The sequence below is a fragment of the Rana temporaria genome, chromosome 3 (assembly GCF_905171775.1).
Source record: "Rana temporaria chromosome 3, aRanTem1.1, whole genome shotgun sequence".
Lineage (NCBI taxonomy): Eukaryota > Metazoa > Chordata > Amphibia > Anura > Ranidae > Rana > Rana temporaria.
In genome coordinates, this window is record NC_053491.1 from 477,726,426 (window position 1) to 477,798,514 (window position 72,089).

Below are 72,089 nucleotides of genomic sequence, written 5' to 3' on the forward strand. Positions count from 1 at the left end.
TGGACAATATAGGCTTTTCTGGGGGACCTATGGCCCGGGAAGCACCGATTTTTCCAAGCCGGGCACCCCTTCTATATACTCCTATGTTAAACGTAAGTCTAGTCATGGACACAGTGAGGCATGGGCACAGTGAGGCATGGGAACAGTGAGGCACGGGCACAGTGAGGCATGGACACAGTGAGGCATGGGCACAGTGAGGCATGGGCACAGTGAGGCATGGACACAGAGAGGCATGGACATGGACACAGTGAGGCAAAGTGAGGCACAGTGAGGCATGCAGATGGACACCCTAGGCTTATACTTGAGTCAATACGTTTTCCCATTTTTTTGTGGTAAAATTAGATGCCTTGGCTTAAATTCGGGTCGGCTTATACTCGAGTATATACGGGAGAAATATATATATACCGTATTTATCGGCGTATACCGCGCACTATTTTGCCCTGAAAATCAGGGCAAAATCGTGGGTGCGCAGTATACGCCGATACCCGCTTTCCCGCCATGAGTTTGAATACTGCGCCCGCATATAGCGAGCGCAGTACACTCGTGAATCTTCGGCCAGTCTCGGCACCTCTCGTACTGACGTCCTGACGTCCTGAGCGTACAGGACGTCAGTGCGAGAGGCACCCGAGCCTGCCCGAAGATTCACGAGTGTACTGCGCTCGCTATATGCGGGTGCAGTATTCAAAGTCGTGGCGGGAAACGAGCGGGAGGACGCCGCCGAAGGACGCCGGACCCGCCGAAGATGGACACCGGACCCGCCGAAGATGGACACCGGACCCGCCGAAGATGGACACCGGACCCGCCGAAGATGGACGCCCGACCCGCCGAAGATGGACGCCCGACCCGCCGAAGATGGACGCCCGACCCGCCGAAGATGGACGCCCGACCCGCCGAAGAGGACACCCGACGAGGCTGCAGAAGGACGCCGGACCCGACGAGGCCGCAGATGGACGCCGCGCAAGACATCAAAACTGTAAGTACAAAACAACAAAAAATCTTTTTTTCCCACAGGATTGGGGGCCACTTTGGGGGTGCGCGGTATACGCCAGAGCGCGTTATACCGCGATAAATACGGTATATATATATATATATATATATATATATATATATATATATATATATATATGAATATTTTAGTATACTATATTTTATATATTTTATTATACTATATTATATATTATATTCATTATATGAATATTTTACAGATATACTGTGTATTGGCAATCTGAATACGTATTCACTTATTAGTTTGATTTTGTTTAGCTACAATAGTTTACCAATGTATGAAGCCAATATAAGCATTAGACTCATGAGAGGATATAACAGAAGTGTGTTAATGTTACACTTTACAATAATACCATTGCAGAGTTTATTAAATATTGATGTATTGAAGTTTTAGCAAGTCTATTGTGTTGTATTGATATTCAGAATGATATTTCATCAGGACTTTATCAATAAAAAGTTTTAAAGCCTCAATACAAACAATTTACTTAATTAGAAATCTGTATTTGCTGGTAAAACTAGAGAATAGGCGTTGTGGGAAATGAGATTGGATGAGATAATGAATAGAATGAGTCTCATTAACCGTACAAAGCCCCCCGACTCCTCATCAGTATAGACAAAGGACAATTTGCCGCACCTGACTCCACAATAAACAACGGAGCCCGCCGCTCCCATCGCTGGGAATATCTGACTGCAATCAGTTTAATGAAATGAAATGAAAATAACAAACATAATGGCGGAGATTCCCCCGATGTTTCATTAGACTTCTCTTAATGAAGTAGACTGAAATAATGACGAGTGTTCCTGAGATAATACAGAGGCAGACGTTACATCATCATATACACTATTTTTATTTCTAATGTCTGTGTTTATTATACAGAAGAGACCTCATTGTATTCATTAAAATTAATGAATTGTTGTCACACGTTGACTCAATACAATTTACTTTACATGTCCTAATTAATTCCATCAGGGCGTCTCTGTACAGTAACAAGCAAAAACAATCTCTAATTAGGTGAAGGCTTATATCATTATTAATGTTACTAACGAGCTGATGAAGTCATCCTTTGTTTTAGCTTTGTAATGTTTCCATGGGGAGTCTTATAGATCAGAGCTAAAACAAGATACAGAATTCTATTTCCTTAACTGTTTATCTACAAAGACAAATTAAAATGTGTCAAATATTGTATATGATAGTTATGATAGATAGATAGATAGATAGATAGATAGATAGATAGATAGATAGATAGATAGATAGATAGATAGATAGATAGATAGATAGATTAGATAAAAAAATTGAATAGCTAAATAAGGTAAAAAATAAATAAATGTTAAAATAAATTAAATAGAATAGCTAAATAAGGTAAATTAAAAAGGTAACAAATTAAATTACAATAGAATAAGTAAATAAAAAGACAAAGATAGATAGATAGATAGATAGATAGATAGATAGATAGATAGATAGATAGATAGATAGATAGATAGATAGATAGATAGATAGATAGATAGATAGATAGAATAGCTAAATAAAGTAAATTAAATAGCTAAAAAATTAATTAATAGAATAGCTAAATAAATAGACAAAGATAGATAGATCAATAGATTAATAGATTGATAGATAGATAGATAGATAGATAGATAGATAGATAGATAGATAGATAGATAGATAGATAGATAGATAGATAGATAGATTAGATACAAAAAATAGAATAGCTAAATAAGGTAAAAAATAAATAAATGTTAAAATAAATTAAATAGAATAGCTAAATAAGGTAAATAAAAAAGCTAACAAAATAAATTACAATAGAATAAGTAAATAAAAAGACAAAAATAGATAGATAGATAGATAGATAGATAGATAGATAGATAGATAGATAGATAGATAGATAGATAGATAGATAGATAGATAGATTAGATAAAAAAAATTGAATAGCTAAATAAGGTAAAAAATAAATAAATGTTAAAATAAATTAAATAGAATAGCTAAATAAGGTAAATAAAAAAGCTAACAAAATAAATTACAATAGAATAAGTAAATAAAAAGACAAAGATAGATAGATAGATAGATAGATAGATAGATAGATAGATAGATAGATAGATAGATAGATAGATAGATAGATAGATAGATAAAATAAAAAAGCTAAAAATAAATAAATAAATAAATAAATGGAATATCTAAACTGTCTCTGCACAAAGTGTCATTTCTGAAAGAAAAAAAAGTCATTTAAAACCAGACTCGCGGCAATAATGAATTGTCGGCTCCTGGCAATTCAGAGAGAATTCATTCATAAAAAAAAAAAGTGTGGAGGTCCCCCCAAATTCAATTACCAGGCCCTTCAGGTCTGGTATGGATATTAAGGGGAACCCCGCTGTCAATTTAAAAAAAATGACGTGGGGTTCCCCCCAAATATCCATTCCAGACCCTTCAGGTCTGGAACTCCACCCCAATTTTTTTTTTTAAATGGCGTGGAGTTCCCTCAAAAATCCCCCCCAGACCCCTTATCCAAGCACGTTAACATGACCGGCCACAGAAAAGAGGGGGGACAGAGTGCGGCCCCCCCTCTCCTGAACCGTACCAGGCCACATGCCCTAAACATGGGGAGGATGTCCCCATGTTGATGGGGACAAGGGCCTCATCCCCACAACCCTGGCCGGTGGTTGTGGGGGTCTGCGGGCGGGGGGCTTATCAGAATCTGGAAGACCCCTTTAACAAAGGGGACCCCCAGATCCTGGCCCCCCGTGTGACGTAGCAGAGGGTGCGTCAGAGGGGGATGGGGTCACGTGACGGGTGGCCCTGCCTCACCAATAAAAGAAATGTCACAGCTTCAGCTGTGTCATTCGCTGGGCGGTGTCTGGACCCCCAGATCATGCCCCCCCCTATGTGAATTGGTAATCGGGTACATTGTACCCCTACCATTTCACGAAGGAAGTGTAAATAGTTGTAAAAAACACACACATACCGTAGAAAAAAAGTCCTTTATTAATAAAAAAAAATAAAAAAATCCAGCGGTGGTTATCCACTCTGTCCCAGCTCCCCGCTCCAACATTGTCGGTATCCAGCGACGGGTGATCTCCTCTCCGGTGCAGTGATGAAAATATCGTCCGGGATCCAGAGCACAGCATCGCCGGCTGCCTCTCTCCGCCGGACACCGCCCAGCGAATGACACGGCTGTAGCTGTGACATTTATTTTATTGGTGAGGCGGGGCCACCCGTCACGTGACCCCATCCCCCTCTGACGCACCCTCTGCTACGGAGTTCCCCTTAAAATCCACACCAGACCTGAAGGGTCTGGAATGGATATTTGGGGGGAACCCCACGTAATTTTTTTTTTAATTGACGGCGGGGTTCCCCTTAATATCCATACCAGACCTGAAGGGCCTGGTAATTGAATTTGGGGGACCCCCACGCTTTTTTGTTTTTTATGAATGAATTCTCTCTGAATTGCCGGGAGCCGACAATTCATTATAGCCGCGAGTCCGGTTTTAAATGACTTTTTCTTTCAGAAATTACACTTTGTGCAGTGACAGTTCTAAGTACGGGAAACATGCGCTATTTCACATGTTTACTTTACACCCCCCCCCCCTAGGTATGAAATTTAAAGAAATATTTCACTTTTATTGTTTCACTCTAAGCATTATTAAATTCACTGCTGCCGAAAAAACTGCAAATTTAAAAACTTTTTTTGCATTGATACATGTCCCCTGGGGCAGGACCCAGGTCCCCAAACACTTTTTAGGACAATAACTTGCATATTAGCCTTTAAAATTAGCACTTTAGATTTCTCCCATAGACTTTAACAGGGTGTTCCGTGGCTTTTCGAATTTGCCGCAAACACCCCAAATTGTTCGTTGTTCGCCTAACAGGCGAACAGGCAATGTTCGAGTCGAACATGAATTTGACTCGAACTCGAAGCTCATCCCTACTTAGGACACCATGTAGGAAGGGACATCATGAGACCTAAGACAGGGAACATTGAGACTGCCATAGCTTTGCCCACCCCCAAACCAAGAAGCAGGCTATAATATTCTTGGGATAGCAGTACTGGAGATGTTGAAGAGTCTTTCCAACTCCAACTCAAGGAGTATTGTTATGTGATATGTTTAAAGGCATGTTTTAATGTTGTGAGTTGATGAGTGAGCTATGAAATACTACACAAGAGAGGGGTTATTAAAACAAATTGAACAATAAGATTTGTATTGAGATATGTAATTCACATAAAAATAACATACACATTTCAGCATCGGTATACATAAAACGTGAAGAATAATGTGAAAAGAAAGCAAAAAAAAAAGGAAACAGTATGATAAACATTGATGTTAACATGAAAATCATCGATAACAAAAATGTGACCATCTATTGAAGCTTCAACTGTATGTATAACAAAAATTGCAGGTTAATATATATCGGTAAAGATTTAGTAAACAAAAAACAAAACGCACGTGTCATGGGCAAACTAGTTAGGAGTACAGTTAGAAAAATGTTGTACAGGGCCTGGGCCTTTTGCGGCCAAACAATGTTTTGGTAAAGACATTTTCTTCTACCTTCTAGGAAGACAGGAAATTAGAGTTCAATTCAAGTAGATAGGAAGAAGCAATTATGAGGGAATTATCACTGGAAGGGAGGTAATAACTAACATATTTCATCGGTCAAAGTCTAGTCGGTATACAGTAACATACCTTGGAAAAACAGATATAGAAAAATCCCCAAAGACGATCTATCAACCTGTGGTTAATCTGTCGTAATCCCATGATTATTTAAATATATACCATGTTGCCATGTTTTGTGGAACTTTTTGGTTAGATCTTTGGCGATAGCCAAGGTTTCCTCTAGATCTCTTCAACTGAGCACAACCATTCTCGGATTGTCGGAATGCAATCGGATTTCCAGTGCTTCGGGATCAGGGATTTGGCTGCATTTAAGAGGTGTTTAGTCAATGTATATTTGTATCTGCCCAAGGGATAGTCAGATATAGTATATAGATATATATGGAATGTATGATGTTGTCACTTAGCCACACACTCGACGTCATCATATGATGAAACTCGGAGAGCTGCAATTGATGTGATGTCATCATGCACAGTAGCCACATTCTGAATGTTTCTGGATTGTTTTATGCTGCAGTTTTCTTTCTATGTGTAGCACCCTGGTGTTTTTAGGCAGGGTTGCTAACACATTTAGTTTTACCAGGTAGTAATTATCCTGGCTAATTGTTAGGAGATCCACTGATTTCCCCCTAATTCTTGAATTGCTGCACTTCTCTCTTTTGTCACTAGGTGGCATTGTAGCTGGTGACATTAGATAAGACAAGGGCATAGCAAGGACAGATCATGAATGGATGAGGTGCCTCAGCCAATAGACAAGGGTTTAAGTCTCTTGGCCTGCTGGGAGAGTCTATCTATTTGAGTGGAGTCAGGTGACTGGGTTCTGTGCCACCTGGACGGCTGTCTGGGTAGGCGTGTGTTATACAGGAGCAGGAGAAGCCGCGTAGCGTTGGGACTGCAGGATTGGAGTCCAACTGAGTTGTGAAGGTTCAGGGAACCAGTTGTGGTCAGAGGTAGAGGGGAAGCTGTCGCCACTAAGGGACCATCCACCTTGTTACCAGAGAATACTGTGAGTATGCTGAAGCAAGTACCTGAGCAGTCTTCTCGCCAGCCAGGGAAAGTGAAGAAGTGGGAAAGCATCAGCAAGTGCCAAACCAGGGGCCGAGCAGGATAGTGGGGGTGACGCTTAAGGCGTATACAGTAGGATAGCTGTGGAAGAGCTCAGGAGATCCAGTGACGACTGTGATCTGTAAGTCTACTGAGAGACTCGGAGCGCAGCGAGTGAAGATCTACAGTGGGATAAGTAAAGGACTGTTTAGTGTTACCAATAGTTATGTACAACTACAGTTAGCGACTAGTACAAGATTAGTTGCCATAGGAGACAGAGGTCCTACCTATACAGAAGTGTTATAGTGGGTGGCATTTCACTGTATAGCTGTCTACCTATAGAAGTCTCGGAGTCTGCCAATTACCATTGCATACATTCAAGGGTGTTTTGGCCTTAAACCTGTAATGTGGGTTTTTAATAATGCACATTGGTGGACTTTTACTAATATTGATCACCAATTGGTATTGGCATGATTTGTTGGATGTTCACTTTATTATGTTCAGAGTTACACAGTGATTGTTTATTTATTGCATGAAGCACTATAGCATGTTTTGTGAGTTTACATTCACTTTTTTTATGTGTATGTACAATTTATTTTGTTTTCCATGTTTATTTGTGACTATGTGTTTATGAATTTATTCTCGTTTATTTTCATTTAGAGCTGCACTTTTGAAGATTTTAAAATGTCACTTTACTTCTTACTACTTTTTTGTGTGTGGCCTCTCTTCAGTCAGTTTAATAGCAGACTTCTGGGAACAGAGCAATTTTCAGCCGCATGAGCAGTAATAACGGGTGGTATATAACCCCTTCTTTTGTAGGATATGTGTTTCTGCAGACAGGGATGGACTGGCCATTGGGACTACAGGGAGTTTCCCGGTGGGCCGATGGCTCAGTGGGCCGGTTTCAGTGACAGCGGACCGCCGCCCCCTCCGCTCCTCTGTCTCTCCCTCCCCGCAGCGCTCACCTGGGGGGAACAAAGAAGCAGGGGGAGGACCAGAGGAGCAGGGGGACGATAGAGGAGCATGGGGGGAGGGGACAGACAGCTGACTCAACAGCTATGGCCTGGGAGTTTCTCACTTCTGCCTAATCTTGTCCCATAAGGTGGGGGGGGCACCTAAATGATTCTTTGCCCCGGGTGAAAAAATGTCTAGCTTCCCCACTGGTACTGCCTATAAGAATACCAGTACCAGCTGTTCTACTTTAATAAAGTAGAATGGCTAGTGGCTAGTGAAGGGGGAGAGGGTGCTTGGGTGGCCAGGGGGAGGTGCAGGAGACGTCCAGCCGCTATGGGAGAGACCTGTCAAAGTGGGCCAGTCTGGATGAAGTCCAGGTCCAAATTTTTGTCCCAGTCCAGCACTGTCTGCAGATCAAAAATACATAAGCTCAATTATATATTTTAATTACCATATTAGTCAACACTTTTTCACCGTGAAAATAGGGTGAAAATCACGGGTGCGTGTTATATATGCCGATAGTGTACATCGGACTCGAAGGGGAAGGAGGGGGACGAGCACCGCCGAGCGCCGCCGGAATTTACTGAGCCGTCATCTTTTGTTTACTCAGCTCTCACTCGGCTCTGACTTCACGCACACAGTCGCGCCTCCATCACCGGCATTGGACCAGTGTTCTGTCAATCACAGGAGCTGGTCCAATGCCGATGGCGGAGGTGGGACTGTATATGTGACTGCCAACATGACTGAGAGCGGAATGAACAGGAGATGACAGCTCAGTGATTCCCTCACTGCACAAAAGATGGTGCGGCTGCAAATGGGCATCAGGCTGCATTGTTGAGAGACGGGCTGCAAATGGGCACATAGGCTGCATTTAGGCTGCAGATGGACACAGATCAGGCTGCAGTGAGGCAGCAGATGGACACTAACCATTATTTTTCTTCAAAGTGGTTCATTTATTTTCTTTTCTTATCTTTTTTTTTTTATCTGAAACTTCCCTCTTAAATTGAAGGTATATCTAAATAAAGTTTGCCATCTCAGTCGGTTCAACAGGAACTGGCTGAGATTCAAAACATGTATGAGCAGGCTAATGTACAAATGCTCAACTTGGGTACAACCAGCCTGCTAGACTTTACATGTGATTATTGCAAGCAGCTGCTATAGCCGCTAGGCATAATTACTGTGTTCTCCCGCCGGTGACAGTTTCCCCCAACCTCCTGCCAGGAGAACACAATAGGGGTTATTTACGAAAGGCAAATCCACTTTGCAAAGTGCACTTGAATTTGCACTGAAAGTGCACCTGGAAGTGCAGTCGCTGTAAATCTGAGGGGTAGATCTAAAATGAGGGGAAGCTCTGCTAATTTTATTATCCAAATAATAAAATGCTGTTTTTTATTTTCCTTGCATGTACCCCTCAGATCTCCAGTGACTGCACTTGCAAGTGCACTTTAAGTGAACTTTCAAGTGCAGTTTGCACTTGTAGTGCAAAGTGGATTCGCCTTTCGTAAATAACCCCCAATGACTCCACGGGAGGGGTTCCCCTGTCAACATTGTCCATGGTTGCAGAAAGAAATTTGATCTGTCTATGGCCAGCCTTAAGCCCCATGCACACTTTTTTGTCTTCAGATTTACCAAAACCATGTAGTACAAGGGCCTCAAATGTAAAAAGAAAATATGGACAGCAGCACTCCAAAAAACCTTAAAGGTTGTCTTTATTTAAAAAAGGAAAAATGAACTACAAGTCACAGCACACTACACGGGAGTAAAACAGCTGACGTGTTTCGCACTATAACATTAGATTGATGCTCATTTTGTCTAAGGGAATCGGGTAGTTTTTTTAAAATCTAAGCAGTACTTACTGTTTTAGAGAGCGATCTTCTCCGCCCCTTCCGGGTATAGGCTACAGGACTGGGCGTTCCTATTTGATTGACAGTCTTCCGACAGGCTTCCGACGGTCGTATACATCGCGTCACGATTTTACGAAAGTAGCCGAACGTCGGTGCGTAGGCGCCATATAAAGCCGCACCGACGTTCGGCTTCTTTCGGCTACTCGTGACGCGATGTATGCGACCGTCAGAAAGCCTGTCGGAAGACTGTCAAATAGGAACGCCCAGTCCCGAAGACCATACCCGGAAGCGGCGGAGAAGATCGCTCTCTAAAACGGTAAGTACTGCTTCGATTTTAAAAAAACTACCCGATTCCCCTTGACAAAATGAGCATCAATCTAATGTTAAAAAAACATTTCGGGTGAACTCCCGCTTTAATTATAGCTGACAATTATAAAACATCACATCTAATATATAGCAAACTTTCAAAGACATGTGATCGATGCTAACCACTGATAGGTCAAAACTAATTAACCAATGGGGTTTGCAGATCTAAATCCCTAACTACAATCATCTGTGTGTGTGTGAATAGGTCTCAGAGATCACTGAGATTTAACCCCAAATTGTCTGGATTATTGGAAAATGTATGATAAAAAAATAATATAATAAATGTTTCTCGTATAAAAGAATTCATATAGATACAAAAATGTAGTTCTTATTTAAAAGAAGATATAAATGAAGTGTCTGAAACTATATGAATTTATCTGTAAATATAATGGAACCGTATCAAGAAAATGCATTAAATTAAATTAGATAGATGTGTGTATCTAGTGATAAAAGACTTGTTATAATAGTGTATACACACCCATTATCTAATAAATAAATAAATGAAAATGCCCTTTGTGATGCGATTTTATAGTGAAAATGCATGATGTGTAGGGGATGAAAATGAAAGTGAAAATTGAGCAGTGAAACAACTACTAGTGAATCTTGTTCGCTTCTAGGAACTAATAAAAATTATTGGGTGATGTGTATATATATATAGATGACCAGTTACCACCAGATTTACCAAAACCATGTAGTACAAGGGCCTGCCTGATTGCATACAAATTCAAATTAACCACTTAAGGACCCCCTCCTTCACATATACGTCGGCAGAATGGCACGGCTGGGCACAAGCACGTACCTGTACGTCCTCTTTAAATGCCCAGCTGTGGGTCGTGGGCGCGCGCCCGCGACTCGGTCCGAAGCTCCGTGACCGCGGCCACGGGACCCGATCGCTGATGGAGTCCCGCGATCGGTCCCCGGAGCTGAAGAACGAGGAGAGCTGTGTGTAAACACAGCTCCCCCGTTCTTCACTGTGGCGCTGTCATTGATCGTGTGTTCCCTGATATAGAGAAGCACGATCAATGACGTCAAACGTCCAGCCCCGCCCCCCTACAGTTAGAAACACATATGAGGTCACACTTAACCCCTTCAGCGCCCCCTAGTGGTTAACTCCCAAACTGCAATTGGCATTTTCACAGTAAACAATGCATTTTTATAGCATTTTTTGCTGTGAAAATGACAATTGTCCCAAAAGTGTGTCAAAATTGTCTGATGTGTCCGCCATAATGTCGCAGTCACGAAAAAAATCGCTGATCGCCGCCATTAGTAGTAAAAAAAAAATATTAATAAAAATGAAATAAAACTATCCCCTATTTTGTAAACGCTATAAATTTTGTGCAAACCAATCGATAAATGCTTATTGCGATTTTTTTTTTACCAAAAATAGGTAGAAGAATACGTATCGGCCTAAACTGAGAAAAAAACGTTTTTTTTATATATTTTTGGGGGATATTTATTACAGCAAAAAGTAAAAAAATATTCCATTTTTTTCAAAATTGTAGCTCTATTTTTGTTCATAGCGCAAAAAATAAAAACCGCAGAGGTGATCAAATACCACCAAAAGAAAGTTCTATTTGTGGGGAAAAAGGACGCCAAATTTTGTTTGGGAGCCATGTCGCACGACCACGCAATTGTCAGTTGAATCAACGCAGTGCCGAATCGCAAAAACTGGCCAGGTCCTTTACCTGCATTTTGGTCCGGGTCTTAAGTGGTTAAGGTTTGAACTCATATTATATGGTTTTGGTACATCTGAAGACAAAATTCTGCAGAAAATCTAATAGTGTGTATGGGGCCTAAGTTTCTGTAAGCTTGAAACTCTCTTATTTGTTTCCCAAAGGCACTCCTTATCTCCTGGCTCCGTAGGCTATAGACAACAGGATTAAAAAGTGGGGTAATTAAAGTAAAAATTAAAGACAGGCTTTTATTAAGGTTGGCAGAGTAACTACTAGATGGTGACCCATATACAGAAAAGAGAGAACCATAAAAGACAGTGACAACAAGAAGGTGGGATGTGCACGTAGAGAAAGCTTTCTGTCTCCCTGTTGGGGTTGGACTATGAATGATGGTGACAAATATACAGACATAGGTTAAAAATATGAATGCAAACGGGAGAAGTGTGACTGTCACTGAAACTATTAAATCTTGGACTTTTACAGCAAAAATGTTTGAACAGGAGAGTTCCAGAAGGGCGACTGTATCACAGAAGAAGTGGTCAATGATGTTGGCTTTACAGTAACACAGCATGTAGATTTGGGCCGCTAAATTTATGGAGGACATGGTTCCTAAAAACCAAGACCAGAAGATAAGATGATGCTGAAGTATATTGCTCATAATGGAGCTATAACGCAAAGGGCAGCAGATTGCCAAGTAACGATCATAGGACATCACTGTGAGTATGAAACACTCAACTGTCTCAGAAACGCAAAAGAGAAAAAGTTGAAAGATGCAAGGGCCTAAGGAAATAATGGAACCATCCTTTTTTAAGACATTGAGCAGAGACGGTACAATACAGACTGAAACCAATAGGTCAGTTGTAGCAAGATGGCCAAGAAAGAAGTACATTGGAGAATGAAGTTGAGAACTTTTTGAGACCAACCCAATAATCAGAAAGTTTCCAGCCACAGTCATCAAAAAAATCCCAAGAATTAAACAGAATATGAGGTTCTTAGCGGCACCAAGGTTCTGGTATCCCAAGAGAAAAAATTCCACGCTCATTGTTCCGTTCCATAAATTACACTGAAGTAATGAAAAAAAAGGAATGAACAAGGAAAAAAAAATACATTAAAACATACTGAAAATGCATTTTATACATCCAAACTCTTGATTTCAAAAGGTGAAGAAACAGAGTAGACATATATGGAACAGAGGAAACTGGGAGGATTCTTTCCAAGGAATCAATACAATGATAGGATCATATTGGTGCATTTTGTACATACACTGCTCAAAAAATTGAAGGAACACTTTAAAAACACATCCGATCTAAATGGGGAAAAATATGATGGATATCAATAGGGATATGGATTTGGTAATGCAGGGCTGTCTCAATGAGAGGGCACACCTAGGCACTGACCTGCACTTTCCCCAAAGCAGCTGGTCCTTGAGGCCACACTGCCCCGACATTGGGGGCCACATGATGGCACTGAGAGTGATGGATACACAGGGGAGGCAGGATGTCAGCGGTGTGCCGTGCTGTGCAGAATGATACCTATTATTTCACAGTCAGCAGGAAGGGGCAGGACCAGAGCGCCAGTGATGCTCTGACCCATCCCCATGCAGCTTGAATGCTCGGTACTCAAAGGAAGGCTTGTAGAGGGGCCACAGTGTAGAGATATCAGGGATGTAATGGGGTCACAATACAAGGGGTATCTTATGGTATATGATAACAGTGCTGGGGGGAATATCTAGGGTGTAGAGGATTCAAAGTGCTGGGGGATATCTGGGGTGTAGAGGGGTCAGAGTGCCGGAGGGATATCTGAGGTGTAGAGGGGTCAGAGTGCCAGGGGGATATCTGAGGTGTAGAGGGGTCAGAGTGCTGGGGGGATATCTAAGGTGTAGAGGGGTCAGAGTTCTGGGGGATATCTGGGGTGTAAAGGGGTCAGAATGCTGGGGTATGTCTGAGGTGTAGAGGGGTCAGAGTGCTGGGAGGATATCTAGGGCATAGAGGGGCCATAATGCTGGGGAGGCATCAATCTAGCAGATGTATTATATGCACAGGACAGCTTTGTTAATTTATGTATGTAGTATTCTTACAGTTTCTTTGTTGTACAGAATGATTGTTCATGTAGTTAATGTGAAGCTCCACCCACTTGATGTATGTTTACCTGTCTCCCTTGTAGGGGACCCAGAGCATTACTCTGCCCAGGGGCCCATGATGCTATTAAGACGGCCCTGGGGTAATGTGTTAGGAATGAAAGGATGCCACATTGTTTGATGGAAATGAAAATTATAAACCCACAGAGGGCTGAAGTCAAGGACACCCCAAAAATTAAAGTGAAAAAATTATGCAGGAGGGTAGTGAATTTTGCTAATATTTCAATGCAACAACTCAAAATGGTACTCAGTAGTTTGTATGGCCCCACGTGCTTGTATGCATGACTGATAACGTTGGGGCATGCTCCTCATGAGACGATGGATGATGTCCTGGGGTATTTCCTCTCAGATCATCACTGAGCTCCTTAACACACTGAAGTGCAACCCGGCGGCGTTGGATGGACTGAAAAATAATGTCCCAGAGATGTTCTATTGGATTTAGGTCAGGCGAGCGTAGGGGCCATTCAATGGTATCAATTCCTTCATCCTCCAGGAACTGGTTGCATTTGTTCGCCACATGAGGCCCGGAATTGTCGTGCACCAGGAGGAACCCAGGACCCACTGCACCAGTGTAGGGCCTGGCAATGGGTTCAAGGATTTCATCCCGATACCTAATGGCAGTCAGGGTGCCATTGTGTAGCCTGTAGAGGTCTGTGCATCCCTCCATTGATATGCCTCCCCAGACCATCACTGACCCACCACCAAACCGATCATGAAGAATGATATTACAGGTATCATAATGTTCTCCCCAGCTTCTCCAGACCCTTTAATGTCTGTTATATGAGCCCAGGGTGAACATACTCTAATCTGGGAAAAGCACAGGGTGCCAGTGGTGGACCTGCTAATTCTGGTGTTCAGTGGCAAATGCCAATCAAGCTCCATGATACCAGGCAGTGATCACAGGGCCCACTAGAGGATGTTGGGCCCTCAGGCCACCCTCATGAAGTCTGTTTCTGATTGTTTGGTCAGAAACATGCACACCAGTGGCCTGCTGGAGGTCATTTTGTAGAGCTCTGCCAGCGCTCATCCTGTTCCTCCTTGTACAAAGGAGAAGATACCGGTCCTGCTGATGGGTTAAGGACCTTCTACGGCTCTGTCCAGCTCTCCTAGAGTAACTGCCTGTCTCCTGGAATTTCCTCCATGCTTTTGAGACTGTGCTGGGAGACAGCAAATCTCCCGGCAATGGCAAGTATTGACACGCTGGAAGAGTTGGACTGCCTGTGCAACCTTTATAGGGTCCAAGTATCGCCTCATGCTACCAGTAGTGACACTGACCCTAGCCAAATGCAAAACTAGCGAAAAACAGTCAGAAAATATGGAGTAGGGAAAAAATTTCAGTGCCCTCCACCTGTAAAACCCTTCCTGTTTTGGAGGTCGTCTCATTGTTGCCCATCTAGTGCACCTGATGTTAATTTCATTAAATCCAAAGCAGCTGAAACTCATTAACAACCCCCTCCACTACTTAACTTACCAGATTAATATCCCAGGAGTTTAATTGACTTGATGCTATACTCTGAATAAAAAGTGTTCCTTTCATTTTTTTTTTTGAGCAGTGTATAATACTTACTTATCAGTCTCAGTTTGCACTTCATGCATGAAACAAGGCACGATGGCCTTACGTGAACCTTTGAAACAAAACTTCCAGTTTCCTTTATTCTACTTGTAGCAGGGCTGTTGAGCTGGAGAAGCCTGGCAGAGGTAGATGCTTGCCCTGTCCGCTTTTTCATCTAAGCCTTAAATAATTATAAATGTTTAATTTCAATGACTTCATTTGCCTGTTCATAAGTAGCCCTACAATTTCTCTAAATGAAGCAGACCTTGCATTACCTGGTGTTAATATTTATTTTAAAATAATAATAAAAATTTATGTAAATAAAAACATTAAAAAAAGTTGGATTTCACATTACATATTGAGAGGGATTCTTCCAGGGCGGGACATGGATTACTATGAAAACGAGACTGGAATTTAACCTTGCACTCAATCCAAATCTAAAACAAAATTGTAGGAATGTATATAAATGTAATAATAATTATGAACATTTAGAAAAACATTAAATTTTGTTTTAGATCTTTAATGGGCATGTACTATAGTGATTTGGTCAAATTTTCTTTAGTGATTATAGTTGGGACTTTAAAAAAAAGGAACAGACACAGACATATACACACATATATATATATATATATATATATATATATATATATATATATATATATATATATATATATATATATATATATATATATATATATATATATATATATACACACATACACACATACACACCCACACACATCTATATCTAGAGAGATATATATCTACTATATATACTCGAGTATAAGCCAAGGTACCTAATTTTACCATAAAAAAAAAAAACTGGGAACACGTATTGACTCGAGTATAAGCCTAGGGTGAGAATGCAGCAGCTACTGTAAGCGGAAAAGAGGGACAACAATGCCCATTTACAAGCCTCACTGTGCCCATTGAAACCTCACTGTGTCCACCTGACTGTGCCCAGCCTCACTGTGTCCGAGTCAGTGAACCTGAAATTATTGACAGGCTGCGGGCGTCCATTCATTGTTTAAAAGTCGCGGTCTACTCCTGGTCCCTTCCGTGATAGGCGTTTCTCAGCAGACACAGTTCTGCCTATCACGGACGTTCTCCCATCCTCGGAGTCAGTTTTCCAGCAGACACTGTGTTCAGTGTTCTGCCAATCACGGACGTCATTTCATCGTCCGACAAAAGGATGTCCGTGATTGGCGGAACACTGAACACAGTGTCTGCTGGAAAACTGACTCCGAGGATGAGAGAATGTCCTTGATAGGCAGAACTGTGTCTGCTGAGAAACGCCCATCACAGACGTTCTCTCATCCTCGGAGTCAGTTTTCCAGCAGACACTGTGTTCAGTGTTCCACCAATCACGGACGTCCTCTTGTCCGAGGATGAAAAGACATCCGTGATTGACTGAACACAGTGTCTGCTGGGAAACGGAGTCCGAGGATGAGAGAACGTCCCTGATAGGCGGAACTGTGTCTGCTGAGAAATGTTTATCACGGAAGGGACCAGGAGGAGACCGCGATTTTTAAACAATGAATGGACGCCCGCAGCCTGTCAATTTCAGGTACACTGACTCGAGTATAAGCCGGGGGGGGGTATTTTCAGCCTTAAAAAAAAAAAAAAAGTCTGAAAAACTTGGCTTATATCTTTTTGCTCAAATAAATATGAATTATTGCATATACAGTAAACAATTCATATTTTCACAGCCAAACAAAATAAACCTTGGTTGAAAAAAAGTATGTTATTTACACAGGTCAATAGCTCAAGCTGAATTTTACACTCAAATTGTCTTTCAAACGTATGTTTTAGGAAAAAGGTAAACTAAAACAACAATACATGCTGACCTACTTCAGTATTCCAGTTTACTGACCTTACAAAATTATGCAGATAAGGTGTGATGTGATCAAAGCTGATATGTCTATTGTCTAGTCGAATTTGCATTTAAAGAAAAGGGGGATTCTTTATCCACATATATTGCAGCATACTGTACTGTTGGCTAATACTGACTGTATCAATATAGGCTAAAAATGTATTAGGGGGTGTATCATCCCAAAAGCCAAAATTTTCACATTGAGTAAAAATAAGTGGAGGACAGCAAATGTGCTACTGGCAGGATCACACTGTGAAAATAAACTACCTGTATAATAAAAACGCAAAATAAAGAAAATATTTGGTTTTGGATATAGATATGCATTAAGAACAGAAACTCAGAATATTAAATGTACACAGTATATTATTGTTATGTTTAAACATTGTAATTTGTTGAAATTTTATTTAATGTTTGGTTAAAAAAAAAAGGGGGGGGGGGGAAGAAAACACACGCATTGATTGCAGAAAAGACAAAATAGAGGAACCTTTAAATTGTGTAGCTGAGAGATCATCTTTAAGAATTTTCATCTCCTTGAATATAGAAAATCTGTTCAGTAAGAAATAAGTGAAACTGCAGCTCAGTCCCATGCCTTCAAATATTTACAAAGGAGAGGATCAGTCAAGAGTCATCTTTATACATACTCAGAACACCAAGAGAACAGTAATTGCTGGACTATAGGGACCTTGCTATGGTCCCTGAAAAATTATTAGTGAGAAAAAAATAAAACATTGTTTACATAAAAAAAATACCTATTTTTTGGTAGGTTACCTACAACTGTATTAGTTAGCTAGTGTTCGGTCCAGGCTGGGGGGGGGGGGTCAACGTTTGTCTCAGTTCCCAAGCTTTTTGGATCCAGCCTGCTCACCAGTAGGGACAAGCCGAACACCCCCCAGTTTGGTTCGCACCAAAACATGCAAAAAATGTTTGTACGAACAAGTAAACACCGTTAAATTCTATGGGACACAGACATGAAAAATCAAATTGCTAATTTTAAAGGCTTATATGCAAGTTATTGCCAAAACGTGTTTGGGGACCCGGGTCATATGCAAAAAAGAAAACGTTTTTAAAAACTGAAATTTTTTCAGGAGCAGTGATTTTAATAATCATTAAAGTGAAACAATAAAAAAATGAAATATTCCTTTAAATATCGTACGTGGGGGGTGTCTATAGTGTGCCTGTAAAGTGGCACATCTTTCCCATGTTTAGAACTGTCCCACAGCAAAATTACATTTCTAAAAGGAAAAAAAGTCATATAAAACTGCTTGCGGCTCTAATGTATTGTCAGATTCCGACAATATAAAAAAAATAATAATTGAAAAAAAAAAACAGCATGGGTCTCCCCCCCCCCCCCCCCCCAGTCTATTTCCAGACCATTTATACCAGACCCTTCAGGTCTGGTATGGATTTTAAGGGAAACCCTGCGCCAAAAAAAAAAAAGATTTTGGGAACCCCAAAACATCTTGTCCCCACGTTGATGGGGACAAGGACCTCGTCCCCACAACCCTTGCCTGGTGGTTGTGGGAGTCTACAGGCGGGGAGCTTATCGGAATCTGGAACCCTGCTTTAACAAGGGAACCCCCAGATTCTATCCCACCCTGTGAATGGGTATGGGGTATGCACCAAAAAAGTGTCATAGTAAAAATTAAAGGAGACACTTTGGAACAAATCCGTTATTAAAAAATGTATATCCATCAGCGCCTAAAGGACCGAGGAAAAAAAAAAAGAAACACAAATCCAGAGGAAGGTGGGGGGGTCACCCGTTTACATCAGAGGGTGGCCCCACTTTCAGCTATATAACAGCTGTCATCAGGAAGAAGCGTCAGTCAGCAGGAGCCTCCCATGGAGGCGGAGTTGTTGTGGTATTTTCTTTTTCCGTCCATCCGGCACCGTAGATGGATTTACATTGCGGGACATTTTTATTATTTAATAAAAGGACTTGTCGCAGTGTGTCTCTTGTCATTTATACAATTTCTTACACTTTTCTGGTGAATTGGTGGGCCATACCCATTCACATAGGGGGCAAGATCTGGGGGTCCCCTTGTTAAAAAGGGCTTCCAGATTCTGATAAGCCCCCCACCCACAGACCCCCACAACCACCTGGAAAGGGTTGTGGGGATGGGACCCCAAAACATCTTCCCTGTGTTGAGGGCATGTGCCTGGTACAGTTCAGGAGGGGGATGCTCTCGTCCCACTCTTTTCCTGTGGCCTGCCAGGTTATATGCTCAGATAATGGTCTGGTATGGATTTGGGGGGGGGGGCTACACTATTTAAAAAAATTGGTGCAGGGTTCCCCTTAAATGTCATACCAGACCTGTCCCCTGGGGCAGAACCCAGGTCCCTATACACTTTTTATGGCAATAACTTGCATATAAGCCTTTAAGATTAGCACTTTTGGTTCTTCATGTTAGTGTCCCATAGACTTTAACGGTGTTCCATGGCTTTTCGAATTTGCCGCAATCACCACATAATGTTCACTGTTAGAACAGAAGAAGGCTGGGTTTGGGGCCTACCCTCACTTGTTCACTGGCCTTGCATCAGCCCTTGGGCAAGACATGCTGTGAATTGTGTGAAGAATACACAAGATTTCCAGAAAGCCCACCCAAGCATGGGACTACTACCTTGAAGAGGTATGCCAGGGCAGTCATTAAATTGTAGTTAGAGATCAGGATATGATATGGACATTGAGTTATTTTTCTTTGACGGACACTCGCCTAATGAGGTTCCCTATATTGGTGTCCTCATTTGGTTTTTCACCTTTATGATTTTATTACATATGTTGTGTTCACACATTCATATATTGTTTTTTCCATTTAACAATGTCATATTAGTTTATGAATTTTTAGTGCTACACATTGGCCTTTGTTTTGGTGTTAGCAGCTTCACTTAGCTTGCGGTTTAGCACAAGAATTTCCTATATATATTCTCACAGCAAGTGTTGAATACAGATCCTAATGGCATGCCAATAGCCACTTTAAAGTGTCTATAAAGTTAAAGTAGGATTACTGCCAGTCAGGATTTCCCCCCCAGAGAATAGGTGCAGGTACTCCCCACCTATGAGTCACCCCGTGGTCTCTACCCACCTTTAAGCACCGTCTCTTGGTTCCACTCCCTACCTCCAGTACAGTCTGTTCTAAAAAACAGACCTGAGCATCATTTTGTGGTACCAAGTAATGTGTATAGCATTTAGAAATAATGAAAAGCAATAACAGATCCCTTGCAGCCAGCAACAGATCCTTCTTCCTCCCTCCCAGAAACAATAGATCCTCCATGAAATAATAGACCCCTACCTCAACAGTAGTCCCAAGGTTGCCACCTCATCCCTTTAGACCCAAACACATGAATTACACAGGTTCTAAGGCCAATTTAATGCAGCTAAAACACAAAGTTTAAATACCATCTTAAGCCAGAGAACCTGTATAATATGTTTGGGTTTAAAGGGATGCGGTGACAGCCGCAAGTAGACCCCTCTCAGCAACAAAATGACCCCCAAAAACATTGGGGCCCCCTCAGTGACAATACCTCCTGTAGATCACCCAGCAGCAATAGCTTCTCCAGGACAACCCACTAGCCCTTGCATACATTCAGTGCTGGAGGCAATCCCCCCCCCCCAGTTCCTGCTGAAAACAAATCCCTGCTGCCAACCCACCCTGTTATGTCAAGGTATACTACATAGTGTAAAGATCTGTTTAAAGCAATGCCGATAAACACCTTATTTCAGATAGTCTGGGATCACGTGACCTCATGCTGCCCTCCTTCCCTGATCTAAGGGCTTCAGCAGGAGGGACTGAGGAGCAGCCAGGTCACATGACCACTGTTTTGTCCTTACACTACCCCCTCTGTAGCACTTCGATCAGGGAGAAGAGTGATGGGCGGTCAAGTGACTGCACAGAGGCAATCTGAAAGAAGGCATAATTTTAAACAAAAATTTACACTGTGTGGTATACCTTGTTATAACAGAGGGGATGCCACTAATTCTGCTCACCGGCATTACTGCCAGTTACCAATAGCGACAAGAGGGGAGGAAAGCACAGAATAGCATAGAAAGGGACAGATTAGATAGCACAACACTACCCACTAAAACAAGTTCCTTTTTATAGCAGGCTTTAACCACTTAAGACCCAGACCATTATGCAGGTTAAGGACCTTGCCCCTTTTTGCGATTCGTCACTGCGTCGCTTTAACTGACTATTGCGCGGTTGTGCGACGTGGCTCCACAACAAAATGTGTGTCTTTTTCCCCCAAAGATATAGCTTTCTTTTGATCACCTCTGGTTTATTTTTTGCGCTATAAACAAAAAGAGCAACAATTTTGAAAAAAAATGCAATATTTACCATGATAAATATCCCCAAAAAAAGCTATAAAAACATGTTTTTTCCTCAGTTTAGGCAGATACGTATTCTAACATTTTTTGTAAAAAAAAAAAAAAAAAAAAAAAAAAAAATTACAATAAGCGTTTATCAATTGGTTTGCGCAAAGTTTATAGTGTTTACAACATAGGGGATAGTTTTGTCATTTTTTTTTTACTATAAAATGGGGATGATCTGCAATTTTTTCATGCAACATTATGGTGGACACATCGGACAATTTTGGCACATTTTTCGGGACCATTGTCATTTTCACAGCGAAAGGTGCTATAAAAATTCACTGGTTACTGTGAAAATTAAAATTGCAGTTTGGGAGTTAACTACTAGGGGGTGCTGAAGGGGTTAAGTGTAACCTCATATGTGTTGCTAACTGTAGGGGGTGGGGCTGGACATGTGACGTCAGTGATTGTCTGTTCCCTGTTATAGGGAAAGACTATCACTGACATTGCCACAGTGAAGAACAGGGAAGGTGTGTACACACACCTCCCCCCGTTCTTCAGCTACTGTGACCGATTGTGGGACACCGGCGGCGATCGGGTCCCGCAGTCACGGAGCTTCCGACCAGGTTGCTAGCGAGTCGGCGGCGCGCTTGCGACCCCACAGCTGGGCTCTTTAAGAGGACGTACAGATACGTGCTTGTGCCCAGCCAGGCCATTCTGCCGACATATATCAGCGTGAAGGGGTCCTTAAGTTGTTAATACGTTTTGAAGCCTGCTTGCTTAAGCACTTCCCGACCTCCTCATGTACATATACGTCAGCAGAATGGCACGGACATGTACGTCCTCTGCTAGACGTGGGGGGGGGGGGTCCGATCGGGAGCCCCCCCGGTACATGCGGAGGTCAGGTCCGCTCGGGGAGCGATCCGGGACGACGGCGCGGCTATTTGTTTTTAGCAGCTCCGTCGCAATCGCTCCCCGGAGCTGAAGAACGGGGAGAGCCGTGTGTAAACACGGCTTCCCCGTGTTTCACTGTGGCGGTGCATCGATCGGGTGATCCCCTTTATAGGGGAGATCCGATCGATGATGTCATTCCTACAGCCACACCCCCCTACACTAGTAAACACACACAGTGATCCCTAAATGTTACAGCGCCCCCTGTGTTTAACTCCCAAACTGCAACTGTCATTTTCACAATAAAGAATGCAATTTAAATGCATTTTTTGCTGTGAAAATGACAATGGTCCCAAAAATGTGTCAAAATTGTCCGAAGTGTCCGCCATAATGTCGCAGTCACGAGAAAAAAAAAAAAAAAAAAAAAAAAAACTCGCTGATTGCCGCCATTAGTAGTTAAAAAAAAAAAAAAAGCAAAAAAACTATCCCCTATTTTGTAAACGCTATAAATTTTGCGCAAACCAACCGATAAACGATTATTGCGTTTTTTTACCAAAAATAGGAAGAATACGTATCGGCCTGAACTGAGGAAAAAAAAATGTATATATGTTTCAGCAAAAAGTAAATATTGCATTTTTTTCAAAATTGTCGCTCTATTTTTGTTTATAGCGCAAAAAATTAACCGCAGAGGTGATCAAATACCACCAAAAGAAAGCTCTATTTGTGGGGAAAAAAGGACGCCAATTTTGTTTGGGAGCCACGTCGCACGACCGCGCAATTGTCTGTTAAAGCGACGCAGTCCCGAACTGTAAAAACCCCTTGGGTCTTTAGGCAGCAATATGGTCCGGGGCTTAAGTGGTTTAAGTGGCAGTTAACACTCCCATTATGTACTTTAGGAGCCTTAAAGTGGATGTAAACCCAACATTTTTTTTTTATGTCACAATGTAGAGAATAAGATTTCCTATCATCTGTGCACAGTCTTGCCACACAGTTATTCCAGCTCCGAGCAATCCTCTTTCATTGTTAATTTTCACTGAACAGACTTCTAGATAAAAACCTGTCTAAATAAAAAGTCCTTTCCGTCCCTTGCTTCGAGTGACATACATTACCTCTCACAATGAACTGTGGATAACCCCCCATATTATGATAAACATCCAGGAATGTGCATGTGTCCAAGCTAGTGCACGAGATATGCAAAAACCCTGTCACTCGCAGCAAGGGGATGGAAAGGACTTTTTATTCAGACAGGTTTTTATCTGGAAGTCTGTTAATTTTCACTGAATAATAAAAGGATTGCTCAGAGCTGGATTAACTATGTGTGGCAAGACTGGGCACAGTTGATGGGAAATCTTCTCTACATTGTGACAAAAAAAAAAAAAAGTTGGGGGTTTACATCCACTTTAACAAAGCTTGTTAAAAGCTCCACAAATGCTTTGTCAAAGCTCGCTGGTTACACTGCTATTATAGAAGCTGAAGTCTGAAACAGGTCTGTGAACTCGGAGAAAAAAAAAAGCTCTGGGAGGAGGAAGGGGAGCAATTAGCAATGGAAAGAAAAGTTGCCAAGTGCCCTTGATGTAATTTTATTTGCCTTAAATTCCATCTGTTGATCTTGCCAGCAAGTCTTATTTTCCCAACCCAACAGACCAAGCTGTCTAGAAAAAGTGTGCAATTAGGGGGTCAAGACAAACCAAACGACAGGCTATACCTTGCTAGAGATTTTGGAAAAATATATATAAATTGCATAGGATGAATCAATTCTGCTTCTCTAGGTCAGTCAAATGAAGAGTCAAAACTAAACTACAAAGTGCATTTTATTGTTGTTGAGACATCAGGGTTTTCTTAGGCTTGATTGTCCAAACCAATATACATGTCATTAATCCAACAAGCCACAGTGAGCAGACTCCTGCCACCATCCAGATTTCCATTGTCAATGATGAAGATCCATCCAGCTTTAGGGCTTTGTTACTGTCAGATCCCACAACATACAGAGGTCCAAGTGTCGAAAACCATTCTTCATCCCGTGTTCCAATATCTGAAACCATTAAAAACCTGGATTAAAGCGGGAGTTCACCCGAAAAACAATTTTTAACATTAGATTGAGGCTCATTTTGTCAAGGGGAATCGGGTGTTTTTTTTTTTTTAAATCAAAGCATTACTTACCTTTTTAGAGAGATCTCTCCGCCGCTTCCGGGTATGGTCTTCAGGACTGGGCGTTCCTATTTGATTGACAGGCTTCCGACGGTCGCATACATCGTGTCACGAGTAGCCGAAAGAAGCCGAACGTCGGTGCGGCTCTATACGGCGCCTGCGCACCGACGTTCGGCTACTTTCAGAAAATCGTGACGTGCTGTATGCGACCGTCGGTAGCCTGTCAAATAGGAACGCCCAGTCCCGCAGCCCATACCCGGAAGCGGCGGAGAAGATCTCTAAAACGGTAAGTACTGTTTCGAGTTAAAAAAAAAAAAAAAAAAAAAAAAAAAAAAAAACCGATTCCCCTTCACAAAATGAGCCTCAATCTAATGTTAAAAATTTAGTTTTTGGGTGAACCTCCACTTTAAGTTATGTTAAGTGTACACACACAGAGTTAGGAGGGGGACATATTTAATGTGGCCATTGTTACCAGGACTTATGGCAAAATCCACATATTGAATTTACCAAAATGCAGAAATTATTCCAGTGGGACACATTCTAAGACTCATGACAATGCAACAGGAGACCCATATCGGGGGATAATTCTAATGGGTTTTAACCTATATTTTAAAAAAGGAAGTGTCAGCCACCAACAGACCATTGAACACTTGTTTTGGGTAAAATTGCAACACATTTTTATGCTTGGTTTTACTCACAGGGTGATCTATGATGCTGCAGAGACCATGTATGCCCTACTTCATTGTCTCTAGAGCAGGGATCTCCAAACTACAGCCCTCCAGTTGTAGCAGGACTACACGTCCCATGAGGCATTGTAAAACTGACATTCCCAGACATGAGGCAGTTTAGTTCCTGAACTGGAGGGCCATAGTTTGGAGACCGCTGCTCTAGAGCATCACAGTTCATGTGTCTGCTCTCCAGCACCATGTTGGTGGGTACTTGTGTATTGGGATGAGCCGAACACCCCCCTGTTCGGTTCGCACCAGAACCTGCAAACACACCAAATGTTCATGTGAACTTTAGAACCCTGTTAAAGTCTTTGGGACCCGAACGTTTGAAATCCAATGTGCTAATTGTAAAGGCCAATATGCAAGTTATTGTCCTAAAAAGTGTTTGGGGACCTGGGTCCTGTCCCAGGGGACATGTATCAATGCAAAAAAAAGTTTTAAAAACTGAAGTTTTCGGGAGCAGTGAATTTAATAATGCTAAACGTGAAATATTTCTTTAAATTTCGTACCTAGGAGGGTGTAAAGAAGGCATGTGAATTTGTGCAGCGACAGTTCCAAGTACAGGAAAAATGCTCCATTTCACATGCTTACTTTACACCCTCCTAGGTATGAAATTTAAAGAAATATTTCACTTTTATCATTATTAAATTCACTGCTCCCAAAAAAACGGCCAATTTAAAAACTTTTTTTGCATTGATACATGTCCCCTGGGGCAGGTCCCCAAACACTTTAGGACAATAAATTGCATATTAGCCTTTAAAATCAGCACTTTTGATTTCTCCTGTAGACTTTAACAGGGTGTTTCGCGGCTTTTTCAAATTTGCCACGAACACCCCAAATTGTTCGTTGTTCGGCAAACAGGCAATGTTCAAGTCGAACATGAGTTTGACTCGAAGTTCATCCCTACTTGTGTATAATGCAGGCCAAACTGTAAATGTTTGACAAGACCAGTTGGAGTAGGGCCATAAAAAAGAAAAAAAAAAAGAAAAAAAAGTGATGGGAGGGTGTGGGGAACCAGTCAACTAAACTATCAGAAAAGGCAACCTATACCTTGGGAGTAAATAAAGTTCCTCAGCAGTCAACATAAAGGCCCATACACATGATCCAGCTTTCCAACAACGGTCCAATGACATGTTGTAGTGGACAATCCGACCATCTGTATGCTCCATTGGACAATTGTCAGAATTTCCATGGACAAATGTTCACTGTGCATGCTCTCAAACTTTCTGACCAATGCGTTTTGTCGGATCATCAGATCCGTGTGTACACAAGTCCATCGGACTAAAATCCAAAGTACAAACACACATGCTCAGAACCAATGCTAAACATCAGACAATAGCAAAAGTTGCCTAAAGGGTGTTGGTAAAGAGTTGAAAAAACAACTGATTTGGTGAATGTTGGCTGAAAATGTTCTGCCGTGTTTATGCATACCAAGTTCATGGCCAACGCCCCTTCAGACAAAAATCCACAGAAAAGTCTGATGGAAGTCCAATCATGTGTTTGAGGCTTTAGAAGGAAGTCACTACTTAGCACCTACCAAAAGTAGCTTCTCTCTTCCAGTGATGTCTTGACCCTCCACTCAGACCAAGCCTTCTTGATCCAGAAGTTGACTGGTCACATCTTCCCAGTTCACAGCAGCTACAGATACTGCTAGGACCCTCAACAGCAAGCCAGCTGCAACAGTAAAGTAAAAAATAAATAAAAAGGTTTTCCAGCCATGTGTTCCTGCATTGCTTGAATCAAAATAGCAAGGCCAGGTAAGGTAACCCCTGGGCCATTTGTACACAGATGCAAGTTCCAGAACAAATTTATAGAACTGTAGGTTAGAACTAGGTACACATCCAACTAGGCGTATCATAGGCAACCATTGTTATTGTATTTAAAGAACCCAGAACAGTGGCGGCCCGCCCATAGGGGGCGCCCGTGTGCCACCCCCCTCCTGTAGGCAAAAAAAATTCTCATTGGCCCCTTTAAAACTAAGAAAAAAAATCCTTTAATAAAAATCATATGATTGAGCGCCAGCCACCATTGCCCTATGAAGCGCCACGTCAATGCAATCTTTAGATTGCAGACATGGCGCTTCATTTGCGGGCTTTTATCCAGCCTCATGGCCGCCCGGAGCATTAATAGTATTACTAGTGTTACTTTTGGCCTGGATTAGTCTTACAGACGAAAACCGGAAGTGACGTCACGCGGCAGGCAGCTCAGTACACTGCCCGAGCGGAGCTGCAGTGCAAAGGTAAGCCGATCTGCCGATGGATGCCTCATTTCATTGAATGACATTACAATATGGATTTGAATTCAGATCGCCCCCCCAAAGTCATCAGCGGTGCACTGCCTGATCCCATTCCCCACCCATCCACCTCGGAGCCTTTTATTGTAGTTAGACTGCTGGGACTTGTAGAGAATATGGAGATTGGAGAACTACAAGTCCCAGCAGGTTATAATATAAGGCTCTGAGGTGGATGGATGTACAAGTGGGAGGGGCCAATTGTGAATGGGCAGGGTCTTGCGCCCCCCCCCCATCCTAAAACTTCACCAGCCGCCACTGACTCAGAACAAGGAGGCAGTGGAGCGAGGGGGGTTTGATGACCAGCTTGAACTAGCTCATCCCAAAATAAAAATCACAGAAGAAAAGCCCTGTGGGTAGACATGTGTTCTACAGGAACCACTGCTGTCCAAGAGTCAAACTTTGTAAAAGCACAGCCCAAGACACTTGCATGTTGTCTCAGGGAGCCCAAGGTTAAGAATTTCCATGCTTTGGCTTTAGTTACTGTAGGCCAACTTACAGGGCCGTTTGAAGACATTTGGGGGCCCCAGGCAAAAAAAAAGTGACATTTCAGTTGAGACGCGGGGGGGGGGGGGGTGGGCGGCTTACCTCTATCCTCACACGCACACGCCGGCAGATGTTGGTGTCCGCAAAGGGGCCCCAGCAGGGAGGGCCCTTGCCGCATCGCTGCGTCCTCCTGCAGTCCGGTCGGCAGTGTACCATAACCGCGCGGTACAAGAGATTCAGTTTGCTGTTCCCGGGGCCGGACTGAAAGGAAGTGAACACTCAGTGTGTGCACTTCCTGTCAGTCCGGCCGGGAACAGGAACCTGATTCTCCTGTACCGCGCGGTTATGGTACATGGCCGACCGGACTGCAGGAGAACGCAGCGGTGCGGCAAGGGCCCTCCCTGCTGGGGCCCCTGGCCAGCTTGGGGCCCCAGGCAAATGCTTGCTTTGCCTGTCGGGTTCCGACGGGCCTGCCAACTTAACACTCTTGTTAAGGATCCTCATAAGACTGTTGAATAGTACATTCCAGAGACTACATAGTATATATAACATATTGGCCATATCCATTTAGAGTTGCAGGTTGAACCAAGAGTCAATTGAAGAAGAAAAAAAAAAAAAAAAAATTGTTTGAGTCAGGCATACTATATATATATATATATATATATATATATATATATATATATATATATATATATATGATATACATCTAAATTGTAGTATGCAAGATTTGGGCTTCGTCCCATCTGAAGAACCCTTTTGGCACAACCCATAAAGTGTTGTGGCATTCAAAACAGTCCTTAAACTAAATAGGAATCCAGTTTTTTCTTCAGCACATGACATGTCTTACTTTGAAAAATCCATCGCAGGATTTCCTCTTATGCCCCGCACACACACAATCAGAAATTCCACCAGCAAAAGTCCGATGTAAACTTTTGAAAGGAAATTCCGACAGTGTGTATGCTCCATTGGACTTTTGCTGGCAGAATTTCCGCCAGCAAAAGATTGGGAGCCGGTTCTCAGATTCAGACGTAAAAAAAAAATTCCTATTGGAAAATACAATTGACTGTAGCAATTCCAACACACAACATGCATGCTCAGAAACAATGAACTTAAATTTTCTTGGCTCGTCGTGTTGTACTTCACTGCGTTCGTGTTGACGAAAGTTCAGAGAACGTGTGATCGTGTATGCAAGCCAAGCTTGAGCAGAATTCAGTAGGAAAAAAAAAAAACCATACAAGGTTTTTCAGACAGAAAATCCGGTCGTGTGTATGGGACAAGAGTTTGATACTAGTAGCAGAATTTAGCTGTGCACTATTGGGGCTCCAAAGCCTGTGGTGAACTATTGTAGAAGGCTATGCAATACTCCCCCCCCCTTTAAAAATGCTAGACGGTTGGATCTGGACCATTAGCCCTAGGTCTACAGCCTTGCTTCCTCCACCATGCCAAGAGATCAAATATGCAGACTTATTAAAATTACCATTTGTTCCTTTTAGCCTTAGTCAGGCATCGCATTTATATCTACATGGTTCTCCTATATCAGGGATATGCAATTAGCGGACCTCCAGCTGTTGCAGAACTACAATTCCCATGAGGCATAGCAAGACTGACAGCCACAGGCATGACACCCAGAGGCATGATGGGACTTGTAGTTTTGCAACAGCTGGAGGTCCGCTAATTGCATATCCCTGTCCTATATGGTAGGGAAGAGCCAATTATCTGTTTAGGGCAGTGTGCATTAATATGACCACTTCCACCCATCAATTGTCAATAAATCAGCAGGTGCCTGCATCCCTGCAAATCATAGACGTCACCCAACATGACTGAATCCCCAAAGGACAGGGATAAGGGTGACAGCCTACATTGTCACCACTATCCTTGCCCATACTTTTATATTGCCACTGAAAGCACAGATAGCCGTCATAGCATTTGGGTAACCTGGTTCCGCCCCCCCCCCCCATTAGTCATTAATTATGTTAATTATAATTTTTAATAAAAAAAGTCAAAACATTATTTTCACTTGATGAGTGGGGGGTCTATGTATTGTACACAAGCATGGCCAGTACCTGGGTGTCCCCTTAATGTTATGGGGTTCCAGGTTTAAATAGCCCATCTGCAGGCCTACTGAGGAAACCCTGGTCCTCAACATGTTAATGGCATTTGGCCTGGTTTGATTCAGAAGGGGGAAGAGGGTGATTGATTGCATGTCCGATATGGTTAATTTCTGAAGGGAGGGGAGAGGGGTTTGTGCCCATCACCCCACATTCCCTGGTCTGATAAGTGTCCATTATAGAATTTGGATGGACCCCAAAATCATATCAGACTTTCAACATGTGTGTTCAACACACTTTTAAATCAAGAAGGGTATGGTATAGATCAGGGGTCTTCAAACTATGGCCCTCCAGTTCAGGAACTACAATTCCCATCATGCTTAGTTATGTCAGAGTTTTGCAATGCCTCGTGGAACATGTAGTTCCGCAACAGCTGGAGGGCCGTAGTTTGAGGATCCCTGGTATAGATGAATGGAATCCTAGACCATGAAAACAAGTTGATGGATAAACGCAAGTTCTCCCATCCAAAATTGCATTACCCTTACCCAAGCATGCAGACTGGCACTGCAGGAAAGCAGGGTGGACAAGCATATGCCCCTCTTGAACCATACACCCTCAATGCAAAGGGGGGAGGGGTTAGGGACTCCTAAAAATACCTTGTCCCCATGCTGATGGGGACAAAAACCTCATCCCACTACCCTTGATTTGGAATCTAGAAGAGATCAAGCTAGACGTAAGCACTTCCATTAGCCAGCATCAATGCATGGTTACCTCACCTGTTGCTTGTTTTACTGTATGAGCAGGCCTTGTTTATAAAATCAGGTGAAGTGTCATCTGTTACAGCCCTCAAGAAACAGGTAATAAAGATCTATAGGGGGGGAAAAAAAAACACCCACCTTGATTCCTTATTCACAATAGTCACCAATCGCCAAAGGAGAATATAAAAATTCTTACCACAGACGAGTCTACATTAACAAACTTAAAAGCATCAACTGAAAATTGAAGCTTATTAGGGTGGGATCTTGGAGTACTGAAGGCAGAGCTTGAATCTTCTTGCTTCCCATCAACCATGCACCTTTAAATAAAAAAAAAAAAAAAAAAAGTCAACTTTAATAAGATTTCTTCTGCAACCCAGCGCTGGAGCTGGGTGAGAGGGGGCGAGAGGGACCACCGCCCCCCCCCCCCCCCCTCCAAGATTCTGCTTCTAGAGCAGAGTGCCATCAATCTAACCTAAGCAAATACAGAATCAAGGGTGACCATGCTGAAGTGATTTATTGACAAAAGAGCATTCGCACCCTATAAAATTAAGTCATTTTCCAATGGTACTGCTGGCAAACTCAAATTTGTTCCAACCAATGAAAAAAAAAAAAAAAAAAAGTTATATAGCATTACATAAAATGTATGTTGGTCGCTAGACATGTGCACACTGAAATATTTAGTTTTGAAATTTAGTTCGAAAAATAAATTTAGTTACTCCCGAAATTTGTTTAAAAATGCATTCATCTGAAAATCCTAATTAAGGTCGAATCTGTCATTGAAGGCTTATGGTGTCTGTCCAATGTTTCAAGAAGATTCAATGGAGCAGCTAAACTGTACGACGCCACGATTGTACATTTCCGGTCGAAATGTTCCGCCTGCAAGCTAGAATTCTAATGTTGTATGACTAGCAATTATATTTACAGTATAAATTACTACTAGTCAATCAACATTCAAATTCTTCTATAGCCTATGGGCCGAGCATTTGACCGAAAATGTACAGTATAATTTAGCTGCTCCGTCAAATCTTAGAACTTTCAACAGACACAAGCCTTCAATGACATGTAGCGCCTGGTTACTTCAAAGTACCGGTGCTCGTTAAATTTAGAGGGGGGATCAGAGTGTTAACTGACTCTGAATATGTTTAAATGTAGGTCTGTCTCAGCTGTGGGCTCATTCTGTTGCTTCTGGGGTGCCGTTTCCACCCCAGGACAATAGGTGGCAGCAGTAGAGTCAAGGTGTTTTCCCCTAGCAGCCAATCAGGAGGGAGTTTCCTCACTGTGCATGCTGGGGGAGGGTATTTATGGGACAGTCACCATTGGTCTGGCTTCTTCCTTTAGGGCAGGGATGTGCAATTAGTGGACCTCCAGCTGTTGCAGAACTACAAGTCCCATGAGGCATAGCAAGACTGACAGCCACAAGCATGACACCCAAAGGCAGAGGCATGATGGGAATTGTAGTTTTGCAACATCTGGAGGTCCGCTAATTGCATATCCCTGCTTTAGGGCGACTGCATCACGGCACCCCGGCTTAATGGCCTTCCAGGCCCGGGGTGCGTGTGCCATGCTGTGTTCCTGGTTGAGACCATGTTGGTCCAGAGCATTTGAACTGGCAGGGAGCCCAGTGGTCAACTGGCTTCCCAATCCTGAAGATCCCAAGCGAGATAGCTGTTCGGTGGGGAGTCCCATCTGAGGAGAGCCAATGAGAGGCTGGCGATCCAATTGGGTCTCGACAAACCACCGGGGATCAAGGTAGCCGGACACCGAGAGGCTGGTTATTTGTCAGTCGGTACCTGAAAACGATCTGAATGAGATCCAGACGAAATTCTATTGAGGAGATTCTTCTCTGTAATCACAATCACGGGGAGGACATGTGGCAGAGGTCTCTTCCCGAGTCCATTCCAGGAGGGCCTGTGACAGGTTTCTCCCTGAAGTTCCTTCTAGGAGGGTCTGTGGCAGAGACTTTTACCTTAAAGTTCGAGTGATACTCTGGCTGCCAGGTCAGTGAGAGAGGCCTGTCCAGGTACACAAAGTCCACTCAGGCAGGAGTGGCGCAAGAAGTGTTACACATGGGAGCAGGACTGTATCCCTATTGCTATGCCTGAATCTGCTGTTCTTTCAACTCTACCTTTCACCACAAGTTTACAGTTTTTATGCCATGTCGTGGACATTCCGTTACGGCTATATGCACCATACACCCTTAGACGGCATAGGAGCCATGAGGTAACATGCCACCCAAAACAAACCAGCAGCTCCTCTGGGGGTAATGCTACAGACGGATTCGATGTTTGTATGTTTTTTGCTGCTTCGTCGAATCTTTGTCCTTCATGACTAATGGTCTACCCCAAGACTGTCTCTATAAATGTTGATCTCTGTCGAATCTTTCCTCTATGTTGAATAATGTTGTACTAAGTTAGGTTAGGCACATTCAATACAGATTCCTATTGTCACCATCATGTCGAATATTCTATGTATATTGAACTGTTGCAACGAAAATAAAGTATTTTTTTATGTCGGATCTTGGATTCTGTATGGTCGTTTGTTAAGATAATGAAAATACCTGAAATTCAGATGAAAATGCATTTGGACAAAAACAAATCCACATGTCTATTGGTCACAAATCCTTCCCAAGAAAATGTAATTGGTCACCAAATATGTTATTTACACATTACATATTCTAAACCATGTTAGGGCTAGAAAAACCTATGTTGGACTTACCGGTAACAGTAAGTCTACAAACCTTCCAGGACAGCACACCTGAGAGATGAGAAATTCACAGGCTTTATCTTTAAGAGCCCATGCCACCTAGATCCTGCATCTGAAGAGAAGGCAGGGGCATAGGTGGATCAGACCTGCAGGTCAGTTACATCAGTGGTCATCAACCCTGCCCTACAGGGCCCACTAACAGGCCAGGTTTTATGTATTACCATGGGGAGATGCAGACTAGAATACTGCAATCACTGAGCAGCAAATGATATCACCTGTGATGTATTTCAGTTATCTTGCAAACCTGGCCTGTTAGTGGGCCCTGTAGGGCAGGGTTGATGACCACTGGGTTACATGATCCAGCTAGGATACCTTCATCACACACTGAGTGGAGGTAAAACAATTAAAAATCTGATATTTAGCAGAAAGGCCTTGCAGGCACCCCAAAGTAGGCCTGTGGTTCCATTATCCTCTCAGGTGTGCAGGGCTGGACTGGGACAAAAATTTGGCCCTGGACTTCATCCAGACTGGCCCACCTTGACATGTCTCTCCTATGGTGGCCGGACAACTCCCGCACCCCCCCCCCCCCCCAGCCACCCAAGCCCCCTCTCCCACTTCACTAGCCACTAGCTGTTTTACTTTATTAGAGTAGAATGGTTGGTACTGGTACTTTTATATGCAGTACCAGTGGGGAAGCTAGACATTATTTCACCCGGGGAAAAGGATCAGTTTGGTACCCCCCTTATGGGACACGTTTAGGCAGAAGTGAGAAACTCCCAGGCCATAGCTGTTGAGTTAGCTGTCTGTCCCCTCCCCCATGGTCCTCTGTCGTCCCCCCTGCTCCTCTGGTCCTCCCCCTGATCCTCTGTTCCCCCTAGGTGAGCGCTGGGGGGAGGGAGAGGTGAGCGCTGCAGAAAGGGAGAGACAGAGGAGCGGAGGGGGGCGACGGTCCGCTGTCACTGAAGCCGGCCCACTGAGCCATCGGCCCACCGGGAAACTCCCTGTAGTCCCAATGGCCAGTCCATCCCTGCAGGTTTGCCGTCCTGGAAGGCCATAGGAGAAAACCTACGTTAGACTTACCAGTAACGGTATTTCTATGAACCTTCCAGGACGGCAGGCCTACTTCCTGTGGAGGGAAAAAATAAGCTAAATGCTAGGTGGTAAGTACCTATGTGGAACAATGTCCCTTGTGAACCAGTTTGGGATTACTTTATTACATACTGGGGATCAAGGGGAAGGGTGGGGTCTTATAACAAGCGGTCAATTGATTGTGTTTCCTGTGGGGAGGAGCCCTCATCTCAGGTGTGCCGTCCTGGAAGGTGATAGGAGAAAGTACATTTTAGCCATTCATCCTTAGGTCTTCACAGTGTCCACAGGCTTCAGTGATGAAAATGGTCATACCATCTTCATGGCCACAGCACCCATTAAGTTAGCGTTCCATCTAGAATCAATTTCATAGTACTTACCCACTAAAAGCAATGATTTCATAAGACGGTCCTTGTGTGGTATCTTTATTCAGTGAGGCCACACATCGGTCCACAAGTATTCTCATAGGAACATGATTGTCCGTGTCCACAGCAGCTTCTATATTCAAACGTTCCCCAAGCTCAAAGATAATCGAAGGACTGGGACCACTCCAGTCATCTATAAAACAAAAACATTGACTGACCTTAAAGTGGTGTCACCCCCCCCCCCCTCCAAAAATTTAAATCGGGAGGAATCAGATAAGCGCAAGTTCCACTTTTGGGTGGAACTCAGCTTGAATAGAACTCCACAAAAAAAAAGTTGGCTTTGGTCCTAAAAAGGATCATCAGGACCATAGGGGGGTGGATGCTACTGCCCATATTCTACTATTTTGTAGACTGGTCTTTACTCCTGGGCAAAGCTATTGAGCTAGTAAAGGATATTGTATGCCATGTTATATTCAATTAGATCTGAACAGATAAGGGTTAGATTATGCACCCTTCCTACAAAAATTAACAGTTATGCCAGTCTTGCTTGTCATGTCAAGAGATTTAAAAAAAAAAAAAAAAAAAAACCGCTATGTGCCAATTGAGATAGAACATTTTTTTCAACTATACAGACCACATTCACTCCACCTTGCCCCTACAGTGCTCTTCAAATTCTTAATATATTATAGAAAAGGTAGCAAAGGAAAGGTTATGATCGGAAGGTAGACCCAGGCACTGGTCCATACGTGTCAAAACCTATGATGGAAATCTGTTGAAAGACCCACCATTCATCAGACGCAGCGAGAAGTTCAGCTTCTCCTCAAACGTTTCAGTGGCGCTGAAGGGAACCCACGTTGGATGTATGGCTTTACTACTCACATTGTCATGCCTGTGAAAAAGACAAGTCAGACTCTGGTTACGGGCTTCAACGTTTTAGCTTTTTTTGGTACAATGCCCCAATATCAGGAACAAGACTTTTATTAAAGACTTACCTGGGGTAATAGCACTTGATGGATATAACAGCAGAGCTGCTCCTCGTGATGGGCAGTGATGTGGCAGAAGATGGTTTGTAGGTCAGAAAAGTGCTGTACATCAGCAAGTCTGCACTCATCTACAAGACAAATTACACAAATATTAGGTTTAATACACTACACCCCCCCCCCCAAAAAAAAAAAAAAAAACACTATACAGAAAATTCCATGCTGCCATTACTGGAGAGCAACAAAAGGAGTAGCTGCAGAAGTCAGCCTGAAAAATGCTATGCAGCCATTTATGAAGTTCTTGCAAACCCTTCCTGGCTGCATTGAGGATGCAAGAGACCAGCAGCACTGAGATGCAGTAAAGGACGTGTAAAGGACGTGTAAAGGACGTGTAAAGGACGTGTAAAGGACGTGTAAAGGACGTGTAAAGGACGTGTAAAGGACGTGTAAAGGACGTGTAAAGGACGTGTAAAGGACGTGTAAAGGACGTGTAAAGGACGTGTAAAGGACGTGTAAAGGACGTGTAAAGGACGTGTAAAGGACGTGTAAAGGACGTGTAAAGGACGTGTAAAGGACGTGTAAAGGACGTGTAAAGGACGTGTAAAGGACGTGTAAAGGACGTGTAAAGGACGTGTAAAGGACGTGTAAAGGACGTGTAAAGGACGTGTAAAGGACGTGTAAAGGACGTGTAAAGGACGTGTAAAGGACGTGTAAAGGACGTGTAAAGGACGTGTAAAGGACGTGTAAAGGACGTGTAAAGGACGTGTAAAGGACCAATTTTTTTTCTAGATAGCTTCCTTTACCTTAGTGCAGTCCTCCCTTCACTTACCTCATCCTTCCATTTTGTTTTTAAATGTCCTTATTTCTTCTGAGAAATCCTCACTTCCTGTTTTTCTGTCTGTAACTCCACACCGTAATGCAAGGCTTTGTCCCTGGTGTGGAGTGTCATGCTCGCCCCTTCCCTTGGACTGCAGGAGAGTCAGGACACCCACTTACACGGCTCCTTTATGTGCAACGTAGAGCGTCCTGACTCTCCAGTAGTCCAAGAGAAGGGGCGAGCACGACACTCCACACCAGGGACAAAGCTTCATTACTGTGTGGAGTTACAGACAGAACAGGAAGTGAGGATTTTTCAGAAGAAATAAGGACATTTAAAAGCAAAATGGAAGGATGAGGCAAGTGAAGGAAGACTGCACTAAGGTAAAGGAAGCTATTTAGGAAAAAAAAAAAAAATTGTACCTTTGCAACCCCTTTAAGACAACATAGAACTTTGGGCTAAGTTTGCCAACGGTATTCAGTTAAGGCCTGTACACACGATCTGACAACAAGCCTCCGACAGACCTGTTTTAGCAGACAATCCCAACCGCATGTACGCTCCATCGGACAAACGTTCGCTGTGAGAACAGACAAACTTTCCGGCAACAAATGATGCAAAATCCTATCGTGTGTGCACAAGTCCATCGGACTAAAGTTCAAAGTACAAACATGCATGCTCAGAGCCAATGCTAAAGATCAGACAATGGCAGAAGTTGCCCAAAGGGTGGCGGTAAAGAGCAGAAAAAAACACGTTGTGCGTCTGTTGGCTGAAAAAGTCCTGCCGTGTGTATGTATACCAAGTTCACGGACAACACCCGCCGGAGCAAAATCTACAGAAAAGTCCGATGGAAGTCAGATTGTGTATGAGGCTTTACCCAATTCAGGACATTACAACTTGTAAACAGAGTCTGAAAAATGGCAAACAGTTTTTTTTCTAGAAAATTTTGAACCCCCAAACATATATATATTTTTTCTAACACCCTAAAGAATAAAATGGTGGTCATTGCAATACTTTGTCACACAATTTGCGCAGCAGTCTTACAAGCGCAATTTTGGAAAAAATGTAAACATCCCTTGTAATAGAAAAAAGCATGACAGGTCCTCTTAGGCTGGATTCACACCTAGTGCATATTTGCACTGCAGAACATGTTCCATAGGAAACCAAGTTAAATGAACTGTAGTGCAAAAAGCAATAAAACTGCATAAAAATATATAAAAAACATTTTCCTCAGTTTAGGCCGATACGTATTCTACATTTTTTTTTTTTTTTTTTTTTTTACCAAAAACACATTTATTGTTTGGTTTGCACAAAAGTTATAGCAGCTACAAAATATGGAATAGTTTTATGGCTTTTTTATTTTTTTTTAAAAAGTAATGGTGGCAATTAGCGATTTTTGTGACTGCGACTTTATGGCGGACACATTTGACACCATTTTGGGACCAGTGTCATTTTTACAGCGAACAGGGTTATAAAAAGGCACAGATTACTGTAAAAAGGACACTGGCATTGAAGGGGTTAACCTGTAGCAGGCGCTGAAGGGGTTAAGTGTGTCCTAGGGAGTGGCTTGCCGTGATACATCACTGATCGTTGTTCCCGATGACAGGGAACGTGATCAGTGACAGCGTCACCTAGGCGGCGCTGAAGGTGTCAAGTGTGTCCTAGGGAGAGATTCTTACTGTTAGGGGGGCGTGGTTATGAGTGACATGTCACTGATCGCTGTTCCCAATGAGAGGGAACAGACTATCAGTGTCACTAGGCAGAACGGGGAGATGCTTGTTCACACTTGCCTCTCCCCGTTCTTCAGCTCTGTGATCCGATCGCGGGACACCGGTGGCAAACGGGTCCGCAGTGCACGACCACACACCTTGCAAATTAAAGGGGGACACACACACACACTTTGTTTACCTGCACTGTCTCCATTGTAGGGGCCCCAGGGGCCCATTATGCTCTTAACTAGTTGCCGACTGCCCGCCGTTTAACGGCGGCAGGTCGGCTCCCCTGCGCGAGAGCCCATAGCTATACATCGGCTCTCGCACAGGACACTAAGGGCACGTGCGCCGCGATCGCTCGTTACAGAGCGAGGACCGGGAGAGAAATGCTGATCTTCTGGTCATACAATGTATGAACAGAAGATCAGTCATTTCCCCCCATGTCAGTCCACAGCCCCCCCCCTACAGTTAGAACACACCCAGGGAACATACTTAACCCCTTCCCGGCCCCCTGGTGTTAACCCCTTCACTGCCAGTGGCTTTTAAAGTAATCCATTGCATTTTTATAGCACCGATCGCTATAAAAATGCCAATGGTCCCGAAATTGTGTCAAAAGTGTCCAAAGTGTCCACCATGTCGCAGAAAAAAAAAAAAAAAAAAAAAAAAAAAAAAAAAAAAAAAACTGATCGCCGCCATTACTAGTAAAAAAATAAAAAAGCCATAAAAATACCCCCTATTTTGTAAACGCTATAACTTTTGCGCAAATCAAACGCTAATTGCGATTTTTTTTTTTTTTTTCTTCTGACGAAGAAAACGTATCGGCCTAAACTGAGGATTTTTTTTTTATATATTTTTGGGGGATATTATAGCACAAAGTAAACAATATTAATTTTTTTCAAAATTGTCGCTCTATTTTTGTTTAATTGTGCAAAAACTAAAAACCACAGAGGTGATCAAATACCACAAAAATAAAGCTCCATTTGTGGGGGGAAAAAGGACGCCAATTTTGTTTGGGAGCCAGGTCGCACGACCGCGCAATTGTCAGTTAAAGCGACGCAGTGCCAAATCGCAAAAAGTGCTCTGGTCTTTGACCAGCAATATGGTCCGGGGGTTAAGTGGTTAAGACAGCCCTGCCTTACAGCTCTGGAATAACCCAGGTTCACACTGGGTACGATTTGAGATGCTATTTCACATGTCAAATCGCATCTCAAATCGGCGGCATGTGCCGGCAATGGCACCGTCCTAATCGGTGCGATGCCGCATCTGCGGTGCTGCAGCGATTTCAAAAAGTAGTTCCTGTACTACTTTTTGCGATTTCGGGCCGCGATTTACATTGAACCCTGCACAGATGTCTCTTAAATCGCGGCCGAAATCACGGCAAAATCGCAGCCGCGAAATCGCAGTAAAAAAAATCAAGATTTTTACCGCGATTTTGAAATCGCAGCAGTGTGATTCTTTTGGTGAAAAAAATCAAACCTTTGGGAAAACCATACAGAAAAATAATGTCCACTATAAGCTGCACATTTTCCTGAAAACTTCTACCTGGTGATTTAGATAAGGCTGATTTCCTAAACATTCCACAGAGACCACACATTGCTCACCTGAGGGGTATTTCCACAATCCTGCAAGCCAACACGAAAGACCACAGTAGTATCAGAGCTTGAAGAGTCGGGATTACAGGGCTGGGATCCTAGGCTCAGGTCTGACACCTTCACCAGCTTCCCATTTCCATAAAGATCTCTCTGCACAGTCACCACCATCTTGTCCTCATCGCACACCACACTGACGGGATTGTAGGCCACTTGCTGTCTGGGTTGCCCAAGGTCCATCCTAGAGGAGCCCCAATCATACCCTGAACCATAACCAGCACCAGGGTACCTTCCATGGGTGTCCCATCCAAGTCCAGGGTCTGAAGCCCCCCAGCCTACCTTTCTAGAGGAACCCATGCCAGATACAGGCTGATTAACCCTCCACCAGTGATCAGAGTGACGTTGCTTTCTGCTCAAGGCATGCCCCCGAAAAGACGCATAGGCCTGGCCTACAACCAGCAGCACCAAAAGCAACCAACAGCTTTGTTTCACCATGATGGAGGAAAGAAAAAATCCAACACCCTCCCAGGGCGGACTTTTATATAATTCACCTTCAGCTGCAACAGGCAATTAACTAACAATGACCCTTAGCAGTAGGCACAGAGCCTCAGCTGATGCATATCATGTAGAGGAGACATACACATAACGGGGTAGATTCAGAGAGCAATTACACCGGCGTATCCATAGATACGCCGGCGTAATTGCTAAGTAGCGCCGGCGTATCTACTTTCTGTATTCAGAAAGCTAGATACGCAGACTTTAGCCTAAGATACGACTGGGATAAGTCTCTTACGCCGTCGTATCTTAGGGTGCATTCTGACGCTGGCCGCTAGGTGGCGCTCCCATAGATGTCAGCGTAGAGTATGCAAATTACATACTTACACCGATTTACGAACGTACGTGCGCCCGGCGGTAGTTTTTTACGTCGTTTTCGTACGTCGTTTTCGTCGTAAGGCTGCTCCTGCTATTAGGAGGCGCAGCCAATGTTAAGTATGGACGTCATTCCCGCGTCGCGATTTTAAATTTTTACGTTGTTTGCGTAAGTCGTCCGTGAATGGCGCTGGACGCCATTTACGTTCACGTCGATACCAATGACGTCCTTGCGACGTCAATTACCACAATGCATGTCGGGAAATTTTAATGACGGCGCATGCGCAGTATGTTCGGTGCGGGAACGCGCCTAATTTAAATGATCCACGCCCCCTACGGGATCATTTGAATAACGCGCGCTTACGCCGGCACCTTTTACGCTACGCCGCCACAACTTTATAGGCAAGTGCTTTGTGAATCAAGCACTTGCCCATAAAACTTGCGGCTGTGTAACGTAAATGTCATACGTTACGCCGCCGCAGTTTTGCGTGCCCCTACCTGAATCTACTTCAACATGTAAAGCATAACTCCAGCTTTGCTATTCCTATAAAAGTAATGGCAAAGACTGATAGCTGGATTCAGATAGCTTTACGCCGGCGTATCAGTAGATACGCCATCGTAACTCTGAATCGACGCCGTCCTAAATTCCCCTAGCGCCGCGCACGGGGAATGCACATAAAAGGACGTCCAGGGACGTCCACCCGGCAGTTGAGAGCCACGATGTGGACGTCTCAAGTGGTTAAACAGCGAGAGCGCAGAAAGATGAAAATTGGCTTGGGCAGGAAGGGGGTGCCTGGTATTGAAGTGGTTAAAAAAAACGCAGAGGAAGAAATTTCTACATCAAGCTGCAATTATATATCAAAATGTGTTTTATAATCTGTCTCACTCACTACACCCTTTAAAGTCTAACTCATAGCTAGATTCAGGTAGGGCGGCGCAGCGTATCGTATTTACGTTACGCCGCCGTAAGTCAGAGAGGCAAGTGCTGTATTCACAAAGCACTTGCCTCCTAAGTTACGGCGGCGTAGCGTAAATGGGGCCGGCGTAAGCGTGCCTAATTCAAATGAGGATGAGGGGGCGTGTTTTATGTAAATGGGTGGTGACCCGACGCGATTGACATTTTTTAGGAACGGCGCATGCGCCATCCGTGTACATATCCCAGTGTGCATTGCTCCAAAGTACGCCGCAAGGACGTATTGGTTTCGACATGAACGTAAATTACGTCCAGCCCCATTCACGGACGACTTACGCAAACAACGTAAAATTTTCAAATTTCGACGCGGGAACGACGGCCATACTTAACATTGACTAGGCCACCTAGGGGGCAGCTTTATCTTTACGCCGGCGTACCTCTTATGGAAACGGCGTATCTTTACTGCGACGGGCACACGTACGTTCGTGAATCGGCCTATCTAGTCATTTACATATTCTACTCCGAACTCAATGGAAGCGCCACCTAGCGGCCAGCGAAAAAATTGCACCGTAAGATACGACGGCGTAGGAGACTTACGTCGCTCGTATCTTAGCCTAATTTAAGCGTATCTGGTTTCCAGAATACGCTTAAATTTACGACGGCGCAGATTCAGAGTTACGACGGCGTATCTACTGATACGCCGGCGTAACTCTCTCTGAATCTGGCTAACTTAGAGCACACCCAGGAAATACATTTAACCTCTTCCTCACCCCCCTAGTGTTAACCCCTTCCCTGCCAGTCACATTTATACAGTAATTAGTGCATTTTTATAGCACTGGTCGCTGTATAAATGTGATAGGTCCCAAAATTGAGTCAAAAGTGTCCGATAAGGCCTGACAAAAAAATCGAAGGTTTGCCAGATTTACCATTACTAGTAAAAAATAAAAAATAAATCATAAATCTATCCCCTATTTTTGTATAACTTTGTATAACTTTTGCGCAAACCAATCAATAAACGCTTATTTCGATTTTGTAGAAGAATACGTATCGGCCTAAACCGAGGAAAATTTTATTTTTTTTTTTAAATGGGATATTATCCACTTAAGCCCCGGACCAAAATGCTGCCTAAAGACCCAAGGGGTTTTTACAGTTCGGGACTGCGTCGCTTTAACAGACAATTGCGCGGTCGTGCGACGTGGCTCCCAAACAAAATTGGCGTCTTTTTTTCCCCACAAATGGAGCTTTCTTTTGGTGGTATTTGATCACCTCTGCGGTTTTTATTTTTTGCGCTATAAACAAAAATAGAGCGACAATTTTGAAAAAAATGCTAAATTTTTTACTTTTTGCTATAATAAATATCCCCCAAAAACATATATAACATTTTTTTTTTCCTCAGTTTAGGCCGATACGTATTCTTCTACCTATTTTTGGTAAAAAAAATCGCAATAATCGTTTATCGGTTGGTTTGCGCAAAATTTATAGTGTTTACAAAATAGGGGATAGTTTTTTTGCATTTTTATTTATTTATTTATTTTTTACTACTAATGGCGGCGATCAGCGATTTTTTTCGTGACTGCGACATTATGGCGGACACTTCGGACAATTTTGACACATTTTTGGGACAATTGTCATTTTCACAGCAAAAAATGCATTTAAATTGCATTCTTTATTGTGAAAATGACAGTTTGCAGTTTGGGAGTTAACCACAGGGGGCGCTGTAGGAGTTAGGGTTCACTTTGTGTGTGTTTACTAGTGTAGGGGGGTGTGGCTGTAGGAATGACGTCATCGATCGTGTCTTCCCTATAAAGGGAATGACGCGATCGATGCGCCGACACAGTGAAGCACGGGGAAGCCGTGTTTACACACGGCTCTCCCCGTTCTTCAGCTCCGGGGAGCGATCGCGACGGAGCGGCTATAAACGACGACGCCGTCGTCCCGGATCGCTCCTGAAGCCACGGGGACCGCCGCATGTACGGGGGGGGGTCCCGATCGGACCCCCGACCCACGTCAAGCAGAGCACGTATATATACGTGCATGTGCCTGCCTGTGCCATTCTGCTGACGTATATGTACATGCGGCGGTCCTTAAGTGGTTAATATAACAAAAAGTAAAAAATATTGTGTTATTTTTTTCAAAATTTTCTGTCTTTTTTTGTTTGTAGCGCAAAAAAAAAAAATTGCAGAGATGATCAAATACCACCAAAAGAAATCTCTACTTGTGGGGGGAAAAAAATTGTAAAAATATAATTTGGGTACAGTGTTGTATGACCGCGCAATTGTCATTCAAAATGCGTCAGCGCTGAAAGCTGAAAATTGGTCTGGGCAGGAAGGGGTAAACCCAGTAATGAAGTGGTTAAATAACAATTGAGCGGTCATGCTACACTGTACCCAAACAGAATTTTTATAATTTTTTTCCCACAAATAGAGCTTTATTTTGTTGCTATTTGATCACCTCTGCGTTTTTTTATTTTTTGCTATACAAATAAAAAAAGACCGAAAATTTTGAAAAAAAATAGGGTTTTCTTTTTATTCTGTTATATAATTTTGTAAATAAGTAAGTTTTCTCCTTCATTGATGGGCACTGATAAGGCAACACTGACAGGCACTGATAAGGTGGCGCCAATGAGGTGGCACTGATGGGCACTGGTAGGCGGCACTGATGGGTGGCACTGATGGGCATTGATAGGCTGCACTGATGATGGGCACCCATAGGTGGCACTGGTGGGCACTGATAGATGACACTCATGGGCACTGAAAGGCTGCAATAATGGGTACTTATGGGTAGCACTGATAGGCGGCACTGATGGGCACTGATATGTGGCACTTCAGGGCACTGATGGGCATTGATACAGGGCACTGATGGGCACTGATATGCGGCACTGATATGCATCCCTGGTGGCACTGGCACTGGTAGGAATTTTGGATGGGCACTGTTGGCAGCTGCCTGGGCATTGATTGGCAGCTGCCTTGGCACAGATTGGCATTTCCCTGATGGTCTAGGGGGAATACCTTGAACTTAATTTTTCTCAGCATGTCGTAGTGTTTTACGGTACCGCGTTTTGGCACGGTCGGATTTTTGACTGATGGTGTGTAGGCAAGACCGATGAAAGTAAGCTTCATCGGATATCCAACGAAAAAATCAACCAGATTGGATTCCATCAGGTATCCGATCGTATGTACGAGGCTTAACGGGATCATCACTTCAGGCTGATCACAGTGATCTCTCACCTTGATTATTAAAATGACCTTCTCATATACAAACATACTTACACACACACACTGTAGTTCACTTATTCTGAGTGGTGGGCATGCACACATGTATAAACAAAGGAAATAAAACTTTTTTTATATTATTTATATTTATTTAACAATATACTGTTATTTACTTCACAGGTATGGAATGGAAGGCATAAATAATTGTGACAATTTTCTGTTTGTGAGTGTAAACAGTATTTATATAAAAAAAACGTAATTTCTTTGGTCTCCATGACTGTGCTCTTCATTGGTTATCACCCTACCTATCCTTCAGTTTCATTTACAATTCTACCTCCTCCTCTCCTCTTCCTTTTTCCATTGGAGTCCCCTAATGCCCTGTACACGCGATCGGAGCTTCCGTTGGAATAAACTCTGACGGGTTTTTCAGACGGAATGCCGTTCTAGCTGTCTTGCATACACACGGACACACCAAATTCTGACCATCAAAAAAGCGGTGACGTACAACACTACGATGAGCCTAGAAAAATGAGTTGAATTGTTTCCGAGCATGCATTTTTTTTTCTCCGTCGGAGTTCTATACAGATGAACAGAATTTCCAATAGAATTTTTTTTCCGTCCAACGGAAAAAGTCAGATGGGGCATACACACGGTCAGAATATCCGATGAAAAAAATTGGTCTGACTTTTTCCATTGGAAATTCCCATCGTGTGTACGAGGCATAAGGTTCTGTTCATTGGACCTCTCCTACTCTCAATCAACACCTCTTTCCTGGGTCAGCTGATGGCTTCTCATGGTTTTCAAAACCATTTCTATGCTGATTACACCCAAATCTATTTCTCTACCCCTCAACTCGCTCCATCGGTCTCCTCACGTATCACTAATTTATTAACAGACCTATCAGACTGGATGTCACACTACTTCTTCAAACTCAATCTATTAGAAGCCAAGCTCATAATATTTTCTCCCCCACGTACCTCTTCCCCTGACTTCTCTGTCCAAGATCTATCAACCCATGCCAGAGGAGATGTAATCCTGAACTCTCCTTTTGGCCCCACATCCAATCCCCGTCCAAAGCTTGCCACCTCAACCGCCGTTAAACTCTCCAAAATACACCCCTTCCTAACCAATGACACCAAAAAATCTTCTCCTTTACTTCCTGGTTAACTCTTGCCAAGACTACTGCTATTTCCTTCTCATTGGCTTACCCCGACATAGGCTAGCCTTCAGTCCATCATTAATACTGTTGCAAGACTCATCCACCTTACCAACCACTTAAGCCTCGTACACACGATCAGTCCATCCGATGAGAACGGTCTGATGGACCGTTGTTGTCGGTTAACCGATGAAGCTGACTGATGGTCCATCGCGCCTACACACCATTGGTTAAAAAAACGATTGTGTCAGAACGCGGTGACGTAAAACACAACGACGTGCTGAAAAAAACAAAGTTTAATGCTTCCAAGCATGCATCAACTTGATTCTGAGCATGCATGGATTTTTAACCGATGGTTGTGCCTACTAACGATCGTTTTTTTCCCATCAGTTAGGAATCCATCGGTTAAATTTAAAGCAAGTTGGCTTTTTTTTAACCGATGGTTAAATAACCTATGGGGCCCACACACGATTGTTTTTGACCAATGAAAACGGTCCATCAGACCGTTGTCCTCTGTTTAACCTATCGTGTGTACGAGGCCTAAGTGTCTGCTATCCCTCTCTGCCAACCCCTCCATTGGCTTCCGCTCACCCAACTAATTAAATTCAAAATACTAACAACAACGTACAAATATCTCACCTCCACCTAACAGCTGTACTTGTATTTTCTCCATCAGCTTGTCCCACGCAGTTATTACCCTTTGTATCACTTGACCCTCTCTTTTAGATTGTAGGATCCAATGAGCAGGATCCTCTGATTCCTCCTATATTGAATTGTATTGTAACTGTACTGTCTACCCTCATGTTGTAAAGTGTGGCTCAAACAGTTAGGGCTATATAAATCCCATATAATAATAATGATGATAATAATAATAATAATAATAATAATAATAATAATAATAATAATAATAATAATAATAATAATAGTAATAATAAAACATAGTGGTTAAATCACAGTCATTGGGACATACCAATTTTAAAAAGATCTTAGATTTTAGAAAAAGCAAGCAACATATGTCTGATTTTGCGATGTTTGAATAATTTGTTTTTTAATTGTATGGCTTTTGGTAGCTATTACAATTTATTGCTACTAAATAATTATTTTGTATGTTTTGGTAATCTTTTGTTTTTGGACCAGAAGTTATGAAGTTGATTTATTCTGGGACATTTATTTGCTCTGTTTAAGGACGTTTCCCCAAAAATGATCGACAAACCAATATCTGCCCTTTCTTGCCAGTGGCAAAAGCAGTTGTTATGTACTATGCATCTCAGGCAAAATGTGTACTCTTTTCAGCCAGTATTGAAAGATTTGGCTTTGATGCACAAAAAAGGCCAAGATGGAAATGGGAACTTTCCTATTTGGAATAACGTGCATATTTGATGGATGTTCTCATTGTAAAGCACCAAGATAAACCTAAATTATTTTCCTCACTATTACATCTTGTTGGAAATAAAGGTCAGGTGTGGGTAGATTTTGGCCACTATTTAGTAGAGGCTCAATGTTTGCTTCATCTCTTTGTAAAAATTAGCAAGAGTGTGTCCTTGATTTCTTTATTTCTTAGGCTGTATACGTTGGAACTATCCGGTTTGGAATAATGAGCACTTTTGTTGGAAGTTCTCATTGAAAAGCACCAGTGTAGGCCCAGGGGCGGACTGACAACTCATGTGGCCCCCGGGCAATAGAAGATTATGGGGCCCCCGGGCTTACAGATGGCCACCACGCCAGGAGGCAGTGCAGAGGAGGGGCAGCTAAAATCTCAGGATTTTCACATCAAAAGCAAGTCGGTTTCGGACATATCAGGGACAGATCTAAAAAAAACATAGATTTTTACATACTGTCCTTGGTTTTACTGAGCCTGGCAACCCTGATGGGGCCCCCTAGTGGCATGGGGCCCCCTAGTGGCATGGGGCCCTCGGGCAGTGCCCGAGTGACTCAATGGTCAGTCTGCCCCTGTGTAGACCTGATTTCCATTCCTCGCCAGACCAGTACATCTAGTGGGTATTCAAAATCAGGTATGGGTAGATTTTTACCACTCGTACAAAAAATTTCGCTCAATTTTTGCTTTGTCTCTTTGTAAAAATCAGGAAGAATGTGTCCTTAATTTCTTTATTTCTTAGGTTTTATAAGTTGGAACTTTCCTGTTTGGAATAATGAGCTCTTTTGTTGGAAAATCTCATTGAAAAGCACCAGTGTAGACCTGATTTCCTTTGCTTACCAGAGCAATACATTGAATGCTGAATCAGGGTCAGGTATGGGTTAATTTTGGTCCTTAAGACTTGTTTTGGCTCTGTCATTGCTTTATTTTTTTGTGAAAAATAGCAAGAGAGTGTTTTTGATTTCTTTATTTCTTAGGCTGTATACTTTGGAACTATCCGGTTTGGAATAATGAGCACTTTTGTTGGAAGTTTTCATTGAAAAGCACCAGCCTAGACCTGATTTCCATTCCTCACCAGACCAGTACATCTAGTGGGTATTCAAAGTCAGGTATGGGTACATTTTTACCACTCGTACAAAAAATTTGTCTCAATTTTTGCTTTGTCTCTTCGTAAATATCAGGAATAATGTGTCCTTGATTTCTTTATTTCTTAGGTTGTATAAGTTGGAACTTTCCTGTTTGGAATATTGAGCTCTTTTGTTGGAAGGTCTCATTGAAAAGCACCAGTGTAGACCTGATTTCCTTTCCTTGCCAGAGCAATACATCGAGGTATGGGTTGATTTTGGTCGGTAAGACTTGCTTTGGCTCTGTTCTTGCTATTATCTCTTTGTGAAAAGTAGCAAAACTGTGTTTTTGATTTCTCTATTCCTTAGGCTGTAGATTATAGGGTTAGTGAAAGGAGTGAGCAGGAGGAAAACAAGAGACCTGAACTTGTTTTCGTACATTGAACTTTCATCTGGTGGTGACATGTAAACTGCAATCAGACTCCCATAGTACGTACAAACAACTAATAAATGAGAACTGCAGGTTGAAAAGGCTTTCTTCTTCCCGCTCAGAGATGAAATGTTGAAGATCACAAAGAAGATACAGCTGTAGGACAGAGTAATACAGAGGAAGGGAAGGAAGATAACAAAAATGTTAAATGAATAATCAAGCCAATGCAATGTAGAGACCTCTACAGAGGAAAGAGCCAGTAGAGGAGCAAAGTCACAAAAGAAATGGTCAATGATGTTGGAGGTACAGAACTGAAGCTGGTATATCAGAATAACTTCAACTTTTATCAGAATAATCCCCACTATCCAAGACCAAATACTCAAACGTAAAGAAAAGTTTAAGCTCATTATAGAAGCGTAGCGTAATGGTAAGCAAATTGCCAAATATCGGTCAAGGGACATCATCATGAGGAGACAGCACTGGGCGTAGGTTGACGCAAACACAAAGAAATATTGGGATAGGCAACCGTTTACAGTCATGGTGTGCCCCTCCAGCCAAATGATGCACAACATGTTGGGCACTATGCTGATGGAAATAATGAGGTCTGCGAAGGCAAGGTTCGAGAGGAATAAATACATTGGACGGTGGAGGATATAACTGGAAGATACCAGCAAAACAATTAACAGGTTCCCAAGGACTGCACATATGTGTACGAATAGTATTAAGCCAAATACAACAATCTTACTCTTATAAGTGTTCTGAAAGCCAAGGAGGACCAATTCTGTCACTATGGTCTGATTTTCACCACACATGATAAAATCTTCATATTTGCTTTTAATCTAGAAAACAATGAATTCATATCTGTTAGCATCGTAATAAACATTAATGTAATTTGATATAAATTGGACCTTTTAAGTCATGAAAGTGGAAAAATTCCAGATAAATATAGTTTGCGACCTCCCCCAAAAAAAACAAAGTTAGGCCTCGTACACACGATAGGTTAACCAGAGGACAACGGTCTGATGGACCGTTTTCATCGGTCAAAACCGATTGTGTGTGGGCCCCATAGGTTATTTAACCATCAGTTAAAAAAAAAAGCCAACTTGTTTTAAATTTAACCGATGGATTCCTAACCGATGGGAAAAAAACGATCGTTAGTAGGCGCAACTATCGGTTAAAAGTCCATGCATGCTCAGAATCAAGTCGACGCATGCTTGGAAGCATTGAACTTCGTTTTTTTCAGCACTTCGTTGTTTTTTTTTACGTCACCGCGTTCTGACACGATCGTTTTTTTAACCGATGGTGTGTAGGCGCGACAGACCATCAGTCAGCTTCATCGGTCCATCGGTCCGTTCTCATCGGATGGACTGATCGTGTGTACAAGGCTTTAAAGCCCTGTACACACGATTGGATATCTGATGGAATCTAATCCGATGGATTTTTTCGTCGGAAATCCGATGAAGCTGACTTTCATCAGTCTTGCCTACACACTATCGGTCCAAAATCTGACCATGCCAAAACGCGGTGACGTAAAACACTACGACGTGCTGAGAAAAATGAAGTTGAATGCTCCCGAGCATGCGTTGACTTGATTCTGAGACGATCGTTTTTTTCACCGATGGAAAACAAACCGATGGGGCCCACACACGATCGGTTTGTCCGATGAAAACACTCAATCGGTCTGTTTTTATTGGACAAACCGATCGTGTGTACAGGGCTTAATAGTTAAAAGGTGAAATACATATAAGGGAGTTGCTTTAATTGCTGAAGGATTTGTATTTTTGTTCCTGCAGTCCTGAGATTTACTCAGTTATGCCACACAGCAGTGCCCTGCCCCAGGAGGTCAGGAAACCTTGGCCCGGATTCAGAAAGGAGTTATGGAGCGCCTGATTCATAGAATCAGATACGCCTCAATGTTGCCTAGATACGAGCGGCGTAAGTCTCCTACGCCATCGTATCTTAGGGTGCAATATTTACGCTGACCGCTAGGGGCGCTTCCCAAGACTTCCGCGTCAAATATGCAAATTAGGTAGATACGCCGATTCAGAAACGTACGTCCGCCCGGCGCATTTTTTTTTACGTCGTTTGCGTAAGGCTTTGTCTGGTGTAAAATTACCCCTCATAGAGCAGGGGTAAGTCATGTTAGGTATGGACGTCGGAAACGTACGAACAGCGTCATATTTTACGTCGTTTGCGTAAGTCATTCGCGAATAGGGCTGTACGTAAGTTACGTTCACGTCTAAAGCATTGACAGTTTGCGGCAGTTTGCGGCCTAATTTGGAGCATGCGCACTTGGAAACGTTCACGGACGACGCATGCGCCGTTCGTAAAAAAACGTCAATTACGTGGGGTCACAAGTAATTTAAATAAAACACGCCCACATCATCCACATTTGAATTAGGCGGGCTTACTCCAGCCCAGTTACACTACGCCGCCGTAACTTACAGCACAAGTTCTTTCTGAATACGGGACCTGCCGCTGTAAGTTACGGCGGCGTAGTGTATCTAAGATACGCTACGCCCGCCGAAAGATACGCAAATGTATCTGAATCCGGGCCCATATTTTTATTTTCTACAGTTTAGTAAAACTTATAGGTCTTGTGCCGCCCATACTTTGTGACTGGGCAGTGACAGGAGAAGTAGCAGACTGATGATCTCAGCACTCTATCCCTGTGCTTTCTCCTCCTATCAGCATGTTCCTTTTTAACACAGCTGATTGGCTACTTGCTGCTTCACCTTCTCCTAGTCTGACATCTGTACAAGTTGGGGCCAATTCCAGTTGAAATTCAGATACTTAAAAAAAATGTAAAGTAAAAGACAAACTATAATGTATTTTAAATAGAAGCAAAAAGGTATGGACAGCTGCACTCCGATAAATGTAAAAAACAATAAAAGCCTTTAATCCAGTAAAAAAACACTGCACAAACAGAGAAACAGCAAACGGTGGGATGATATCTGACGCGTTTCACATTGTTATACAATGCTTAGTCATAGGCTATGACTAAGCATTGTATAACAATGTGAAACGCGTCAGAAATATCATCCCACCGTTTGCTGTTGCTCTGTTTGTGCAGTGTGTTTTTACTGGTCTAAAGGCTTTTATTGTTTTTTACATTTATCGGAGTGTGGCTGTCCATACCTTTTTGCTTCTATTTATGCTTCGTGCATTGCCTGCACCCACTGGATTTTTCTGAGTCCACACTCACCACCAAGGTGCACTCATCTGGAGTGGCGGTCTCTTTCCTCTACTATAATGTATTTTAGATCTTTAACCACTTGTCTACCAAGGTGCATGTATCAATGTCATGGTAGACGAGTAGTTAAATTAAGCTCACAGCTGCTGAAGGAGTGAGCTTGATGCCAGCTTTAAGAGCCAGTGAAGGGCTTTCTGATGAAAGTGATCAGGCAGCTCTAGAGCCCCCCAATCACTTTTACATGGCTTTGAAAGAGTGGCACCAGTGGGGGTTCCCAAGCTCTCCCATCCCACCGGGGATCCTGGAACCACAGGAAACAACTTCCCTCTTTACAGCAGGAGGAACTCGAGGAACATCCATTCCATGATCTCTCCTGCGACAATGTGCATGTCACTTCTGGGGTCATAGCTGTCATTCCTCAGCTAGTGAAGCCAAGGATGGAGCTATTCCAGCATGATCTGTGATGGAACAGCTTCATTGGAGGAAAAGGGAGACATTGGGGACCCCCACTATCCCTATAAAGAGAACAGTTGTACCACACATGAGGTATCATTTGGAATGTTGGAATGAGAGAAATAAGGCCATAGGTCATGGTTAACTCTAAACTGATGACCTGTAAAGGCTTTTAACCACTTCCGGACCGCCGCACAACTATATACGTCGGCACTTTGAAGAGGGATATCTATGTTTTGGCAGCAGCTCTTCAGGCGGCGGTCCGATTTACGATAATTGTGGTCTCTGCGGCGGATTCGCCGTGAGATTACCGTTATTGGCGGTGGGAGTGCCCCCCCGCCGCTCTCCTGCACCCTCCACCACTTAATTGAGCCGCCATTTTTTCTGTCATTCTTTCAAATAATTTTCTTTTGTTTTTTTTATTGAATTTTAGTCTAAATATGAGGTCTTTTTGACCCCAGATCTCATATTTAAGAGGACCTGTCATGCTTTTTTCTATTACAAGGGATGTTTACATTCCTTGTAATAGGAATAAAAGTGACCAATTTTTTTTAAAAAAAGATTGTAAAAATAAAGTAAAATAAATAAGAAAAAAAAAAAATTTAAAGCGCCCGTCACTACGAGCTCGCATGCAGAAGCGAGCGCATACGTGAGCAGCGCACGCATATGAAAATGGAGTTCAAACCACACATGTGAGATATCGCCACAATTGGTAGAGCTAAAGCAATAATTGTAGACCTCCTCTGTAACTCAAAACATGCAACCTGTATAATGTTTTAACTTGTAAACAACACATCTGAAAAAGAGGCTTGGGGCCAGATTCACAAAGGAGATACGACGGAGTATCTCTCAGAGTATCTATGCGACTGATTCATAGAATCAGTTAGGTATGCAAATTAGGAGTTACGGCGATCCACGACGGTTTTTCACGTTCGCTACGTCACCGCTAGTCTAGTTTCCCGTCGCAAAGTTAGTCGTCGTTTTTGGTGCCTTAACTTTACACAGCACACGTATGTGCTGTATAAAGTATGGCCGTCGCTCCCGCGTCTAATTTTAAAAATTCACGTCGTTTGCGTAAGACGTCCGGGAATACGGAAGTACTCTACGCACGTCGCCGATCGGAAAAATGACGTCAGTTCGCACAAAGCACGGCGGGAATTTCGAAACGGAGCATGCGCAGTAGTTCCGGCGCGGGAGCGCTCCTAATTAAAATGGCACATGCCCCTTTAAATTACGCGGGCTTACGCCGGAGGCCGCCAGCGTAGGTTTTCATTGCAAGTGCTTTGTGAATCAGGCACTTGCGATGAAAACTTGCGGCGGTGTAACGTATCTACGATACGTTACGCCGCCGCAGTTCTACGTGAATCTGGCCCTTGGTCCTTAAGTGGTTAAGGTGTTGTCTAAACTGGATTTTTTTGGTATTATTATTTCACAGAATTTATATAGCGCCAACAGTTTGCTCATCACACTTTACAAGATAAAGGCAGACAGTGCAATTGCAATACAGTTCAATACAGGAGGAAACAGAATGCCCTGCTCATTAGAGCTTACAATCTAAGATGGAGGGTCAAGAGATACAAAAGGTAATAACTGTTGGGGATAGGCTGGGATGAGATTGGTAAAAAAAAATAGTTTGGTATTTACGCAACGCAACCCAATCTTTTATATTTCACCAAAAATTGGGTATGATGTTGTGTTTGTTTACACTAAAATTTATTTTAGTGTATTGCTCCGACCGTTTTTCGGGTTCTAAAAAATGACGTTTTAAGGGTCTAGAAAAAACGATGTTTTTTTCGAACCGCTCATTAACCACTTAAGGACCGCCTCCTGCACATATACGTCAGCAGAATGGCACGGCTGGGCACAAGCACGTACCTGTACATCCTCTTGAAGTGCCCAGCCGTGGGTCGCGGGCGCGCTCCCGTAGCGCGTCTGCGACCCGGTCCGAAGCTCCAATCGCTGGAGTCCCGTGATCGGTCCCCAGGGCTGAAGAACGAGGAGAGCTGTGTGTAAACACAGCTTCCCCGTTCTTCACTGTGGCGCTGTCATTGATCGTGAAACATAAAAATGCAATAATAATATCCCCTATTTTGTAAACACTATAAATTTTGCGCAAACCAATCGATAAACGCTTATTGCGATTTTCTTTACCAAAAATATGTAGAAGAATACGTATCGGCCTAAACTGAGGAAAAAAACTTTTTTTAAATATTTTTGGGGGATATTTATTATAACAAAAAGGAAAACATATTGCATTTTTTTCGAAATTGTCGCTCTATTTTTGTTTATAGCGCAAAAAATAAAAACCGCAGAGGTGGTCAAATACCACCAAAAGAAAGCTCTATTTGTGGGAAAAAAGGGGCGCCAATTTTGTTTGAGAGCCACGTCGCACGACTGCGCAATTGTCAGTTAAAGCGACGCAGTGCCGAATTGCAAAAACTGGCCAGGTCTTTTACCTGCATTTTGGTCCGGGTCTTAACTAGTTAAAACGGCCTTTCCTACACACGATCGTGAAAAAAAAATACTCTAGCAAAGCGCAGTGACGTACAACACGTACAACGGCACTATGAAGGGGAAGTTCCATTTGGATGGCGCCACCCTTTAGGCTGCTTTAGCTGATTTTGTGTTAGTAAAAGACGATTTGCGCTTTTCTGTCTGTTACAGCATGATGAATGTGCTTACTCCATTACGAACGCTACTTTTACCAGAACGAGCGCTCCCGTCTCATAACTTGCTTCTGAGCATGCACGTTTTTTTCACGTCGTTAAAGCCCACACACGACCATTTTTTACAACCTTAAAAACGGCAACGTTAAAAACATCATGAAAAAATAGAGCATGTTCGAAAAACATTTTGCCCATTTTTTAGATTGTGAAATATGCTCTGGAGCCCACACTCGATCGTTTTTAATGACATTAAAAAAAAACTTAATTTTTTAGAACCCGAAAAACGGTCGTGTGTACGCGGCATTCAGATATCTGCTTTCATAAACACACTTTTTGCAGGGGGTTTACAGTAGTGGTGCACCGAAATGGAAATTTCAGAACCGAAACAAAACCGAAATAAAAAAAAATTTCAGGCCGAAACCGAAACCGAAAATTACTTTTTTATAAAATAATTACTATTTTTTTTATGGTCATTTTATTTTTTTATTTTTTTACTATTTTTTTTTTACAGTGACCTTTTTAAAAAAAAATTGAAGGGGGGGGTAGTGGATTGTCAGTGTGTTTTTTTTTTTTTTTTTATTATTATTTACATTTTATTTTTTAAATTATTTATTGCAATTTTATTTCTTTGTTTTTAATCAGCCCTGTTGGGGGGGCTTTGGTGAGATATCAGGGGTCTTAACAGACCTCTGACATCTCCCCTCTGAGACAGGGAAAGGGACTAGGGACACAGATTCCCCAATCCCTTTCTCTGCAGCTTCAGCTGCGCTGAAAATAAATGGAGAGAAGACAGCGGCTTCTCTTCATTCATAAACTTAAACATCGTAAACACAGTTTACAATGTTTCAGTTATGTGAATGGACAGTCAGTCATCACTGACTCTGTCCATTCGGAACAGTAAGGAGCCGGATTTACTGGCTCCTACCCCGCTCTCCATCCTGACAGATCCAGGGGGTGGAGGAGGAGCACGGAAGGAGAGAATGACACGGTGGGGGACACGGAGGGATACACGGATGGATACACGGAGGGAGAGAGAAACACGGGGGGACACAAAGGGATACACGGATGGATACACGGAGGGAGAGAGAAACACGAGGGGGACACGGAGGGAGAGAGAAACACGGCGGGGGACACGGAGGGATACACGGAGTGAGAGAGAAACACGGGGGGGACACGCAGGGATACACAGAGGGAGAGAGAAACACAGCGGGGGACACAGGGAAGAAGGAAACACTGCGGGGGACACAGAGGAGAAGGAAACATGGAGGGGGACAAGGAGGAGAAGGGAACACCGAGGGGACACAGAGGGAGAGAGACTGCAGCAAAACGGAGGGGGGCTGGAGGAGGACACGGTACAGTCAGCGGTGATCGTGCGAGCAGTCATTAACGGCAATTTTTAAGCTGTTTAGCAATTTTAGGCATGTCCCCAAAACAGCTGTTTTCGGCCAATATGTATCGGCCACCGATATATCGGTGCATCCCTAGTTTACAGTAAGTTCTAGAAAAAAATGCAGATTTTTAACATGTGTGCAATAGAATAAATTTCCCCGGTAGACAAGTGGTTGACAATGTTGATGATGATTACTTTATGATTACTTTAGCAATAAGGGAGAGTGTGATATGTATCATTGTAAAATAATAATAATAATAATAATAATAATAATAATAATAATAATAATAATAATAATATTGTTAGATGTTAAAATAGATTTTGTTTGAGACTGTAGAGGAGGAAGTATGGAAGCAGTGGTCGACCATGGTGCACAAAGGCATATTCAATACGTTGCCTGACCGATAAACTCGGATCACAAGACTGGAAGGACAAAATCACAGATATTTTTTAAGGGGTGTCTGGAGTACGAAAGTGGCTGGACAAAAGTGAGGAATTCCAGGAAGGGCTTCATAGACCATGAGACTGGTTGAAAGATACTGGAGGTTTCTTGAAAAGGCTGGTATGATCGTCATTATCGAGTGTGGATTTGACTGCTGGGTTCTCGGACCATCCTTATGATCAACAGTCTATGGTGGTGTATGGAGGCTGTCTGTGGTTCGATCGGCCATTTGGGGTTCTTGGAAGAAAAGGCCCTGGTCGGGTGTTAGCCATATGCTTTAAAGCTTGTGCAGCTGGTAAGCGTGCCCTCTTTGTGGTGGTAGGTTCATTTTGTCCGTCATAGTCACAAGAGAAAGTCACAACACGTGATTTGGGTCACTCACCTTCCTTCCATTAGAGGATATTCAAGATCTCGCATTCATATTGGAGGACTCTTTTGTTTTTTTGTCACATGGTTCTCATTTTTATTTTCCAGTTTGTTTGTTTCTAATTATTTGAGTTACATGTCAAATATTTAGAGTGGAGCTTCTATTATATACTTATATGCTTGTGTGTATTCCACTTTGACCTGCAGTTGCATTTAGAGGTAGGACACAGTGCAGTTTTCATTTTGCACATACTCAATACTTCACTAGTGGAAGTGATGGTACCTCAATCTGGTCTATACAGTGACAGGACAAGATATATCCATTAACGACTTCCCACCCAGCCACTATATATACGGCTGGGAGGGCGCTCTCTCCTTCTGAGTGGACATTCAGGAACATCCCTCAGAAGGAGAGAGATCATGCACACGCACGTGACCACGCAGCGGCACGATCCCAATGCACTCGTGTCACCTGGACACGGCACATCTCCGATCGGCAGGAGGGCTCTGTGTTTGACCCTCCTGATCACATGATGGCCATGTCCAATCACAGCCATCATGTCATGTAAATAGAGAGCCGGTTGCTAGGCGATTTGCTCTCCTCTCTTCACATGGAAGTTGTCAGTGAGGAGAGGAGAGCAGATCACTTCAGCTTTTCCGGTGATCAGTGAGTATGAGCTGTTTTTTACACACTGATCACTGACCCAGTGTCCCCACACCTGTCCCTACACAATATTAACACAAGTCCCCAAAATAGTGTCCCCAAAACACATGTCCCCCACATATGTAACAGTAAAATCACATGTCCCAATGATCATCTGCGTACATCTGTACGTGATCACACAGACCAATTATTATACACTTAACAGGATTTTTTTTACCAAAGACATATAGCAGAATACATTTTGGCTTAAATTTATCACAAAATTCGATTTTATTGGATTTCTTTTCAAATAGAAAGAAAAAAATATAGTTTTTTTTTTTCCAAATTTCCACCCTTATTCGAGTTGTGAATAAATACCACCAAAAAAAATCTCTATTTGTCTGAACAAAATAATAAAAAATCTCATTTGGGTACAGCGTTACATGACTGCGCAATTGTCATTGAAAGTGTGAGAGCGCTGAAAGATGAAAATTGGTCTGGGAAGGAAGGGGGTGAAAGTGCTCAGTATTGATGGGGTTAAAAACCCTAAAACTGCACTGTTTGCGGGCTTGCTGGATGAGATCCTAGACATCTCCGAACCCTCATTTCTTTTTTTTTTCCTAGAAACTAAAATTACTTTAGCATGAGCATGGAAATCTCCAGTGGTTAATGTTGCCTTAGTAAAACATAAACTCTCCTGTATCATGGTCAATCAAAAACTGACCAGCATTCTTAGAGACGAACAAGCCACATTTGAAATACCTTCAAGCCCCATAGTTCTAGGGAGTGTTCGAGGCATAGGGACCTGGATCAAGGAAATCAATTATTTCTTTCTTTCTTTCTTTCTTTCTTTCTTTCTTTCTTTCTTTCTTTCTTTCTTTCTTTCTTTCTTTCTTTCTTTCTTTCTTTCTTTCTTTCTTTCTTTCTATCTTTCTTGTGCAAATGGAGAGTTCTTTGGGCCTCTCATATTTCAAGGTCAATATGGGAGCAAGGTATTCTGTTTTGGGGTGCTAGATTAACTCTGTGCTACCATATCTTTTCATGCTACTGCATTAACACTTGACCATCTTTTATTCCGATAAAAATGCAATTATATCTATACTCTATTACCGAAAGTATTGGGACACCTGCCTTTACACACACATAAACTTTAATGGCATCCAAGTCTTAGTCCGTAGGGTTCAATATTCAGTTGGCACACCCTTTGCAGCTCTAACAGTTTCCACTTTTCTGGGAAGGCTTTCTACAAGGTTTAGGAGGGTGTCTTTGGGAATGTTTAACCATTCTTCCAGAAGTGCATTTGTGAGGTCAGGCAATGATGTTGGATGAGAAGGCCTGGCTCGCAGTCTCCACTCTTATTCATCCCAAAGGTGTTCTATTGGGTTAAGGTCAGGACTCTCTGCAGGCCTGTAAAGTTCCTCCATCCAAAACTTGCACATCCACGGCTTTATGAACCTTGCTTTGTGCACTGGTCCAAATCATTTGGTGGAGAGGGGGGGACTATGGTGTGGGGTTGTTTTTCAGGGGTGGGGCTTGGCCCCTTAGTTCCAGTGAATGGAACTCTTAAGTCTTAAGGCATCAGCATAAAAATACATTTTGGACAACTTCATGCTCCCAGCCTTCTGGGAACAGTTTGGGGATGGCCCCTTCCTGTTCCAACATGATTGCGCACCAGTGCTCCCAACCTTGCAGGTCAGCCAAGTTCCTCCACCCCAAACTCGCTCATCCATGTCTTTATGGAACTTGCTTTGTGCACTGGTGCACAGTTATATTGGAACAGGAAGGGACCATCCCCAAACTGTTCCCACACGGTTGGGAGCATGAACTTATCCAAAATGCCTTGTTATGCTGATGCTTTAAGAGATCCCTTCACTGGAACTAAGGGGTCAAGCCCAACCCCTGAAAAACAACCCCACACCATAATCCCCCCTCCACCAAATGATTTGGACCAGTGCACAAAGCAAGGTTCATAAAGATGTGGATGGGAAAGTTTTGGATGAAGGGACTTTACCGGCCTGCAGATCGTCCTCACCTCAACCTAATAGAACGTCTTTGGGTTGAATTAGAGTGCAGATTGCGAACCTTTGGGATGAATAAGAGTGGAGACTGTGAGCGAGGCCTTCTTGTGCCAAAATCACTGCCTAACATCACAAATGCTCTTCTGGAAGAATGGTCAAACATTCCCATAGACAAACTCCTAAGCCTTGTGGACAGCCTTCCCAGAAGAGTTGAAGCTGTTATACCTGCAAAGGGTGGGCCAACTCAATATTTGACTAAGACCGGGATGCCATTAAAGTTCATGTGTGTCTAAAGGCAGGTGTCTCAATACTTTTGGTAATATAGTGTATTTTGCTAATGCCATGGGTAAGCAGCAGCCTAATTGGGTAGGATCAACCTTTAAACTTGTTTTTTATACTATATGTATAATGGCAAACTTTGAGTATAGCCTCATGTACAACTCGGTAATAAATTAACAAGAAGTACTGTACCATCATCCAAATTTGAATAGCAAATTGGACAATATGTATAATGATGTAACCCTTGATTTTTTTGGAGGGTGCATTAATCATTTCACATCTGTTTGATTGTGTTTGTATCCCAAGAACTTTGTCAAACCTTTGAATACAAATCTATTGCAATAGACAATAGATTGTGTTGCAGTAACCTTTGTTGTTACATGGCTGTTTCAGTATCCAGTTGTCTGTAGATTATGCATTCATGACTTTAATGTGTGCCCCCCGAATATGATGGCAATGTATGTACAGGTTCCAGACTTGTTTCTTGGATGATTAAGGTAGGTTTCTTTTAACAGCTAACATAGGCGGCTTTGGATGATTGAAAAACTAATTATTAACTTTTCGGAGATGAATTCACAAAGTTTATCACACATATTACAAGTCCTTAAAATACCACAAACTCCTGCCTAGCTATAATTGTGATGCTACATGAGATGTACAGTATAAGAAGAGCAGGAAAACAACATTCAAGTGTGGATGAAATATACATGACATAAATTTGTAAATCTAGAGAAATTAAGGTTTTTAGTAGTTAAACAGTATATTGTGTATTGAACATTAGTGAATTACTATGAAGTAAAATAAATAAGGTAGTAAAAAAAAAATCTGCATCTTGGGGAATCTCCAAATATCCTTGCATTGTACATAGTTTGGCTGTACTGTATACACTGAGGCTGATTTACTATAAGGAGTTAACAATCTTTTCTAAATACATTGGGTGAAAAAAAATATATATTTTTTTTTTCACCGAATGTATTTACATACACACAATTTAATTTGCCTAACAAACAAACAAAAAAAGAAAACAGAAAGGCATAAGAGTCAACAATACATTCAAAAATACATTGTCATCTAATGTGAAGATGTATCCCTAAACGAAGAAAATAATTACCAAATAAAAAATTAAATACACAAACAAATATACCATGCCAACCAATGTAAAGATGTAACCCTAAACTAATAAAGTACCATATATACTCGAGTATGGAGGCCGAGGCACCTAATTTTACCACAAAGAAAATGGGAAAACGTATTGACTCGAGTATAAGCCTAGGGTGTCCATCTGCATGTCTCACTTTGCCTCACTGTGTCCATGTGCATGCCTCACTGTGTCCATGTGCATGCCTCACTGTGTCCATGCCCCACTGTGTCAATGCCCCACTGTGTTCATGCCTCACAGTGTCCATGACTAGACTGACGTTTAACATGGGAGTCTATGGAAAGGGTGCCCTGGTTTGAAAAATCGGTGCTACCCAGCCTTAGGTCCCCCAGACTACAAACTTTGCACACTTGTAGAGGAAAAGTGGGGCTACATGTGTGCCAAGTTCAGGGTTTAGGGGACCTACAACTGGCTGGTACCGGGTCGGTCCCCAAAGTCACCAGAGAAATGACCGTTTAACATGGGAGTCTATGGAAGGGGTGCCCGGTTTGAAAAATCTGTGCTCCCTGGCCGTTGGTTCCCCAGACTAAAAACTTTGCGCACTTGTAGAGGAAGAGTGGAGCTACATGCGTGCCAAGATTGGGTCCAGGGTACCTACCACTAGCCGATACCGGGTCCCCAATGTCCAGGTGATCAGGCTCAAAAAGGTGACTCGAGTATAAACCGGGGGGGGGGAGCATTTTCAGCACAAAAAAAATTGCTGAAAAACTCGGCTTATATTCGAGTATATATGGTAATTAAAAAATAAAATACATAAAAAAATATAACAAGCCATCTAATGTAAAGATGTATCCCTAAACTGAGAAAATAATTACTAAATAAACAACTAAAATACAAAAAAAAAAAATGTACCATGCCATCCAATGTAAGGTGTATCTCTAAACTAAGAAAATAATTTAAAAAAATACACCAACAAATATACCATTCCGTCTAATGTAAATTTGCATCCCTCAACTAAGAAAATAATTACTAAATAATAAAAAAAAATACACAAATATACCATGCCAGCCAATGTAAAGATGTAACCCTAAACTAAGAAAGTAATTAAAAAATAAAATACACAAACAAATATAACAAGCCATCTAATGTAAAGATGTATCCCTAAACTAAGAAAATAATTACTAAATAAACAACTAAAATATACAAACAATGTACCATGCCATCCAACGTAAGGTGTATCCCTAAACTAAGAAAATAATAATAATAAAAAAAAAAACACCCAAACAAATATACTATGCCATCCAATGTAAAGATGTGTCCCTAAACTCAGAAAATAATTACTAAATAAAAAAAATATATATACAAATAAATATATCATGCCATGTAGTGTAAATATGTATCCCTAACCGAAGAACATAATAAAATATATATATATATATATATATATATATATTATATATATATATATGTATATATATATATATAATATATATATATATGTATATATATATATATATATATATATATATATATATATATATATATATATATAAAATACACAAATGTACCATGACATTTAATGTAAAGAACTGTCTCTAAACTAAAAAAAAATTGTTAATAAAAACAACAAAAAAAAAATACAAATATATAATATACGGGGGAAAAAAATCTGAAAAAATGTTGCAAATCTATTTTCATAATTATAACTGATCCATTAAAATATTATATATTTCAACTTACAATATCTGTTATTCCATTAATCAGTGAGTTATAAAGATGTTTTATTTTCACTGGTAATTTGGTAATCTGATCTTTTCTGTCTGCCTGCATCACCTGTAATTACCTGCCTCTTTTATATCCTCACTTACCCTAGGAGACTGATTGCAGACAAATAACAAGAAAATTAGCGTGTTCCCAAGAGCACACCCCTGATAACTATGAAGCCCCTCATCAATTATCACTTTGAATAAGCATCCGGTGCTTGTGTTTCCTTGTTAATGTCCTTAAACAAGAGGTCAGCAAACCACCTTAAAAAAAAAAAAAAAAACAGACAAGCTACCTACTGGGATCTAGAATTTATCTGCTCCATTGGAGATCATAGAACTGAAGATACAATAAAAAATGTATTCACAAATAAGAGGAAACACAAAGAGAAAACAAATTGGAACCTGTAGCAGTATTATAAATCAAATTCCATAGTAATACCTAAGGCAGTGATGGCGAACCTTGGCACCCCAGGTGTTTTAGAACTACATTTCCCATGATGCTCTACACTGCAGAGTGCATGAGCATCATGAGAAATGTAGTTCCAAAACATCTGGGGTGCCAAGGTTCGCAATCACAGACCTAAGGGATAAATAGAGATGGAGGTAAAAACATAACATATATTCCAGTCAAAATTGAAAATTTAAATATATCCAAAGCCATTTTTTTTCGTTGCTGTCTGTGTCCACATCAGTGTAATTTCCCTTTACTTCCTGAATTTTAAAAGTAAGAGAAATTGCCATTTTAACAGCTGTGACCACAAAAAAAAATCCCCAATTGAAGATTTAGTTTTAGCGACAGCCTCATTTTCTATTCCAATGGTCATCAAATCAAATAGGGAGGGCAAATTCTCTCAATGGCGATAGCACCAGCAATAAAAACCTCATGGGTGGGTCAATACTCCATGAAAAACTAAAAAAGTTTGCTTTAACATACTGTGCACTTTAAGACTTCATGGCCTAGATTCTCAAAAGAGATACGACGGCGCATCTCCAGATACGCCGTCGTATCTCTGCCTAGCGCCGTCGTATCTATGCGACTGATTCTTAGAATCAGTTACGCATAGATATCCCTTAGATCCGACAGGCGTAAGTCTCTTACGCCATCGGATCTTAACTGCAATTTTTTTTTGCCCGCTAGGTGGCGCTTCCGTCGATTTCCCTGTTGAGTATGCAAATTAGCTAGATACGCGAATTCCCGAACGTACGCGCGGCCGACGCAGTAAAGTTACGACGTTTACGTTAGGCTTTTCCTGGCGTAAAGTTGCCCCTGGGTCTATGAGGCGCAGTCAATGTTAAGTATGGCCGTCGTTCCCGTGTCGAAAATTAAAAAAATTAAGTTGTTTGCGTAAGTCGTCTGTGAATGGTGCTGGACGTAATTTACGTCCACGTCAAAACCAATGACGTCCTTGCGACGTCATTTAGAGCAATGCACGCCGGGATATTTTAGGGACGGCGCATGCGCAGTTCGTTCGGCGCGGGGACGCGCTTCATTTAAATGAAACACGCCCCCTACCTGCTGAATTTGAATTCCGCCGGGTGTTTTACGCTACGCTGCCGCAACTTTACAGGCAAGTGCTTTGTGAATAAAGCACTTGCCTGAAAAACTTTCGGCGGCGTAACGTAAATCAGATACGTTACGCCCGCCCAAATTTACGCCCCACCTACGTGAATCTGCCCCATATGCCTAGATAGTGTCATTTGTTTTTTTTTTTTTCATCCATATGTTGTTGTAGTCCACCAGTTCACCCAGCATTGTTTGTCAGTAATCTTGTCGTGATGCAGTAGAGACATTTCCAAACACCCCTTTATCATCTACTTATTATTTCTTGATGATTTTTTTTAATTTCTATTTTTAGGCCAATAATATTTAAACTTTTTTTTGTTTTTTAGTCTTTTTGTGGGTACAGGTATCTATCATGGACTTTTGCAGCAGTAAGTCAGAGTGGTGGGAGCTTACCAAACCAAGGATCGTTGGGTTTTTCAAGGCCATAGGAAGGAATAAACAGCTTGATAAGTATGTCACCTACCAAAGTCTGCAGAGGAAGCTTGATAGTCTTGTCTCGAAAAATGGAGATCCAGGGATGATCTCTGGAATTAAACCCTTGCTCAGGAAGTGTCAATATGACAGGCATTCCTCTTTGGTTCTGGAAAGGAATTATGGGAAATATCACTCACCTGACCCCTACCAAAGTTGCAAACAATGTAGAGCAGTTAAGTCAGTTGTAGGCCTGGTTGACAGTATGGGTTCCTTGACAAAGTCCAAGTCGGGGATCCTGGAAACCGCCAGGTCATATTATGTAGGGACCTCGATCAGACAGGCATGTCAAGTTTTCTGGATTCTATTCCAGGACTGGGAATGGGCAGTTCTCTTTTCAGTTTGACAGGGGACATCACTGCAGATAATGTGGTTAAGGTTATTGATAAGCTTGCCATTAAGAATTGGAATGGGCCAGATGGATTGGCAGATGAGTTTTATGAGCACTTTAAGGTGACTCTGGCACCATATTTGGTGGAGGTTTTTAATGTCTGTCTAAGAGAGGGTTTGCTCTCTCCCTCCATGCAACAATCTGCAGTGATTCTTCTGTCAAAGGGTGAAGATTCTTTGAGAATTAAGACTTGGCGGCCCTTTATCCTTCTCAATGTTGATAGGAAGATTCTGTCAAAAAAAAAATTCTAGGGCCAGATTCACAAAGAGATACGACGGTGTATCTCGAGATACGCGGCGTAAGTGTAGATGTGCGCCATCGTATCGATGCGCCGTACCCACAGAAGCACATACACGCGAAATTAGGCTTCACCCGTCCAACGCAACTGTCCTCCGCCGGCGAAACTTAGGCGCATATTTAGGCTAGACGTATTCTTCGTTCCCATTGATTTGCTATTCAATTATGCAAATGAGGGAGAAATGCCGATTCACATGCGTACGATTGTCCGTCGTAGGCTATGCGCGGTGCGCGTAAGCTGCTCGCCAGATCTAAAGTTACCCTTAATAAAAGCAGGGGTAACTTTGCAACGGACTTGCACAGGTCAGCTGGAGAGCAGCAACAGCAGCAGCGTGACAGAGGAGCTGAGCAACAACACTTGCAGGACAACACATCTGTGTGCCAACATGTCAGGGGCAGCCGTGGTCATGCTACTACGGCGTCTACAAGCACGCAGGAGGAGGAGGAGGGCACAGGAGAGGGTACCCCAAGATCGCATGGACCTCTTTGGCATGGTTGAATCGGAGGTGTTTCGCTTGTTGAGATTTGACACTGAAGCCATCATGGAAATAGTACGATCCCTGCAGGATGACCTCACCAGCCCAACACATCGATCACAAGCAGTGCCGCCACTGCTCAAGGTCATGGCAACCCTGCATTTTTTAGCCAGTGGATCATTTCAAAGAACCAGTGGAAATTTGGCTGGGATGTCCCAATCCACAATGAGTAGGTGGGTGCACCAAGTTGTACCCGCTATCCTGAAACGGATGTCCCACCACATTGTGAGACCCACCCAGGAGGTCCAGCAGGCAAAGGCAAGAACCAATTTCTATAAAATAGCCAGATTTCCACGCACTGTGGGGGCCATTGATTGTTCTCATGTGGCACTCCAGCCCCCCCGTGACGCTGAGCATATGTACCGTAACAGGAAGAATTGGCATTCAATTAATGTACAAGTAATAACCGATGCTCAAGGCCTCATATGGCACGTCTGTGCTAAACACCCCGGGGCCACCCATGACAGCTTTATCTACCGGCAAAGCGACATCCCAAGACAATTTGAAGAGAACGTGTATGGGGACAGCTGGCTGGTTGGTGAGTGACATGGGTGTCAGGTATGACTGCCCCCCCCCCCAATGATGCAGACATCACGAGGGACACATGCATGACTAACCTCCTCCTGTCTTTTCCCTTCCAGGTGACTCTGGATATGCCCTGGGACCCCACCTGATGACCCCATTCCGGAACCCACAAACACCAGGAGAAAGAAGCTACAACGAGGCTCATATACGTACCCGGGGAGTGGTGGAGCGCACGTTTGGCCTCCTGAAGTCACGGTTCCGATGCCTAGATAGGTCTGGGGGTACACTGTTGTATGCCCCAGACTTTGTGTGCCAGATTATCGGTGCATGTTGCATTCTGCACGATTTTGCCATGAGAAGGGGCCTGCAGGTTGAACTCCGTCATGACCTGAGCCCAGAACCAGAAATTCCCCCCCCAACCGAGGGTCCCCCGTCTGCTGAGGGAACAGCAGTCAGGAGATGCCTCGTCATAGGCTTATTTTCACGTGCAACACGCACATGAAACATGTCACAATGAGAATGCACGCATGCACACCAATGTGGTCCCTTACACACCCCCCCCCAAACCACAATAAATTGGATTAGACCGAAGTACACCGTGCGGTACTTGGGAGCAGCAACGCCACGTCAAGGCTCCAATTATGTTGCTGTATCTTTCTCTGAAAATAATTTTCAATAAATATATACAGAATAATAATAAAATAAATACAACTCCAATCGAGTATCATAATAACAGAATATCACTCATATCATGAGTATCAATTAATAACCAAAAATCATATCGAATATAAAAATAAAATATTCTAACTGGCACTCATCTGGCCCGACGTGGACTACGCCTAGTGCCAAGGCTCCGTGCCCTCTGTTGCCTGGGGGCAGCCGCGGGTGGGGGGGGTGGGTCATTGGGAGGAGGAACATCCCCCGGTCTCTCCCTGGCTGCCTGGATACCCTCTAAAGCCAGGGCTATGCGGGTGAGGACCGCAGTGGTCTGATTCCCCACCGCCTCAATGGCTGCTGTATTGGCCTGTATGGCCACTCCCAGGCTCCTGACCTCTGCCACAAGGCCTGAATTAGTGTCATCCAGGTCCCTAACGCAGGTCACCAACGCAGTGCTGTTGGCACTGACCTCCTGCACATTTTCGGTGATGGTGGCAGTGAAAGCAGCCTGGGTCTGCTGCATGGAGGCCAGGCTGGCTGCCACCCGGCGCATATCACATGCCACAGAACCCACATGGTGGGTCTGCCTGGCCAGGTCCATAGCCAAAGTGGCTTCTAAGGCGTCAGGATCACCCCTCGTCTTCCTAGTTGCCTTCCTGGGTGCAGGTGAGGCTTGGGGACGAATGTATGGGGAGGCCCCTGAGGGCACTTCCCTTAGGAAGGATGGGCTTCCCAAAATGTCGGAGGCCCTTAGGGGGCTTCCCAAAAGGGTGGAGGCCCACATTTGAGGGCCTTGGGGGGGTTACAATGAAGTTTGAGTCCCTTGGGGGGGTATCCCCAATGGAGGTGGAGGTATGGGAGGGTCCAGCGACGGTGGTCTCATCCCCCAGATATATGCCATCATCCAGATGCCCGTGCTCCTCCTCCACTTCCTCTAATGGAGAGGTGTGGACACTGGTATCCTGGGATGGGGTTGGTTGCCCAGCAGCCGAGGATGGGCCCGCTTCATCCTGCACATCTGTGGATGACACAAAACATTCACATGTTGGTGGACCCACACACTTGTCACATATTCACTCCCCCCCCACATGCTAGACACCAGATAAAAGATAAAACACACTCACCTGTCCTCAAGGGCTGATCAACTGACTCGAAGCCCTCCAGGCCCTCCACCTGCTCCTTCTCCAGGCACCTGGCAATGACCTCCTCATCAGGTGTCAGTCTTATCTTCAGGGCTGGTCCACCTCCAGTGCCCCTTCTGTGTTTCTTTATCTTGGCCACCTTCTCCTTCACAAGACGCCGCAGGTCGTTGATCTTCTTGGCGATCTTGTCTGGGGTCCGGTTGGCATAGCCAAGGGCACTCACCTCCGCTGCAATCTGTGCCAAGATTTGATCCTTACGGACCTTGCTGGTCGAGCCACTTTCCTTGCCGTGGAGGAACGTATTATATTTAGTCATGGCATCAATAATGACCGCCTTCTCCTCATTACTAAAGTTTTTATCCCTCCTATCTTTCGACGCAGCCTCAGACATCTTTTTGGATATAAACAAAGCAAAAGTAGCCACACCAAACGACCAAAATCAGCAGGTGTACTTTTGCACTTGACTGGCGCATGTCTGGGCGGATTTATGCCCTGGGCGGAAACGGTGGGCTGGGTTATCGTGGGGGAATACGATAGGCGAATTGGGGCGCATGCGCAGTGGGACACGGGGCATGCGATCACGTGACGGCGCATGCGCCGTTCGTTCGGACCTTCATTTGCATGGGGTCACGCTTCATTTAAATGGATCACGCCCACCTCCTTCCCACTTCGAATTACGTCGGGTTACGCCGTCAAAATTACGTTACGATGGCGCATCGCAGTGCGCATTTGCTTGCTGAATAGGCTGCTTGCCTCTCTAAGTTTCGACGGTGTAGTGTATCTGTGTTGCGCTACGCCCGCCTAATGATGCGCTGAGCTACGTGAATCTGGCCCCTAGCGTTTATCATCTATAGCAGGCAATTAACTTTCTTGCCACCAGTCTTCAGAGTAGAAGCCCTTTTTCAGTGGTGTTAGCAGTCTGGGAGGCCCTGAAATGGTGCAAGGCTGCAGGCTTGAGAAAGTACCTGCTGCCATTGGATCGGATCAATCATGAGTACCTGTGGCTGCTTCTTGGCAAGTATGGCCTAGAGGGGGGCTTTATAAATTGGCTGAATACCTTGTACAGAGGGGCTGAAAGCTTCATGCTTGTGAATAGTTGGATCAGAAGGCCCTTTGAGGTTGACTCGGGTGTGCATCAGGGTTGTCCTTTAAGTCCTCTGCTATACATGTTCACAATTGATTCCTCCATCAGGAGGATAGAGAGTGGACCATTGTGCAGAGTGCATTTGGGCATTCCTGATGAGCCTCGCCTATGCTGATGATGTGTCTGTTTTAATCTCTGGGGCAGAGGAGGCGGAGAAGCTGGTCTCGGTGATGAAGCAGTAAGCTGAGGCATCTTGCTCAAAAACAAGCAGGATAAGGGTGAGGTTTTCTGGATGGGAAAGGAAGGTGAAGGCTTTGAGCTTCTGAAAGCCTTCCCAGACCTCCAGCAGAAAATTAAAGTTTTAGGCATCAAATTTTGTCCCGACGATTATGGACTTACAAATTGGGTAAGCATGCTACAAGATGCAACACTGACATAATTTCCTGCCAAATGTACCAAATCCTATTAGCACATTATAGGCAAATACTGTAAAGCTGGAGAGACTCAGTGCCGGTCTGAAACACACATACATGTGAGTGCAAACCTTTTATATGACCTTTTAAACTATTAAAGTATGGAATTTTGTGCATTGATGGCCATTTTTGTCTTTTGAGAACCATATTAACTGGAGACTATAAGAGAGTAGTCTGGGATTTGGTTTAGACATATCTACTCACCTACATGGAGGATTAAAGAAAGGCGATATCCCAACTTGTTTATAATTGCTTTTTGTCAAGCACATAGATTGGATGGTGGTGGTCAATCACAACACAATTGCTTTGGAAGTCACCTTTTGTTCCGCACAGTGTATTTATTTGGACTTTATTGTTTATTTATATAATATGGGGCAGATCCATAAAGCCAGTACACGGGCGTATCTACGCCGGCGTACTTTCAAATTTCCCACGTCGTATCTTTGTTTTGAATTCTCAAAACAAGATACGACGGCATCTGGGTTAGATCCGACAGGCGTACGTCTTCGTACGCCTTCGGATCTAAGATGCAATTCTTCGGCGTCCGCTGGGTGGCGTTGAGTATGCAAATTAGCTATTTCCGACGATCCACGAACGTACGAGCGGCCGTCGCATTCTTTTACGTCGTCTCTAGTCGGCTTTTTCCGGCGTATAGTTAAAGCTGCTGTTTCGTGGCATATAGTTAAACCTGCTATGTTAAGTATGGCCGCGTTCCCACGTTTAATTAGAATTTTTTTTTTGAATTGAATATTCATGATCTCCAGTCGATGGCTGCCGACATTAAAAACGCTTTTGCGGTTGCCATATCTGATCTAAGAATGGATCTCCAGGTCATGACTGGAAGGATACGGAAGGTGGAGGAAAATACTTTAATTCTTTATAAAGCGATCGAACGGATCGATTACCGTATCAAATTTCACAATCGTCAACTCTGTGACATGCAGCGTCATATGGAAGAAATTGACAACAGGGGACGACGCCACAACTTGAGGATCCGTGGCCTACCTGAATATGTTGACGGTGCCAGTTTACCTCAGGTAGTCTCTGACGCATTTAATGACATCCTCAATAACCCTGAGCACCCTGTCATCTCCATGGAACGTATACACAGAGCTCTGCGCCCTAAAGGTAAAGACTCTGAACCTCCCAGGGATGTTATTTGCTTTGTGACTGACTTTAAAATTAAGGAATCTATCCTAAAGAAAGCCTGTGATATGAATAGGATACTCTTTGAGGGTCATCAATTGCAAATTTTCCAGGACCTTTCCGCAATTACACTCAAAAACCGGAGAGTTCTACGCCCTCTATTGGATGTGCTCAACTCCAAAAATATACGGTACAAGTGGAAATTCCCGTTTGGCCTCTTTGCGTACCATCTAAACCGCTCTGCTCTTTTGCGGGTGCCAGAAGAACTACCGGCTTTTTGTAAACAATTGGACCTACCGCTCGTCGCAGTACCCGACTGGTACGCTGAATTTGCGACTCCAACTACACATGAACCTACACCGCCGGTGGAACCGATGGAAGCCTTGAACTCCCGGACCCGTCGCAGACGTTCACCGTCACCTTCAACACCTGTGACCGACACTCAGTCGCTTAACAACCATCTGCCGCATAATCCTCCTGCTGAACCCATGCCTCGCAGAACCCGTCGCGATCAAGC

General features: G+C 42.9%; 1 protein-coding gene across 1 annotated transcript; it reads right to left on the bottom strand.

The window, feature by feature from the left end:
* Positions 1-24,037: 24,037 nt before the first annotated feature.
* LOC120933638 (zona pellucida sperm-binding protein 3-like) lies at positions 24,038-40,477 on the bottom strand. The gene is made up of 8 exons (XM_040346950.1): positions 39,964-40,477; positions 35,849-35,967; positions 35,642-35,745; positions 34,872-35,049; positions 30,899-31,019; positions 30,721-30,812; positions 26,658-26,794; positions 24,038-24,276 (listed from the first exon to the last, which is right to left on the bottom strand). Exons 1-8 carry the CDS (start codon positions 40,444-40,446, stop codon positions 24,056-24,058), a joined length of 1,455 nt encoding a protein of 484 aa, XP_040202884.1. The 5' UTR covers positions 40,447-40,477; the 3' UTR covers positions 24,038-24,055.
* Positions 40,478-72,089: the final 31,612 nt, after the last annotated feature.

What these genes read in the sequence shown, in the direction of transcription:
- LOC120933638 (XM_040346950.1), bottom strand. Translation starts at nt 40,446, where the DNA reads ATGGTGAAACAAAGCTGTTGGTTGCTTTTGGTGCTGCTGGTTGTAGGC. An exon ending in ATTGTGGAAATACCCCTCAG is followed by an intron (nt 35,968 to 39,963) that starts GTGAGCAATGTG and finishes TTTGTCTTGTAG; the next exon opens with ATGAGTGCAGACTTGCTGAT. An exon ending in GAAGAGAGAAGCTACTTTTG is followed by an intron (nt 24,277 to 26,657) that starts GTAGGTGCTAAG and finishes TAATGGTTTCAG; the next exon opens with ATATTGGAACACGGGATGAA.